This window comes from Bacillus rossius, chromosome 2 (genome assembly GCF_032445375.1).
Source record: "Bacillus rossius redtenbacheri isolate Brsri chromosome 2, Brsri_v3, whole genome shotgun sequence".
NCBI lineage: Eukaryota > Metazoa > Arthropoda > Insecta > Phasmatodea > Bacillidae > Bacillus > Bacillus rossius.
The window spans coordinates 102301604-102355545 of NC_086331.1; the positions used below are offsets into that span (position 1 = coordinate 102301604).

At 39.8% G+C, this 53942-nt stretch overlaps 1 long non-coding RNA gene across 1 annotated transcript; it reads right to left on the minus strand.

Annotated features, from left to right (window-relative positions):
* Positions 1-12199: 12199 nt before the first annotated feature.
* Positions 12200-50638, minus strand: LOC134529527 (uncharacterized). Its single transcript, XR_010074621.1, has 4 exons — positions 50409-50638; positions 46476-46796; positions 27510-27571; positions 12200-12395 (listed from the first exon to the last, which is right to left on the minus strand). It is a non-coding gene; the product is annotated as an uncharacterized LOC134529527 (long non-coding RNA).
* Positions 50639-53942: the final 3304 nt, after the last annotated feature.

Consider the following 53942-nt stretch of genomic DNA (forward strand, 5'->3'; position numbering starts at 1 on the left):
TGTTGAGTGCGGTTACACACAGTCTGAACATGTTTCGTTCGAGGCCATTTCCCATTTAACTTAAACAGGTTGGCAAAGTAGTTCAGATCGACATATCTTCTACATTAGCATCTGATTGGCTGTTTATAATATAAACAGTCCTTTGCAGATATCCAAGATGGAAAGTATCCTGGCACAAGTAGAGTAATATTTTACCGAATGCAACAAAAAAAAACAGGTAATTATATTACTTTTTTTTAATTGATCCTGACATTAATTATCTTATAACTGAGATAGGTACTCTCGCTCAAAAATAATAAAAAATAAGTTTAAAAAAATTTACTGTGTATGTTGTTTGAATTCCCGATTTGTTAAAAAAAAAAATTAAGTAATATGAAAACACATTAAATTTCTGCTGATAATACTGTATAAACAAGTGAGAAAATCCCGCGTTTTCTGGATACAAAATAGAGAAGATGAAAAACAGTCATTCGTTGACAGTAGACAATCGGTTTTAGAGCTGAACACACTTTTCAGCAACTACCGTGTAACCGTACACTTTCGCGTTTGTAAACGTGTTTACTTAAACATGTTCATCTGAAGTAGTTCAGGGTCCCGTGTAACCGCACCCTATGTTAGCGTCCCGGCGCCATTTCAGGGATTTTTAGGGCAGCTCTCGTCCAGCGCGCATCTTCGCAACAGGTCGCAGTAACGACCAGCAGCTATCGTGATCCGCTTTCGGCAATAATGTAGTTGCTTTCTGAGCCAGGCCATTCCGCCTAGATTTTTTTTGAGTTTTTCTTCGTAGCTGCCCAAATAGTTAAGTTTAAATTTAGTTTTTTTTTGGTTTTCGGCATAATTATTTCTTCTATGGCTACCGCGAGCTCCCGCGCCGCGCGTCCCCGGATCACCCCCAGGGACAGCCACTATCTACTTCACCCTGCCAGCTAAGGTAAGCTGCACTTCGTCCCACACAAACCTGTTAGGTTGCCTTTTTTTTGGGCTTAACTTCGCCCGGCATAAACTGCCTGCTAACCAAGCTAATCCATTTGGATTATTGGTTATAGGCAGGGTTCCAGAATCCCAGAGGGTTCCAGAATCCCAGAGTACTCAAGAATTCCAGAGTGCTTCAAGGACCCCAGACCAGTTCAAGATGGCGGCCCAGTTCCGGCGCCACATTTTGCACCTCAAAATGTAACCCGTGAGCCTCTATAACGGAGTCTCCCTCCATCTTTCGGCACCCCTCAAAAAGAAGTGAAGAACAGCTTTATAACTCCGCCAGTTTTAGGACGTTTTCCTTATTATTATAAAATATTGTATTTTAAACACATATATTTGTTTTATGAGCCTGCGAGCTCAATTTTCCTAAACAGTTGAACTTAGTATAGCATGAAATGGTGTTCCTTCCCCCCCCCCCTCCTTTTTTATATTATGCGTTAGTGTACTCAATATAATGTATCAAAAATAAGAATCTAACATTGTTGCCTGTTTTGTTTGTAATGGCTGTAATGCCGTAAGATATTTTCAAATGTAAGAAACCGGCAATGAAAAAGATACTAAACTACTAATCAACAGTAAAAGCCTCTAATGAAACCAAACCATACGATTGTTTTCATTTGCTGCTACTTGAAACCACAATCCACGTAACCTTTCCTACTGTCAGGGAGGTTAATTTTAAATTGTGTTTTGTAAGTGGGCTGTGCCCCTCTGGCAAGTCCTTTTAGATAATTAGCCTGATGCTTCCACCGGACATTTATTATTAATAATTATTGTTTTATCCTGAGCACAGCACCACGATTACAAATTGGTAGCAGTTAGCATGGTTACGGTTACAATTTGGTAGCAGTTTGTGTGGTTATGGTTACTCTTAAATTGTTAACTGTATTTTGGTTTGATTTATGAGAATGCTTTAAATTTATTTGGTATAAATATTTTTTTTGTTTGTCACTAAGGTTTTCGTTATATAGTATTATTGTAAGTCCTAAAACTGGCTTGACTTTTTACTAGTAAGTTTGTAAGTTAAAATTTCAGTTAACTTCTAGCGACGTCTTTCTTACGCGGCCCGAGGTCGCCCGCGAGCGTCGGACCCCTAGCTGTGAGCTTATCTTGAGGACGTGTCCCAGCCACCCCTCCCCCGTCCCTGCGCGCCGCTTATCTCTCACGGCGCACGTTCGTGGTTTCGTCTTCAGTTCACCGCCCTGTGCGTCCTGCACGACCTTCGCATACCACTGTCCGCCCGCCGTGGCCTTGTTCTTTTCTTTTCTCGAGCAGCAGAAGTACCAAATTAATGTTGACTAAACTAATATATTTTTCATTATTTTGGGCACATACTTCCCGACCTGCTGTGGTACTGATGATATTATTAAACTAAGCTAATTTAAGAGTGTCTTATGTATAGAGTTTAAGGTAATTTTAAACAATAAGTTTAAGTTCTACGTGGGTTAGTTTTGAACAACTCACACCAAAAATTTAGTTTATTTGTTTTGTATTTGTAAGATTGTACCAACTTAAAAAAAAAACTAAATTGCAATCATGCCCACCCCGGAGTACCTCCTCCGTGACGAGCTAACATACGAACTCAAGTTTCGAGGCTTATCAGACCTCGGCGACGTGGCCACGCTCCGGAAAAGACTCCGAGCTGCTTGCGCCGAGGAAATACAACCACACATTACGCACCTCACAAACCTAGACCCGTTGAGTGAGTTTAATTGTGTTTGTAGCAAGTTCTATGACCTACACAGCTACATCAATTATGTCGGAGAGGAAACAAACAGAAACAACATTCTCCGTGCGCTAACTCGCTTGACACATATCGGCACGAGGTTTACTAACCTCAAGATAGTAGCCGCAAATAAATTAAATGGAATCTACCAAACCGAGATTGACAAATGTAGGCAGCAGATCCCTGCCCTATGTTTCAAACTGCGGAGTAAGTTGGACACACTTGATCAAACATCCCTAGAACCTGTAACTGCAGCTGCAGGAGCAGAGTTTCACACTCAAGTACCGCAACCTCCAAAACAAATGGAAACCGGAGGTAGCCCAGTCCCTACACCCCCTCCTTTACCCTCCTCCCCTCCATCTCCACCAGTAACACCACGCCGTGAGACATTTCCTGTCATCACCGCAACAGCCATTAACGAGCAGTTTTCCTCCGCGAGTGTCATGGCGACTGGTGATCACCAGAGCACCAAGGTCACCTACACCCATCCCAACCAATCGTTCGCAGCTCACCCTTTCCATCACCCCAAACCCATATACCTCCCCTCCACCTCACCCGCCATTTTCAACCCCTATCGGCAATTCAGGTCCACCTTTTCATCCCTTCAAACCTCCCCGGAAACCCACCCCATCTCCTCGGCCATTGGAAGGTCAGCTTCGCCGCTGATAAATTTCACTTCCGACCTGGCAGTAACTTTGCCACATAACTTATCCGTGCCACCCGGTGACCGAGTAGAGTCACAACTGCCATACATCAGCCCTGCCACCTCATACCTGCCATTGGCCCCGCAGGTATATCAGACTCTAAATCATCCAGAACCTCAACCAGCTCCACCTCCACCCCCTAACCAGCACCGAACCCGGTACCTGTATTCTCTAACTCAAATCAAGCAGTTGGAGGTAATTTGTATGCTAAGATTCCACATCCCGTGGAAAGGCTCTTAGCTAATTTTAAGGAAACCACAGGATTGGAACCCAAAAATCTAATCGAGTTTCTCAAACATTTATTTAGAATCAAACAAAAGGCTAATATTCCAGACAGGGAACTGCTGGAAATCATTTTCCCCTTCACACAACCACCCTTGAGCGAGCGAGTGACGCTCGCCATTGAGCAAAATTATTCATTTGACCAATTTCACGAAGACGTACTAAATTATTTTATTCCAGCCCGTTTGATGACCAACATCAGACTGGAATGGTACAATAGGCTACAACAAAGAAGTGAAGCCTTACCAAATTTCATAGCAGACATCAAATTAGCTGCACAAATTCTTCGGTTGCGAGTGTCTGAGAACGAGATAGTTTCAAACATCCTTGATGGAATTAATCCGCAGGAAAGATCGAGGGCAGTTTTCCAGTCTCGACCGCAAAACTTTGCCGAGCTTGACCGCCTGTGTATCTCCAACACAAACGTAGAATACGCTGACCACCAGCGAAATCGAGAAACTAATTCCTACGCCCACAACAACGCACAGACAGGAACAGAAAATAAACAGCAATTTTCTAATAAACAATCCCAACAAAGGCACAACTCTGAACACTTTGCTAAGCCCCAGTACAAAGATGAGAGCATACCTGTTTGTAGATACTGTAAAAAGACTGGGCACTACATTGAACAGTGTCGTGCAAAAAACTATCGGCCAAATTTTCACTATTCTCAAAATTCAAAAAACGTGTAAATCGCTGGCCAGAAAGAATCCTTTCTGAGCCAGCACACCAATCAACTGTAAGAAATATTTGCTTCCACACAAACGTAAATAATAAATCTGACAGCAACAAATCAAAACAAAACACAGCTTCCCCAAATCGGTGGAAAAATAAACAACGAAAACAAAAACACAAAACAAACAAGATAGTCGGAATTAACAAAAGAAAACAAACTGATCATAGCAAAACTGTTACGCTCAGGTGTAAGAAATGTAACTGTCCTCGCACGACTGACAAACGAACATGTCATAACATTTTCGCCAATCTACCCACAGTTTTGCCCTACGCAAACACAACAATTGGAAAACAAGAAGTCCCAGGTCTAATTGATACTATATCCGTGCGATCATTCGTATTAGGCCAGCTGTTCAGGAAATTACAACAGGACCGTTTGACTCAAAAGGTAGAGCCAATAGAAATACAGTGTTTTACAGCTGCTGAACAGCCTTTGAAAGTAAATCGCATTGTCCTTGTTAAAGTAAAAATCGACTTGTTTTCTTGGACTTTCCCATTCTTAGTAGCAGATGATTTAGCCACAGGTTTAATTTTTGTTTCAGATTTCATTGTTAAAACAGGCATGATAATTGATTTGAAAGCACGAAAATTTCACTTCAAATTTAACAACCAAGTTTTTGTTTATTTTGTGTCACCTGACGCAAAATGTCAAAGCAATGTAAATGCCATTCACGCAGATGCTAAAGGTGAAAACAACATTTCACTAACCCACCTTAACTCCGAACAGAGACAAGAAATAGAAAAGTTATGCAGGAACTTTCCCGACGTTTTGAGTGAGAAATTAGGACGCACCCATCTCACACAATATGAAATTAAGCTTTTGGACAAAACCCCAGTTAGGTGTCATCCTTATCAATTATTAGGACCTAAAATGCAGATAATGCGGGATCACATACAGAATTTGTTAGACAAAGATGTCATCGAACCTTCCACCTCCAGTTTCACCTCCCCGGCATTTTTGGTGCCCAAAGATCAAGGTCAAGGTCACCGCATGGTGGTCGATTTTCGCCGTGTCAACCGTCAAATTGAAGTAGAAATGACGCCATTACCAGATCTAAATTCAGCATGTCACTGGTTCAGTAAAGCCAAATTTTTCAGTGTGTTTGACCTTAATTCGGCTTACCACCAAATACCACTAACCCCAGAGTCAAAACACGTCACCGGATTCTGTGTGCCGTGGAATCTCTACCAATACAAAGTAGTACCCTTTGGTCTAGCCACTGGCGCACAAGTGTTAACACGGCTTCTAGATCAAATTTTCGGCGATCTAAAATTTAAGTCCGTTTTCAATCATTTGGACGACGTCGTTTATTCAGAAACTTTTGAAGAGCACCTCGCTCATTTGCATGAAGTCCTTAAACGGCTACGCCATGCCGGCCTAACGGTCAATACCAAAAAGGTAAAATTTGCGGTACAAGAAATTTCTTTCCTAGGACATCTAATATCTAATAGGGGAGTAACCATAGACCCAAGCCGAACACAGGCGATCAAGGATTTTCAGCCCCCTAAAGATGCTAAAGGCATCGCCAGATTTATCGGCATGACAAATTTTTATTCTAAATTCATACCTAATTTTGCTGAGCATGCAGCACCATTGAATGCTCTACGTAAGAAAAATTCAGTCTTCAATTGGGGTTCAGAACAAGACAAAGCATTTTCTTTCCTCAAACAAGCCATAATTAGCCCTCCAGTGCTCCGAATGGCAGATTTCAGTAAGCCGTTCATCCTTCAGACCGACGCCTCCAGCGTAGCCATAGGCGCAGTTCTCTCACAAGAGTTTGATGGTTGTAGGCAGCCTATAGCTTTCGCCTCCCGCACCTTAACGCACCAAGAGAGAAAAGCCTCTTCGGTGTATGAACTCGAGTGCCTTGCCGTAGTTTTCGGCATAGATAAGTTTCGGCCATATCTAGAACACAAAGAATTTCTACTAGAAAAAGACAACCAGGCCCTTGCTTGGCTTTTAGCCCATCCGAAGCAACTAGGTAAATTAGGTCGCTGGATTGTAAAAATTGCTTCTCTCAAATTCAACATCCAACATATTCGTGGTTCACAAAACATCGTGACAGACATTCTTTCTCGAATGTTCGAGAACCCTTCCAACTCCGATATTCAGGAAAAAAATCCCATTGCCTGCCACGCATTGTTAACAGATTTTCCACTAGCATTTTCCGACATACAATCAAATCAAAATTCTGATCCACAATTGTCAAACATAATTAACCAAATAAAATCAGGCTCACCTCCAAAATATTACAAACTTTCAAAAGGCATACTTTACCGAAGGACACAACAAGGAAAAAGATTCAGAATAGCCCTACCTCAAAATCTCAGGGACATGGTTTTTCAGTATCATCACTCGTCACCTTTAGGCGCACATTTAGGAATTTTCAAAACGATTGAAAACATTCGCAGGAATTTTATCTGGGACGGGATGCACAAGGATATTACACAAAGGATAAAACTATGCAAATTATGTGCATTGAGTAAACCTGCGCAGCAGACCCAGTTCGGCTATTTAAGTTCTGACGTGGCCGAAAGGCCCGTGCAAAAGCTTTTCATAGATTTTGTGGGACCCTTCCCAAGATCAAAGGACAGAAATACAATGCTTTTGGTATGTGTAGACGCCTTTTCAAAATTTGTGTGGCTAATTCCAGTCAGGAGAGCCACGGCCGAAATTACTATTCGAGCCCTACAAAACAACATTTTCAAAATTTCTGGAGTTCCTTCCATCATCGTTTCCGATAATGCCACAAACTTGAAATCGACTCTTTTCAAAAACATGTGTTTTTCACACGGAATACAGCATGTAACCACTACACCATACTATCCCAAGCCTTCGCATGCGGAGCGTTTCAACAGAAACCTCCGATCTGCTCTCATAGCATTTCATGCGAACTCGCAGGATAGATGGGACTCTAACCTCGTGTGGTTACAGTTGGCTTTCAATTCGGCCAGACATGAAGGTCACAAAACAACACCGTTTGAACTCAGGTTTACATACCAGCCCAACACCACACTCTCTAATCAATGGACGTTAAAAGAGTTACTACCAGACGACCCCAGGAACATTAAGGAAGTCTGGAGTAGAGCTCGTAAAAACCTGAACTTGGCCCACGAGGCAAGCAGGCGACAATATATCAAAAGACGTTATCCCAATCCCTACAGAGTAGGCGATTTAGTGTTGTGCAGAGCACACACACTCAGCAAGGCGATCGACAAGAGATCAGCCAAGCTTTCGTATCGTTGGAATGGCCCCTGGCAGATACAACGATACCTCACGCCAGTCACGGTCGCTTTAGCCGACCCCACCTCCGGCGAATATCGCGCGCGCGCGCACATATCTCAGCTGAAGAAAGTGCACCCGAACCTAAAGTAAGGGCACTCTTCACTGTTTTCCTTCTGCAAGGAACAGCGCCAATTCTTCGGCATGCCAGACTCAACACACAGTGTTGTTATCAAAAAACCTAGGTCATAATTATAAGTAATATAAAAAACCATGGTACTAGTTTATAAGATGTTTAAGTTAAGAAGTGTTATATTAAGATGTCTACTTTTAAGTGGCGCCACTTATTCAATATGTTATCTGTAAGATATGGCTCTTAATTAAACGTGTAAGAATTATTATCGGTTGTAAGTAGTTTACTACAGTAGATCCTGGTACAGGGTAAGTCACTTAGGTTTTTGGTGGCTCAAGTTGGCCACCCTGACTCCGTCTTTCAGGGGGGAAGTATGTGCCGAATCAGTGCTACTTTAGGCACGAATTTTTTTTATTTTCTTAGTTTTACAAAATTTTAAATTTTTTTTGTAACTTTAATTTTCCTCTTTCGCCCGCTGCTTTCGCCCCATCCAAACTTGTTCGGTCAAGTGTACCGGCAGGTTAGCTTGTTGAGCAGTATAGTGCTCTCACCGCCGTTTCCCACCAAATTTGCTGGGTCTAGCCGACTACAGGGCTATCATCAGCAACAGTATCCACTGGCCGTCGCGTTTCGTCACGAGTTTAGCGCTACGCGTAACGAAAGTAGCCGCCCTAAGCTTCCCATGGTCGCCTCCACCCCTTCTCGGAGGTGTGCTGAAGTTTGCGGTCTCTAACACGTTTTGGTGTCCTTTTTTCAAGCTCCGCCGCACGTCCCAACGTCTGGACGGCGAACTCTCCCAGGGCAGGTCATTCACCAGGTGTTCCCCCCTCCCCTCCCTTGCAAAATGGCGGCCACCAAGTGCCGCAATGGTCTCTGCGAGACTCCGATCCGCATGCCCACACCATCTATTGGCGAAAGGACGAACCAGCTGAGAGCGAGAGCGCAAGTCGATAGGTCGCAGGAGCCCTTTTTTTTCTTTCGGAGCCCTTCGGAGCACTTCGGGTTTCCCGATCCCCTCCTCCAGAGGAACAGACGACCGGGCTTAATTTTAAGTTAGCGTCCCGGCGCCATTTCAGGGATTTTTAGGGCATCTCTCGTCCAGCGCGCATTTTCGCAACAGGTCGCAGTAACGACCAGCAGCTATCGTGATCCGCTTTCAGCAATAATGTAGTTGCTTTCTGAGCCAGGCCATGCCGCCTAGATTTTTTTTGAGTTTTTCTTCGTAGCTGCCCAAATAGTTAAGTTTAAATTTAGTTTTTTTTTTGTTTTCGGCATAATTATTTCTTCTATGGCTACCGCGAGCTCCCGCGCCGCGCGTCCCCGGATCACCCCCAGGGACAGCCACTATCTACTTCACCCTGCCAGCTAAGGTAAGCTGCACTTCGTCCCACACAAACCTGTTAGGTTGCCTTTTTTTTGGGCTTAACTTCGCCCGGCATAAACTGCCTGCTAACCAAGCTAATCCATTTGGATTATTGGTTATAGGCAGGGTTCCAGAATCCCAGAGGGTTCCAGAATCCCAGAGTACTCAAGAATTCCAGAGTGCTTCAAGGACCCCAGACCAGTTCAAGATGGCGGCCCAGTTCCGGCGCCACATTTTGCACCTCAAAATGTAACCCGTGAGCCTCTATAACGGAGTCTCCCTCCATCTTTCGGCACCCCTCAAAAAGAAGTGAAGAACAGCTTTATAACTCCGCCAGTTTTAGGACGTTTTCCTTATTATTATAAAATATTGTATTTTAAACACATATATTTGTTTTATGAGCCTGCGAGCTCAATGTTCCTAAACAGTTGAACTTAGTAAAGCATGAAATGGTGTTCCTTCCCCCCCCCTCCTTTTTTATATTATGCGTTAGTGTACTCAATATAATGTATCAAAAATAAGAATCTAACATTGTTGCCTGTTTTGTTTGTAATGGCTGTAATGCCGTAAGATATTTTCAAATGTAAGAAACCGGCAATGAAAAAGATACTAAACTATTAATCAACAGTAAAAGCCTCTAATGAAACCAAACCATACGATTGTTTTCATTTGCTGCTACTTGAAACCACAATCCACGTAACCTTTCCTACTGTCAGGGAGGTTAATTTTAAATTGTGTTTTGTAAGTGGGCTGTGCCCCTCTGGCAAGTCCTTTTAGATAATTAGCCTGACGCTTCCACCGGACATTTATTATTAATAATTATGGTTTTATCCTGAGCACGGCACCACGATTACACGGCTAATGACGAAAAATAGACCCATGGTCTAAAAATGTACCGCTTCTCTTATATTTGAGATTTATAATCATCTAAGAAGAGATCATTTAATGGATGCGTCGATTTTTCCATAGATATCGAACCAGATTCGATAAATATCGAATCGGATATCCACTTGAAACATCAGCGTTTACATTTTTCTTTTTTAAATTGCACTTCCGTCATAATAAACAGAACATATTATAAAGAAATCTTAGAGGATCCTTCAACTTAACCAAAAAATTCCACCAAAAAACCACTTCACCCAAGTCAGACTTGTATCATAAGTAAGTACTTTTGAAATTTCTGTTGATATTTTGTGTCACAAACATAACCTATAAACATAACCTCTTACATTTACTTATCAGCATCAGTTAGTATTGATGATACGTAAAACCAAAAAGTGAACGATGATCACATCATCACTTCCAACATTGTATTTAAAGAGGTTTTTGTAAACGCGTATATTAATGGTATGTTTGAATATATTACTTCTATATAAAAAAAAAGTGTAACAGCTATTTGTACTGATGTGTTCAATTACATGTCTTCTTTTGTACCAACACCCGTTTACTTTTTTCTATTCTTCTTCAAAATGTCATTTCTCCCAAATTTTTAAAGAATGGAATGCCACACAAAACGATTTGGTGCGCACTGCGGAATTCCGGACGGGTCGACTAGTCATTCATTAAAATTGTTTATTTTTTTACTGGCATTAACTTTTAGTACAGTTTAGTACAACTCAAGTTAATAGATGGTTTCACCATACTATGAAATCATTACACCTATATTAACATACTAAATATTATATGTATACACCATGTAAGAGAATTTTAACTAAACTACACTCCGTGATAGGAATTTACTTTCGAGTAATTTTTATCGAAGTTCACTGCTCATTTCTGTACAGTGGTCAGGGGTGTTGTTAAACGTTTTAAATATTAGTCAAATCAAAGATGGGAGAAAAAATGTGTGTGTGTGTTTGTGTGTTATCTTTGAAAGATTTGTGCAATGGGAGTGCATGACTTGATGTAAGCTTTTGGACATACGCCATTGCTAAGCACATGTATGTCTGAAGAAGAAAACTACAAAAAACCAAAAGACAAAAAAACACAAATTAAGCAAAAATTGCTGTTGTCAACAGGATATATATATACACCACATAACAGCAATTTTTTGCTTAATTTGTGTTTTTTGTCTTCTGGTTTCTAGTAGTTTTCTTCTACAGACATACATGTGCTTAGCAATGGAGTATGTCCAAAAGCTTACATCAAGTGTTTGTGTGAATGTGTCTATAAATATAATTTATAATATATACAATATATAATATATAATGACGTGCAGTATTTCAAATGTATGTTAATATAACTTTTTGAATTAACTTAATTTACAAGAGTCTCGATTCTTTAAATCGTAATTATAAGTCTATTTATCATATTAATCATTTTTAAATAATCCAGAATACTTCCAGAGATTCTCACATTAAGTTCAATTCTTTAATGCATTGAAAAAATTATTTTAAAATATAATTAATTGAAATAAACAAAGCAAAATATGTTTTTTAATTACTCTTCATACCGAATTGTTGATAAGAATGAAAAATCTAAGCTTTATTTAGTAATAACCTACTAATATTTTCATATTTGCTGTGAAATGCATAATGTATAAGTCAATGTTCGAAGTGTTATGGACTCTGTTATTTAGAGTCCGTGGAAACAACAAGTTTTTGTCAAATCAATATTCACGAAAGATTGGAAATCATTGAAAAATACTTTAAATTTTTAATTAATAAACATTATGTAAATTTTTAGAGAAACTTAAAAAAATTAATGATTCGGATCAATTGCAAGGGTTTATAAATGTTATTACGGAGGATTGAAAATGAAAAAAATATATATATTATACTTAAATAATTATTGTTGATGTAATGCACTGTTTGGAACATTTATTTAAGGAATTAATGCAGTGGTGGTTGTGGGGGGGAAGGGGGGGTGGCGAGCTAATTTATCGCCCAAATAAACATAAGCTAAAACCAGTCATTAAAATTATTTCACACATAAAAGGTAAGAGGTTATCCAATATGTCCGCCAACCCCAGTCACTACTTACCCGCGAACTAACGGCCTCTACTCAACATAGAAGTATTATTCAGAGTGGCCAAAACACAGTATAAACGCGCATGCCATTATTACAAAAGTTGTCTTTTTATTGTAAAAAAGGTTGCTATAAAACATGTAACAATTTTATTCCTATAAAAGTTTAAAAGGTCTGACTGTAGGAACTGGAACATCGTATTCGGCATGGTGTCAAATCCACGTGGAGACAGGAGCGGAGAACGAGTCTGCTCGTTGTCTGGATTCGTGGAGTCCTGGCGGCCCTCTCTGGAAACAAGCGACACTCGAGTCATCACCACATCTCCAGTAATAATAGTACATATGTTACACCATACACCATTTGGGCACTGTGGTTGGTTCGAGATTAGTCAAACACTTCTGCCATCAACCTTTCGTTCCTATCGTTCCTAGCTTCAAATAAACCCTGACAGCATCATCGTGATTATGTAACTATTATTTATGCAATTAGATCCATGTTTCATGTATATCATTTAGGGGGGCCAGGTAGGTACTCCTTTTATCCATAAAAAGTACCGATTTCAGGCACCTAAATAAACTGATTAACTGTAAAGATGTAAAGAAGTTTATTAGACACTCTGCCGCCCTCTTTACCTCAACCTGGCCAAATACCAAGGAGGTACAGAGGCCAACAGTGAAAGCATGGGGAACGGGCTCAATGGTGCCTTGTTAGGCGTGTAGAAAATCACGTGAACCTTGAGCCGACTGGGGAGGCCATATTACAGGATAAAATAGTTAAATATATATACTAGTCAAAATTAATACAAACAGTGGTTTTAGTTAAATGAATACAGCAATATCGTTTCTCTGTTCCTTATATTTTCTTTTCTTTAAATTCTTTTACTTTAAATAATAACAATAACAAGTTTAATATCAATTGATGAGTATACAGTCATACTTATAGTAAAAGTAAATGTTAAGATAAGGGGCCCCTTTAGATACTTAAGTTAAACACATTGATTTTGATGTTAAGAATTACATAGGTTGAAAATTACATAGGTTAAGTAAAAAAAAATTAATTATTATTCCAAAACAATGCCGAAACTGCTAGGTTAAAATTTTATCTTTTGATATGTGGTGGCTCATGGTTGCTCTTCTGCATGCAGAAAGTAACAAAGAAGATCTTTCCTGATTAGACGAGCTGCATCAGGCACTGAGGAGCACCATGACTCAGGTGACGAAGAAGTTGTGTGTCACGAAGTAATCGCGCCCATGGCCACCCACGCCTTCCGCACACACACTGTACATAAATGTATTACAAAATAAGATAATTGAACAAAATATCATTTCCACATATTCTTGAAGGAATATGCGATTTTACTCACCACTTGCGGTGTACGGAGAATTAATTAAGACATTGATGTCAAGAGATTAAGAAACGGCCGAAGCTAGGAACAGTTACATCATGGCCGACATGCTTCAAAAAAAAAGACGTATTATTTTGTGCAACTGAAGAAGACCATAGAGTTGAGACATGAAAGACTGCACATGTAAAACAAATAGAGTTACACTATAGTGCGATTTCCCAAATCAACATTCATTATGGACAGAAGTAAAATTATTTTGTTGATTACAAGATGATTTACAAATTCAAGAATAAAAAAGAATTATGGCTCCCAGTTTGCTATACAAAATAAAATAAAAACAATAACTATAAAATAGATAAAGTGAGCATGCGCATTACTACAAATGTGCAATGGCACACACTCCTCCCCTCAAAGGGCAACAGCCGGTGAGTGGCAACAGTTAATAAGTCCCAAAACTAAAATAACATCCCAATTACAACAATACCCACATAAACACATAGCTATATATATATAAAAAATTACTATTCCACATTAGAAGACGAGGCTAAGGGAAACAACATTGTCCCGGAAGGGATAGGAGGTGAAGGATTTGGGGGGGTGGTCGAGATGGAGCGCAACTTCAAGAAAAGGATAATGCTCAAAATGAGGATACAAATTAAGACCAGGGAGGATATGGATATGGCAGCAAGGTTAAAGTGAGAGTAGGACTCAACGTGTTGTTGCTTCGGACGAAAGAGATTAACTACATCGTGAAAAGGAGCACCGTTAGGACGGGACTTTAACATACCATTAATATCCTTAATAAGAGAAGCATTGATGGTTAAATTAGGGAGTGATGCAAAGGACGGCTTGCTGAGGTTAAAATTAAATTTTGGGATGTGAATAGAAGGTAAAGTTAGATTGAAATGTAAAGTAGAAATTACTGACCCGAAAGTTTTGAAAAATGGGCTTACAATGTCACAATGGGAAACATTATTTATATATCCACTACCAATTAAAGAAACAGTTAAAGGTGGAAATGACTCCGCAGTTGATCGACACAGTAAGGTAACATCCAATGAATGATTACTAGCGAATAACCAAAGTGTATTGGTTTTTTGAAGGAAAGGTAAATACAGTGAAACAAAGCTTTTATCACAAATTTCATAAGTGGGTTTACCAAGGAAAAGGTTAAACTCACAATTACTGACATGAGCATCAAAAAACGGAAAGGTCGGGGAACATAAGGTTACACCGTATTTTTTACAACCCGAGAGAGAAGAAGAAAACACAGGAGCAAATATTTTTCTGTCTGGACTAACCAACAAAGTATCGTGCACGTTGAGTAAAAGATAATGTTTGAACTCGAAGAGAAAAATGGGAAGGCGAAAATGTTATAAGCCTCAAAACTGCTATCCTTGTTTGCTAGAGGCACGTTAACAATGACATTTAATGAACCATTATAGACAATGGCTTGGACTTTACTCAAACCATAAAACATGTAGAGATTATCATGCGAAATTGTAGCCAACATATGCAAGGGTAGGGCAATATACTGTTGAATTTTAAACAAAAGATCAATAAACACCGTGGGTGTTAGAAGAGTGGAACTTAGTTGTCCATGAACACTGTTTTCAATAACTTGTCTTAGATCGGAAATTTCCAGCCGAGCACTAGATAATGTCTCACTAACCCTAAACAAAAGGGTATTTAGATCAATTCTACAAATTATTAATGTGATTTTGTCCCAGACTTCATGGATGGAGCTGTTTAATGCTTTGTAAAATTCATTATGGCTATTTAGATAATGTAACGCCAAATTTTTAATGAGAATAGTGTTGTTTATGACTCTATCTTCTAAATTCTTGACCACAATCATATGATGTAACATACTGTTAGAAATGTCATCTTGATTCTCGTTAACCACTTTCAGTCTTTTCTCCAAGACAGTCAAATCATCACTATCTAGGGTACCGAAAACTGTCTTCAATATAGAACCACCGAAATTAAACCAACCACGTTTTTGCCTTCTAGGGCGATGGGGCAAAAGTGAAGTTAAAGCCATAGTCTCAGTTTTGTATGCAATAAAGTTTTCTTGTAGTTGTTTGACCACAAACGCAAAATTCTGATTCCAAGCTTCGTCATCGTGATGACCACTATTCAGTGAAATAACTTTGTTCAGAAAAACATCCAATTGTTTACTTTCATTTTCAAGTTGAACTAAATTGAAGTCAAGCACAATGGAATAAACATTGTCCGAAAAGATGAGCGAATCTTGTTTTTCGAAGAGAATACCAGAATTCAAATGATTTACCGTAACTCTTCCAAGAGCGAAGGAGTAGGCACAAACAAGGAGGCACAAAGACCCCGAACATGGCACACGACCACAAGGAAATACAGGAGACGGGAGATTCACAGCGACACTAAAACAAGAACACAGGAAAACACCTTTGGATAGTGAAATATAAAATAAAACAACATTTTAAGATTTCTAATTATTAATAATACCCAACATTATTCAGATATTACCCACACATCATGTGATCTAAACTAGAGCATACCCATAAAAACATACCCTAAACAAAGATAAAATAATAGATGTTATAAAAACTTAAATTACTACCATGGTTTTTTTGTTTCTCTACCTTTTATGTAATATGTATAAAGAATAGGCCTATTCTGAAAAAAAGTTAAATAAATTCTGAATCCTCAAGACTAGGATCAGTGAGTGATCAAGCCACGATCAAACTAAGTCAAGGATCGGACCAAAGTAAACACCTGCAGTGAAGACCAAACGAAAGGACCTGCAGATCCCAACATTGGACAATTCAAACTGGAGGTGGAGAGTGATACCTTTTTAAGTGTGAAATGTGAGCTCTGGTCACATAAGAACCCGTGTCAGGATCAGCTAGGGCAGCTGTCACTGGGGTTAAAAAGCGTTGGATGTGATAAGGGCCTGACCAGCGAGAAGACAGTTTCGCCATCCTCTTATCCACTGCTTTACTGGTAGGATGTGACTTGCATAAGACGAGGTCACCTCGTCGAAAAGGATTTTTGACTCGATTCTTATCATATTTAATACGACTTCTTTCATGTGAGTGCTTAAGGTTTTTAAGGGCAGCTGCCCAAATTACTTTAATGTTTTTAGAATCCTTAGGTAACAGGTCATCCAAGGACCAAAGATTAGACAAGGGATTGTTCGGAGCATAGGTGAACATCAAATTGAAAGGCGAAGATTTATGTGACTCATGACGTGAATAATTAAAAGCCATCTGAAGCCAACGCAGATTTTTGTCCCAACTAACTTGATCTTTCGCATGGAAGGCAATTAAGGCCGAACGGAGGTTACGATTGAACCTTTCCGCATGCGAAGGTGGAGGATAGTATGGTGACAACGTGATATGACGTATACCATGTGTGAAGCACATAATTTTGAATAATTTGGAAGTAAATTGTGATCCATTATCCGAAACTATTGATGAAGGAACCCCAAAACTTTGGAATATGTAGAATTGAAGAGCCCGAATCGTGGATGGAGCATCAGCTTTTCTTAAAGGAATCAACCAAACAAATTTGGAAAACGCATCCACACAAACTAATAAGATACTATTTCCATCTTTACTCCTTGGAAAAGGGCCTACGAAATCAACAAATAATTTTTGCATATGTTTGTCGGATATTTCAGAAGACAAAAAACCTAAATGGGTATTCTGAGCAGGTTTACTAAGTGCACAAAGATGACATTGTTTGACTCTATCAGCCACCTCAGCATACATACCTTTCCAAACAAAATGCCTTTTAATAGCCTCAATAGTTTTATATATACCGAGATGAGCACCAATAGGCGAGGAATGAAAATATTCGAATACCAGGGGTTTCAATACTTTGGGAAGAACAATACGTTTCTGATTGTTTCGAGTTTTGGAAAACAAGATACCTTTGGACAGAAAATATGGTTTTTGTTGGATACCTGAACTCAAATTTTGGAAAATTTTCTGCAATTCCTCATCTTCCTCCTGATGAGCCTGAATAGTCTTGAAGGCTAAAGGGAAATCAGTGACCAAAACATTACAAGTGGCTTCCTCCTTACTAGGCTGTGAACAATCAAACATACGTGAAAGCGTATTAGTAATTACATTCTGTGTTCCTCTTATATGCTGAACCTTGAATTTTAGAGATGAGATTTTCATGACCCAACGACCGATTTTGCCTAATTGTCGTGGGTGCGCCAAGAGCCATGATAGAGCTTGATTATCCGTTTCCAAAAGGAATTCTGTATGTTCTAAGTAAGGCCTGAACTTATCTATACCAAAAACAACAGCGAGACATTCCAATTCATAAATAGATGCTACCTTCTCTTGATTGGTCAGAGTCCGGGATGCAAAAGCTATCGGATGGCGGGCACCATCAAACTCTTGTGCTAAAACCGCCCCTATTGCTGAACCTGAAGCATCGGTTTGCAAAATGAAAGGTTTCGAAAAATCTGCCATACGGAGTACTGGTGGACTCGTTATATCATTCTTTAGTGTTTCAAAAGCTTTTTGTTGTTTTTCTCCCCATTCAAATTTCACATTCTTTTTACGGAGTTGATTCAAAGGAACGGCCTTCTCGGCCAAGTTAGGAATAAATTTTCCAAAAAACTGGACCATACCGATAAATCTAGCTATACCTTTAACATCGCGGGGTGGAGGAAACTCTCTAATGGATTTTGTACGTTCTGGATCGATGGAAATACCTTGAGAAGAAATTTTATGACCAAGGAATGAAATCTCTGGGACAGCAATTTTAATCTTTTGTGGGTTAACGGTTAAGCCTGTTTTCTCAAGACGAGAGAAAACTTCTCTCAAGTGTTGAAGATGTTCCTCAAAATTCTCATAATATATAACAAGATCATCGAAATAATTGTATACAAATTTAAATTTAATGTCATGAAAAATTTGATCCAATAATCGTGTGAGGACTTGAGCTCCAGTAGCAAGCCCAAAAGGAACTCGCGTAAACTGGTATAAATTCCAGGGTACACAAAAACTAGTGATGTGTTTAGATTCTTTTTTGAGAGGGATTTGATGGTATGCTGAATTTAAATCAATGTTTGTAAAGTGCTTAGCTTTAGCGAACCAATGAAAAGCTGAATGTAGATCGGGCAAAGGAACTGATTCAATCTCAATCTTTTGATTTACACGACGGAAATCGACCACCATTCGTTGCTTACCATTAGATTTAGGAACTAGAAATGCAGGACTCGCATACTGAGAGGTAGACTGCTCAATAACGCCTTTATCCAAAAGTTGCTGTACTTCGTTTCGCAAAAGATTCATCTGAATGGGTGCCAATCTGTAAGGTTGATTTTTAACATAGCTGCTATCTTTTAGCTTAATCTCATATTCCAAGAGGTTGGTAAGACCTAATTCTGAGGTTAGAACTTTAGAAAATGATTCACATAGTTTTCTGATAGCAATACACTGTTCATCAGACAGATGGCTCAAAGTATCACTTTCAATTTTACTAGAGTTGTGTACATTGATTTCAGCAAGGTTATCAAGGTGCTGGTTACTGTCAGCAAACCGAATTTTGAGTTTAGGTAGGAACTTAAAGAAAATACACTTTTCTTGCACATCAAGTATAAGTCCGGTTTTCATCATAAAGTCTGCTCCGAGAATACAATCCAAACCTATGTTTTTACATACCAAGCAAGGGAAAACCCAAGTAAAATTTGCTATTTTTAATTTAATAGTGGCGCAACAATTTATGGTTAAAATATCATTAGAAGCAGAATAGCACTTGAAATCGCCTTTACAATTGATTGTATGCCCTTAGCTTCCTTTAATTTGGTGAACAACTCATAGGAAATGATAGAACGTGTAGAACCCGAATCAACTAGAGCGGGAGTATCAAAGGAACCAAACGATACCACAATACGAGGTACTGGCACGGAATTTATTCCCACAATATTAGGGGAGTTAACCTTACAAACTTGATCTGGAAAGTGTTTTCGTACTCCAAAATATGTTTGAAAACAAAGAGCTGAGTTAATCTGCTGAAGAACGTGAGCATTATACTGTGAATTAGGCTTCCGATCTTGCTTGCAGGGTAAGTCGCTCACCTTACATCCATGCTTCTGGCGTTTTTTTGTTGCAGAACCTTGCAGTCTCTGATGACATGGTTATTTCTTTTGCAATAATTACAAAATTTACCTTGTGCTTGATTGTCTGGCTTAGTTTTTGTTTGGTTGTAAACACTACTCTTCCTAAAGTTAGGATTAACCTGTGTGGTGTTACATGAACTGTGAAAACCATAGTTTTGAGTCTTAAATGTGGGGTGGGCAAACTGTAGGTTACGATGATGATCCGCAAACCTAACATTTTGCGAATGGATACACATTCTGTCGAGCTCGGAAAATGTGGAGGGTTTGCTGAGAAAGACTAACCGAGATCTCTCATCAGGGGAAAGCCCCTCTAGGATGGTGTTAACAATCTCTTGTTCAGTTACACTGAGTCGCAAAATGGCAGCGGCCTCCTTAACCTCATTTACATACACAGAAAGCGGTTCATCAGGTTTCTGTAACCGATTGAAATTATTTAATTGCAATTGTGTAAGCAACCAGAAGGGAATAAAAAAACTAAGAATATTCTCATGGTAGGCATCGAAGGAAAGGTTCTGGGCAATTTCCAGCTGAGCCCTTTCGGCTAAAGGCCCAAAAGTGAAAGGGTAAATAGTTTCCAAGATCTGCGACTCATGGATGGTGTTGCTTTGTCGCAATTTAACAATAATCTTAAGGAAATTTAAAAATTTAGGTATGTGCAACCCATCAGTGGCCGGGAAGTCTTTCAACATTGTTTCGAGAGGATGAGTAAGTTTACCAAACACACTTGGCAGCGCAAAATTTCTAGAGGGAGTAGGATCATGTGTCGAGCTTGCTGATGTACTAAATACAACATGAGGGTTCCGACTCGTAGACTGAGTGGATGTGGTATAGGCTGGGTGAGTTAGGTTAGGAATGGACATAGGGCTACAAACGTTGCCGACAGGATCAAAGTCTACCTTGGATGGACCAGGAGCTGATGAAATAAGTGGATTCGGGACAGTGTAAGTGGGCAATGCCACCCTACTCAACTGTTCACAAATATTTGTCATGGATGTGATTGGTGTTACATCACGCAATAATGAGAACTGAGATTCAGCGTTACCGACAGTCTCAACTAAATTCTGAATCTCCTCCATCATATTTTCAAGTGAGGCAACTTGTAACTCAGACAGTTTAGGTGTGTGAACCTCAAGCAAACACTTAATGCGTGTACTCAAGTGATTCAAACGATTTCTGATACGAGGAAGCGTTACGGCAAAATTCTCATCATCTAAGTTTGTAACCAACTCCTGTAAAACTAGTATCTTACTCGTGCAGGTTTTATACTCCTCATTAGGGTTCACTGTTATCAAAAGGTCATGATTAACTGGAGTGCTGTTCTGAAGAGCCAAACGCAATGTTTTACGCAAATGTGCCACTGTGGCATTTTAACATGAAATGCCACGCAATTGAAACTCAAAGATCAATTCATCCTTTATGAGGAACTCAGGGATGATTGAAGAGGACATAATGAAAATAACAATAAACAAAACTACCACAATAAAAACAACAGTAAATAACTATTGCCACAACCAAGCCATGCACATCTGAGGGTGGACACATGCAAGACAAACATCTACACACGTGAACACGACCAACAAAACACCAGAACAACCATGCTCTGCTACCAAGCTCTGCCGCCCTCTTTACCTCAACCTGGCCAAATACCAAGGAGGTACAGAGGCCAACAGTGAAAGCATGGGGAACGGGCTCAATGGTGCCTTGTTAGGCGTGTAGAAAATCATGTGAACCTTGAGCCGACTGGGGAGGCCATATTACAGGATAAAATAGTTAAATATATATACTAGTCAAAATTAATACAAACAGTGGTTTTAGTTAAATGAATACAGCAATATCGTTTCTCTGTTCCTTATATTTTCTTTTCTTTAAATTCTTTTACTTTAAATAATAACAATAACAAGTTTAATATCAATTGATGAGTATACAGTCATACTTATAGTAAAAGTAAATGTTAAGATAAGGGGCCCCTTTAGATACTTAAGTTAAACACATTGATTTTGATGTTAAGAATTACATAGGTTAAAAATTACATAGGTTAAGTCAAAAAAAATTAATTATTATTCCAAAACAATGCCGAAAATGCTAGGTTAAAATTTTATCTTTTGATATGTGGTGGCTCATGGTTGCTCTTCTGCATGCAGAAAGTAACAAAGAAGATCTTTCCTGATTAGACGAGCTGCATCAGGCACTGAGGAGCACCATGACTCAGGTGACGAAGAAGTTGTGTGTCACGAAGTAATCGCGCCCATGGCCACCCACGCCTTCCGCACACACACTGTACATAAATGTATTACAAAATAAGATAATTGAACAAAATATCATTTCCACATATTATTGAATGAATATGCGATTTTACTCACCACTTGCGGTGTACGGAGAATTAATTAAGACATTGATGTCAAGAGATTAAGAAACGGCCGAAGCTAGGAACAATTACATCATGGCCGACATGCTTAAAAAAAAAAAGACGTATTATTTTGTGCAACTGAAGAAGACCATAGAGTTGAGACATGAAAGACTGCACATGTAAAACAAATAGAGTTACACTATAGTGCGATTTCCCAAATCAACATTCATTATGGACAGAAGTAAAATTATTTTGTTGATTGCAAGATGATTTACAAATTCAAGAATAAAAAAAAATTATGGCTCCCAGTTTGCTATACAAAATAAAATAAAAACAATAACTATAAAATAGATAAAGTGAGCATGCGCATTACTACAAATGTGCAATGGCACAACACGTAGAATTTAAGAAACAGAGAGCAGTGCAGAGTGTGGAAAATCTTGCACGCAAATTGCCTTTAAATTTATCAATGTAAATTCAGGGAATTCAGATGATAAGATATGAAGTTCATCCGCATCTAGCCCCTGATGAGGCCTCGCCTTACGAGAGCCTGCTCGTTCCTTCTCTGCGCGCTCTCTCTCTCTCGCTCTCTCTCTCTCTCTCTCTCTCTCTCTCTCGCACACTCTGGTGCACTCCAGTCTGAGTGATGTCACTGAATACTGTCTGACCTGAGTGTAAACGAGTTCTCAGGACCGTGAAAATTACACCATGTTTCTACTCACCCGATAGTTTATTTTGAAAATTTATTGCAGAGAATACCAGAAATTAAAATTTTATAACCAAATGCCATTTCAGGACACCAGTTGCATATTTCACATAACTGATCCGATTTTTTAATACAATGTGAATATACAAGTAGGCAGTGATGGACATATTTGTATTAGCAAATATTATTTTATATGAATACAAATATGAATATATTCGTATTTACAGGTTTGAATACGAATACAGTTGTTTTAGTATTTTCGTGAGAATATTCGTATTCGCATATTAGAGAATACGAATACATTAATAAAATATTCAATTTCGTGTATTCGTATTCGCAAGTATGTTCAAATATTAAACTACCTATCACTCATAAGATGTTGGGAAGTACCGAAAATTGTGGTCTAGAGCTCGAAAAAACAGTATAAATATTAATGAAGATGGTAAGTGAACGTATTCACTGATATTTGAATACAAATATGTGAATTTGAATATGTTGCGTATTTGCAAAAAGAATACGTGAATATGAGTATTTTATTCATGTATTCGTATTCTTTAATATTCGAATACGAATATTCAAAAGAAAATACGAATAAATTCATATTCATATTGGTATTCACAGAAAATATTTTTTGCGAATGCATTAGTATTTGTATTTACGAATAGAAATATGGTCATCACTGCTAGCAGTTACTGTAATACATTTGAAGATGTTCTGAATATTTTGTACTCCTAGTTCCAGATCGATAATAATTATAAGGTCTACATACTTAAAATCGATATTCTATATATAATTATAACCTAAATGTCTGTTAACGCTTCGAAAAAAAGATTGCTGCCAAAAAGTGTACGAAAATGTGCAGCGAGTGTGTTTGTCGTTCACTCTCCCTTACGTCTCCTCCGAGTGGGACAGCGAGACCACCTTTTTGATGACGCCAGAAGTGGGCGAGAGTGTGTGAGATAGCGCCCTTGGTGCCCTGGCGGCGGCGATGCGTACTAGTGACTACTGGCTTACGTCAGAACTCAAAGTTTGGGAATGCTTATATATCTGCCGCCAGTAGAACAAAACATACAATATCTCTTTAAATGTATTAGAGAAACTGGTGCTAGAAGTCATCAATATTTTTTTTGTTTCTAATAAAAAACCAGTTTAAACTGTGTAGCAATTTAAATATTTTTTTCCACAGTGTTATGTAATGTTTCTGTACTTATCATTTTGGTTCGTTGAGCTCTATGTTTTCTGTGACTGCAAAAGCAATGTAATGGCGTAAGTCCAAAATTTATTTACGAGTCATTAACTCATTGCGCGAGATATTTTCAACTATTCAATCAGTAGTAGCTTGGCTTCTGGGTTGTCACCATGTCCAAGGCAATTATATCACCGACGTTTCGGTTGACATTGCAATCGCCATCATCAGGGTAGAGTAACCTACTGAGGTTATTTTTTTCTTAACCTAACTAAAAACTAAGTGTATTGTGAAAATAAACATACCAACCCTAATAGATAAGCTGAAAAAAAAATAGCCAGAACAAACTGGGACAAATTTCAGGAGAGTATACAAGATTATCCTGAAATAAGTGCACAGCAAATGGAAGACATCGAGACCGAAGTGAAACTTTTAACAAACACAATTCAAGAACACATATGGCAGGCAACCACGATGACAACGCCAAGACGAAAAACTTATGAAAAAAATGAGGAACTAGACCAAATAATTAAAGAAAGAAACAGAACCAGAAGACAACATCAAGTTTACAACGATCCACTTACGCGCAGCGGGTTAAGAGAACCAAACAACCAAATCAAGCAAAAAGCACAAGAACACAAAAACAGGCATGTGTGTCTTGATTTTCCTGCCTGCAAGTTTATTGTTTATTTTCCATATATTGTTTTGGTCTTTCATTAGGTCCTTGATAATATCTTCCCAACTTTTGTTTTTGCGAAAAACAAATATGTAGAACACATGCAATTAAATTAAAATATATAAAAAAATTATTTTAGTGTACAATTATTTTACATTTGGTTAGCTTTAAATGAATTTTTTTAATATAAACACATTTATATAAGTATCTATTTAGTTCCAAAGTAGATTTTTATTGCAAGTGTAAGCGTCCAAATTAACCTGCAATCATCGATGTGCCAAAATATTTATTATCTTCAATGTTAGTTGGCGTGAGAATAAATGTTTATTAGCAAAATTTAATGTTAGCATAATTATAGATATTGTGGCAAAAGATGTGTAGTGTACACTTATTATTTTAAATACCATCTAAAAGTTATGTATTTGTCTTGGATCTGGCAGTTTCTGTCGTACCTACGTTTTAGTAGGTCCTGCATGTTTTCCACCGTCAGTTGCAAACATACCTGAAAGGAAACTCACTTTACGTTTAGCTTCAATTCGCAGAAAACCATGGCAATGTTCAGCACTGTACAGTTACAGAAATATAATTAAATTAATTTAATTACAGCAAAATGGTGGGAACCATTGTGCTACAGTGACATACCATAGTACGCCTTCTGTAATTGACAAAAGAGAAATAAAGGGACTTCGATTTCTGGTATCGCACACATTAAATTCCCCGGACGGCAATATGATGGATCGGCGGCACAACACAGAGTACAGTCGCCAGTCCAGCACACACCACCGCCTATCGGAGGAAGTAGTAGGAAGCTATCGGTCGCAGCCGAGCGTAAGAAACACGACATCGGGAGGCGACTGGTAGGCGAGTCGTGGGAGAGATGGAAAGTGAGATACTGCGGTGGGTCGCGGGTTGGAGTCCACTGCGAGCGAGTGTCACTAGCAACCAGTGATTCAGCAGGTCAGCGAGTTTGGCAGCACGCTCGAGTATAACGAGTTGCTTTTGATACCCGCGATGCCACGGCCCAGAACATTGTTCAAGGAGCGAGTTTGAAGAGCGAAACCCACTCGGTCAGCCCTTGAAGAATCCGAGGGACAAACCTTGTCGCATGTTTGCAGTCCCGGCGGCGAGTAACGGAACACAGAGGAGGAGGACTGCCAGCTCGGTTGACGAGTACCTGGTGGTGCGATCAGCGGGGGTGGCGAGTCGCCTGGCGAGTACCTGAGCTGGGAGAAGCAGCGTCAGAGAAGCAGAGCCAGTCCCTAGCAGAGCGAGCTGCTACTGGCAGGAGAAGCGAGCCTCCGGAGCAGTGGGCGAGTACCAGTGCAGCGAGTCCCGGGCGTGGTTCTCCTCGACACGACCTGGCTGCTAGGGCGAGTAACGGCTCCAGGCGGGAGGCAGTCGGTCAGGAGCGAGCAGTCCCCGTAGCAGGGCGAGTAATGTCTACAATATTAGCCAGCAATTTATCGGTGGGGAGATACTGGAATAATTACAGAGCATATGAACTTAATTAATGCAGTATTATTAAATTGCTCAAAAATAGCTCAGAACTTTTCAAACAAAGTGTCTATTTTACATTTTTATAGTATGTCGGAAAATGATAACGGATATCTGATCGGCTTCTCTTTTTTTAGTTAAATATCACCGAGCTAATCTTTTGTTTTTAAACAGACATATGTTATTCATTGTCATAATAATTTTATAACGTTAGATAGTTTGCAAATTACAGTTTTTACTGATTGACGGTAAGGTCTATTTGGTCCCGTGGATTAATGATTATTGGTTATTTTGTTTTAGCCTTGGCGAGTCGAGCGCGTTCAAGTAATGGGGTGGTACTCAACTCGTTAACACGAGTAGTGTTGTGTTTATTAAATGATTGCGTAATCATATTTGTGATGATGATGATGATGATGATAATAATGTGTTATGTTTCGGAAACTCTGAAGTTGGTCTTGCTGCTGTACCCTTTTCACTTGTGAATCATCCCCATCACCTTCCACAACGCTACTATATTTATAAATATTTATATGTATATTTATATTTACTTATATATTTTTTATTTATATATGCATATATTTATGTATGTGGGTAAAGTTCCCAAGTTCCAAAAATCATATGCCAAGGATATATTTTAACATGAATACTAACCGCAAACAAAAAATAGCTGTGGAAATTGATATAAGAAAATATTATGTATGTAATAACTTTTGTATCATAAAACACAACTAACGTACCTTGAACTTTAATCGTACCTTTAAAAGCGTGCGTTTGATTTTCCCCGGAGAAGTGCAGTGATTTGTTATTAATTGTTAAAGTGAAATATTAAAATTCTTTCAAATAACAATTATATTGTAAAATCACAAACGTGTCCATTAAAGCCACGTATTTTTGCCGATTTTCGTTCATTAACATCTATTCAGTGTTATGGTACGGTAATCGAGGAGCGAGCGTACACTCGCATGTTAAACAAACTCGCTAATGAAACACGCCCTTGCGACTGGATCCATGGACGTGGAAGTGATAGTGACGTGGGCCTCGAAGGCCAGCAGGTTCACTGTACCACTGCATCTCAGTAAACTGCTTTCTTGTCTGATAATCAGGAAACAGGTGTTTTGATAGACAGGAAACAGATGCTGTGATAATCAAGATACAGATACTGTAATAGTCAGGAATTATCTGATCTGATGGCCAGGAAACAGCTGCTGTGATAGTCAAGATACACATGTGTAATAGTCAGGAAACAAGGAAACAGCTGCTGTGATTGTCAGAAAACAGCTGCTGTGATTGTTAGGAATCATCTGATCTGTTGGCCAGGAAGCAGCTGCTCTGATGGCCAGGAAACAGCTGCTGTGATGGCCAGGAAACATATGCTGTGATAGCTAGGAATCAATTTCTGTGTAACACAGGGAGATTACGAAGACGGGTTGTGTCACCACGCTTATGATAGTCGACTGCTTTGCCGTCTTGTTCCACTGACATTAACTGTAAATGGCACTCAGAACAATATGTGCCGAACTCACCTCTGATTGGTACAGCCGCTAGAAGCCGTGCGCCGAATAGAACAAGCGAACTCCCAGCAACACTGTGGACACAGCAAACAGTGTGCGCTGTAATGGTTTGCAGTTGTATGAACAGCTGGGTACAGGCCAGTTTGCTGGGCACGGGTCAGTGTACAGTGACACTGGGTGCGACGGAAGCACAGATTCTAAAATTGCTTGGAGAACTAGGCCTTGTATTAATGGATATAGGAATTGTCATGTGATGGCATACTGTGACGTAAATTAAGGCGTGCTCTCACACGCCATTTTGAACGTTTTTTTAATTTGTTTTCGTTATAACTACTAGCTAAGGGCTATTTCTGTAAATTGAACACCATAACAAGTTTAAATTTGTTGTTCCTTTACAAATATTTTTTTATAGATATTACCTAAGTTTTGTAAAATGGTTGTAAAAAGGCGCGCAAATGTTTGTAATTGTTATCACTTATTAGAGAATATCTGTGAAAAATATTTGTGACAGAATACCAAATGCAAACTACGTATCGTGTTACATTAATAGAAATAGCACTTAACTAGAAGTAACGACGAGAAACTGAAATAATCAACATGGCGTGTGAAACCCCCCTTAAGTCTTTTTCTACCTCACCATCGCCGTATTGCAACACCTTAAAAATTGCGGAAATGGTACTCGACCAAACCTGATTATGGCAAATGAGGATTAATTAAAATTTACGTCGTTAAACGTGGTCACTTCCATAAAAATACGGTCCAGTTTAAACACTAGGCCTACACTCGACCCAATGTGGGAAGAGTCCTGAAAACATGGTACAGACCATCAGCTGGGGGAAAAAAAAGATCTGTTTCTCGCGGTATCCGAGTGGTATTGTATGCGTTGCCACGCCTTGCTTGTACCGACAGAGCGAGCGAGCAGTCTGTTGGAATCGATATCTGAGGCTTACGAAATAATAACTGATGTACACCCTGACGATATGGACCATTAATGCGCTTGTGGCGTCTGCGAACTGTACAGCCATAAAGGCTGGTGTAGATTGGCTGCTACTAGTTGTGCAGGATAAGTAAATATTTCGGCCACCATTTCGGTAGAACATATTGGGTAGGTATTCGTTTCTTTTTTATTATTTATTTTAAAAGGTACTAACGTCCCCATTCAACGATAGAATCATAACAGCGCAGCGGGGTCAACGCGACAGATGTGAGGCAAATAAAATCATTTTATAAACAGTCTCATTCGACACATCTGTGACGTCAGAAAAAGATTCGCGGACGAAACAGACTTACCTGTTAGGAATTTTTGATGAGTTAACATCCTAGCTCTCGGTATACGGCATTTGGTAGGAGTATAATTTCGTTTAAATGAGACGGAAGTCGATAAACGGAAAAGTGACATAAAAATGGATGACATGCTTGCCATGCACAATTTCTTTATTAAGTATCCGTACGCTTGTGGATTGTGTTTCAGTTATGAAGTAATTCTTTCACTGGTAAAGGGGAACTATTTTCTGTTGCTTTTGAATCGAATAAAATAAACAATCGGACTATCAGTCTCAATTTTACAGTATGTATTAAAACCGCAAAATGAAAACAAAAGTTTCCGATACAGAAACATATCTTAAAATCAGTTACGATCTATAACCATTATTTTTTTTTCACAATATTCTCATTTCTCAGCAATCGATGCTGTTCTATTTTTTTTTGACGTGACGTCTAATAAATCGATGAACGCCGGCTGCACGCACGAAAAAGTGTACAATAACGCACATTGTCCCACTACGGATGTCCCACTACGGATGTGTCCTGTTGTGCTCATTGTACGCATGCTTGGTATCTCTCTTCCACTCGATTGGAACAACTATCGATTTGACTTTTCAATCATATTTTCGTCGTTTGAATTATTAATATTATGTAATTTAACTATCGTCCACCTATTTTCAGCACAATCGGTACGGCTATTTAAAAGTAATGTTGAAAATTCAAATACGTTTTTAACGAAAAATGGTATTTTACAGTTACACATAATAATTAAAATTACACCCGGGATATTTTGCACAATGTTTTAAAAATATTGTAACACATTATAAATAATTTTGGTGTATTTGGGATGCGTATTTGTTATAAAATCGTGTTATAAAAACGGGCGGACTACATACGTTTTTAAAACTTCCACAACACAAAACAAAATTTTTATAAATCTATATATAACATCTGAAACAATTGTTCCCAATATGGCCTCGTGGCCGTACGTTTAGCATCGCTGACTACTAAGCCAAAGTTGATGGATCGAATTCCGGCCGCTGCGAAATCTTGATTTTGTACTTGTAAAAATAAATACGGCGCGCGCGACACTTCAAATGTAATAAATATATTTGAATTAATGAATGCAAATAAAAGTAATTTATCAATTCAATTGTAGATTTCATTTCACTCCTTCTTTGTATCCATACAAAATAGTGATAGTTCAATAAAAATGATTAAATTTTATTCACAAAAGTATGCAGAGGTAGATTTTATCATACAAAAGATAGAAAAATTAAAAAGAATTTCTTCCTCAAAGAATATAATATTTTTAATGCCTAAATGGTTTGGTTGCAAAAACCTATTACGGCTCAGTCTCAGGCAGAATATGATATTTCCTTTTCTTCTGGATCAATCATTTCATCAATGTTTTGTTATGACGTTGTCACGTTAAACTATCGTCCGTAAACCGACTTTATAGACAACCAATTTTTTGTGACGTGACAACGTCTAATAAATCGATGAACGCCGGCTGCACGCACGAAAAAGTGTCCCGTAATGCACATTGTTCGGTTACGCTGTGTCCCGTTACGCTCATTGTACGTTTGCGCCGCATCTATCTCTCTTCCACTCGATTGGAACAACTATCGATTTGACTTTTTCGAGGCACATTAAACTTGAAACACTCCCATTCGTTTCCTACTTTTCCTATCATCGTCTTATCCTTAACAGAATAACACAGATTGTAAGAAGTTAAATAGCAAACATGCATAAAAGTTATAGTTAAAATAATCTCTTCGTTAAAGTAATAAACATATTTGAATTAATGAGTGCAAATAAAAGTAAATTTATCAATTAAATTCTAGATTTCATTTCACTCCTTCTTTGTATCCATACAAAATAGTGATAATTCAATAAAAATGATTCAATTTTATTCATAAAAATATGCAATCATTTCATCAATGTTTTGTTATGACATTGTCACGTTAAACTATCGTCCGTAAACCGACTTTACAGACAACCAATTTTTTTTTTAGTAATGGCTCGAGGAAGAAATTTTTAATAACTCACTGCTAAAAAATTGTAAATGGAATTGAAATAACCATGAAAAATTACCGATATTTATGAATTTGAACATTTACATGAAAACAACTGTTTCGCTACGAAAATTTTCGCAGAAATACTGAGTTCGGATTCTTGTCCGTGCATTTATGCATAGTGTTATACCAATACCTACATTAGTTAAAGTTCTTTGTAAACCTTTCCATGAATAGCTTTCCAGTAATAACTGGGGCCATTAATAAAAATAATAAAACAAAACAAAATAAATTTGTTAGAAACTAAATTATCCTTTCGTGGTTTAAAAAAATGCATACTTTTATAAAACAACCATCAAAATTTAAAATTACCTGCCAATTTTCGTAAGCGCGACAAGAAATATTTAGTATTGTTTCCAAAAAAAAAAAAGCCATAGTAATGAGTTGTACAATTTTACAATATTTTCTTGTAGTATTACCAACTATTTCTAGGCAACTAGTTTTCAAAGTAATCTTTTGTCAATTAAATGCTATTTGTAGCGCTTGAAATTATCTAGGCAATGTGAAAGTACCATTTAGAACTTTTTATGCCATTGCGTTTAAGTGTAAACCAGTTAAGCAACAAATACAACATTAACACTTTAAGAAAAAAAGGAAGGTATTTCTTTGCTAAATGGAGGGATACCAGTAGCAATTGCAGGGACGGGGAAGCCTCTCCTACCGACTCATCGAAGTTACGAACAAATCTGTAAAATATCAATGAAGACAGCATTTTACTGTGTGAAAAGCCATTTCAGCTACGGCTACTACTGCAGGCACACATGTCAGTGTGTTAGTGGCAATATAATTGTGAGTTATTTTTAAGTGACGTGTTCAAATTTTGAATATGTTTTTTTGACGTGACAACGTCTAATAAATCGACGAACGCCGGCTGCACGCACGAAAAAGTGTCTAGTTACGCACATTGTCCCGTTACTCTGTGTCCCGTTACACTCATTGTACGCTTGCGCCGCATCTATCTCTCTTCCACTCGATTGGAACAACCATCGATTTGACTTTTTCGAGGCCCATTAAACATGAAACACTCCCATTCGTTTCCTACTTTTCCTATCATCGTCCTTTCCTTAACAGAATAACACAGAGATTGGAAGAAGTTAAATAGCAAACACGTATAAAAGTTATAGTTAAAATAATCTGTTAGTTAAAGTAATAAACATATTTGAAATAATGAGTGCGAATAAAAGTAATTTTTTCAATTAAATTGTGGATTTCATTTCACTCCTTCTTTGTATCCATACAAAATAGTGATAATTCAATAAAAATGATTCAATTTTATTCATAAAAGTATGCAATCATTTCATCGATGTTTTGTTATGACGTTGTCACGTTAAACTATCGTCCGGAAACCGACTTTACAGACAACCAATTTTTTTTTCTCAAACTTCCCCTCACGAAGAAAATTCCCCGTGTCCGCCACTGAGAGACACACACGGTGGGTGTTGTTGCCTTCCCTCCGCGCCGCCTGAGCGACACGCCCCACAATCGGCACACTCGGCAAAGCATTGCAGTTGTTTGTGGACGGACACTCGACACTGCAGATCCGCACGCGACCTTGAGCCACTTGCCGGGACTGCGCAAGCCTGCCCTGGCGTCTTCGCGACAGCCGCTCTTCGGGGCTGCAGAGCGCCGCGCGCCGGGCGAACCTCTTTGTCCTTAAGAACTGTTACCGCGTCCCTGTCAGCGGACACATCCAGCATTCAGTGCGCACGAGTTACTCATTGTTAGAGACCTGCAAAATTCGCGGTTTCGATGGCCTTCAGGATAGACTGCACATACCCCTGTACACTCGGGCAAATAGCGCAAGTTCATTGGCTGCCGACTTGTAAGTCGTCTCAGCTGGTTTGTCTGTGATTCGATCCTTCTATGGTTGAGGGTTTATAACTGGTTGAGATTCGTCCAGATGAACAGTAAGCCAATAGCAAAATTATCTAAGAGGTATATGTGTTTGAATTCTAGCCTATAACCGAAAGAATCCGCGAATTTTGCAGGTCTCTACTCATTGTGTGTCTATCATAGGAGTAATGATTTATAACTAGAGACCGGAAAAATTCGCGGATTCATTTTACGACAGTCTGAAATTCAAATAGTTATACCTCAGTACTGTCTCTGCTATTGGCTCACAACTTACCTGGACGACTCTAGGCTAATGAAAAACACTCAACCGAAGCTCTGTATCGAATCACAGGCCGCTACGTTGGGACACCTTTACAAAATAGCAGCCAATGAGAGGGTGACATTTGACCGAGTGTACGTAGAACTATAACGTTCATCCTAGAGGTCATTGAACCCGCGAATTTTTCCGGTCCCTATTTATAACATAAGGAGAACTCTGTGTAGTTATAAAAAAAAAACATTAACAACTACGCTAAGAATAAATATATTCAAATAATCTTATCATAATCATCATCATTATTGTCACTGGCACTGAAACCAGAATAGTTTTACACAGAAGGAGTTTCAAGTAAGGAAATAACTATTGGCTTCATTATTTTGTGGTTTCTTGGTGGAAGAGGTCTATTCGAGGAGATCACGGAGATATCAGCAGAGAAGATGAGAACTTCAGCTGTGAAGCGAAGTTATAGGCCTATTTATTCCTTTTTAATTATTTTTCTGCGTCCACACTACTCTCAGAATATATATAACGCCCATGCTTAAGTGATCTAATACAATTTAAAGTTCTGATTTTATTAGTGATTCAGATCAGATACTCAGTGAAGTTTAAAGTTATTTATATATATGTATATATATATGTATGTATATATATATATATAAGTATAAATTTTGTGTACTTCATATGTTCACATGTCTCTATTGATTTTAACTCGACTTTTATATATGTAATTTATGTGAGGCACACTTCGCTAAAATCATGTATCTCGTCTCCCTATGAATTTTTACATTGTCACTGTCAAATGAACAATTCGTTCCGAACTTCCATTGTCGGTAATGAAAGTGGTGCAGCATTACACAATAGGCTATTTATGTACAGCTAGTCAATCAGCTTAACATGAATGAGGAACAACTCACAGATGTTGGTCCTTTTCACAAAACTCGCCTAGTTTTCCGAGTGATATATTTTCTGCAGACGAATCTAACAACAGATCGCAGAAGCAAATGCTCCACCGAGCGCGCCACCACCGCGGCAAACATAAACCATGCTTATCCCAAATTTAAAAAAGAAAAAGAAAGAAAAAGCACGAAAGCAATTCGTTCAGATGTAAGAACACGATTTTAAAAATACGACTAAAACAATGACTACATCACGATTATTAATTTCGTAACTTATTTAAACATTCAATAGCACAAACAATTATCGTGGTTTTTAAATGTTAAGTGCTTTTATTTTAAGTGTTCACTTTACGACAGACTGCTTGTACACTCTACGAGAATGAAATGTAAATGCTATGAAGGAAAAAAAAATTGTATCTTGAGCACTTTCCGCTGCAGCAAGCTTGTCGACCCACGCAGTTTTGTCCAGCGACTGGTTGCAAGCACTGCTGAAATTGTATTCGGAACGTATTCTCTTGACGGAACGCACTGATAATTTTATTCTTACCGCTCAAGCCAAGTTTATTTTCGATATGTTCACACACATGTAATTATCGAAGGCTCCAAATGGCACTTTTCTTCTCCATGAGAAGATAGTAGGTATATCTCACGATAAGTGAATGTGATCAACATGTCTATGAAACTAAGTTCATTACATTAAAGGCACCCCACGATGATTAATGTATACATTTATAGTGCTACGTTATCTCACATACCTCGGAACAGACGAGTGCTTAATAGCCAAATAAGTTCATTGTAGTTTTGTGCCGCTAGTGAGTATGGGATTATCTTACTTTTCTGACGTTATAGAGGCAAAAATATGGGATCCACATAATCGAGCCACTTTGGAGGCTTCCCACAAGTAGACAGGCGCCTGATCTATGTAATATCTAAAGCGCTCCATACACTACAAGATATGCTCGACGAGCACATCCGCTAGTGTATGGGTTTGTCCGGCCTCTATCCGACCAAGCATGCTCGGCTCGCCGAACATATCCGCTAGTGTTTGGGCTTGTCCAGCCTCTGTCCGACCGAGCATGCTCGGCTCGCCGAACATATCGGCTAGTGTTTGGGCTTGTCCAGCCTCTGTCCGACCGAGCATGCTCGGCTCGCCGAACATATCCGCTAGTGTATGGGTTTGTCCGGCCTCCGTCCGAACGAGAATATCCGCTAGTGTATGGGCTTGTCCGGCCTCTGTCCGACCGAGCATATCGGCTAGTGTATGGGCTTGTCCGGCCTCTATCCGACCGAGCATGCTCGACTCGCCGAACATATCCGCTAGTGTATGGGTTTGTCCGGCCTTCGTCCGAACGAGAATATCCGCTAGTGTATGGGCTTGTCCGGCCTCTGTCCGACCGAGCATATCAGCTAGTGTATGGGCTTGTGCGGCCTCTGTCGGACCGAGCATGCTCGGCTCACCGAGCATATCGGCTAGTGTATGGGCTTGTGCGGCCTCTGTCTGACCGAGCATGCTCGGCTCGCCGAACATATCCGCTAGTGTATGGGCTTGTGCGGCCTCTGTCCGACCGAGCATGCTCGGCTCACCGAGCATATCGGCTAGTGTATGGGCTTGTGCGGCCTCTGTCTGACCGAGCATGCTCGGCTCGCCGAACATATCCGCTAGTGTATGGGTTTGTCCGGCCTCTATCCGACCGAGCATGCTCGGCTCGCCGAACATATCCGCTAGTGTATGGGCTTGTGCGGCCTCTGTCCGACCGAGCAAGCTCGGCTCGCCGAACATATCCGCTAGTGCATGGCCGGTGCTTCTGGCACGGTGTCGCCTCTAAGCGCAATGCTGTGGACTGGCGCGCAGTATTCTCGTCGTGCACCGGGCAACAGTGAGCTCTGAGCAGTGACCATGACTTTATATGGCGGAGAAATGTAAATAAAGGTGTAATGTAAGTCCCTTGAATGATTTTAAGTATCAGTACCGGGCTTTTCCGGTTTTTAAATTATGCTAAAAACACGAACTTAGCCATTCCCACTCTGCTAAAAATACAGTTTATTAACGAAATAAAGAAAAAGAACGTCTCATCCATCCTCAGCGTATCCTTAAATCATTTCGTAAACATACATCACTCGGACATCTTGAGCAGTTTTTGAATCACGTGGTTTCTTCTGAAGCTCTGCACACCGTGTGTGTGACCGGGTACTAGGGCAAGTGAACTCTCCTGGCTACTCAAGTATCTTTTACATAGAAGAGAGGCTGGCCACACACAGAATTACATAATGGGAAGGTTCAGTACAGAAGTGTCTTTCAGCATAAAATACGCAACCATGTTCGTCGTGCTCTAAGGAAATTTTTGAAAAATTGTGCAAAAGCATTGTTTCAGGAGGTACAGGAATCTTTATAAGAGCATATAATGGAGCAAATAATGTCCTCATTTGAAGCAATTTCCATGTCCTTGTTTCCGTAATGTACACTGTTAATGTTCCAAACACATTCATTTTCACGGTAGAATTCTACAAGTGTAATAGTTTCTGCATCTGACCCTCATATTTTTGAGTAAACTGAGACCACGCGTTACTGAACTAACTCGCCAGCTATACTCTACTCTACCTGCTCACACTGGTAAAGTAAGCGAGCTTATGAGAAGTATAGTGGTAAATGCAGAGGTGGGGAAGCAGAGTGGGCGAGCTACTATTCACAGGTGCTACCACATTCGACTCTCCCAACTAGTAGCTTCAGTACTCCCCCAACTGTCCAGGCGAGGACAGCAGTGCGACTTTTCTTACTTGCCCTAGTTGCTATCCCGTTTGCTCTTGGATCACTCAAGGCCCAATGGCGCCCCCACGCTAAGAGTTTGTTTCCCGTAGATTAAGTTTCTTGCTAGATCAATCATCGGAATGAGTTTATGTTAACTTTTGAAAGGAAAATAAATTGCATCCAAAGTCCCGTGGAGTATACGGTATGAAAACGGCGGCTGGTGTTTGACACACCACCAGCCAGTCTCAATGATTTCCTCAGGATGGCGGCCTGTCTGTATTTCCGTCACACTGAGGCAACACCAGGGCACCAGACACTGTACACCCGGACACCAGATACCGGACACCCGGAGATCCGGATACTCGAGTACCCGGACACTCGGAAACTTGGATACCCTGTCACCAGAAAACCTGGATATACGGACAACCGGACACTGGATACCGGACACCCAAATGCATTAATACCCGACACCCGGACACCCACACAATTTGATACCCTAACTCCCAGACACCGTAACATATGGACACCGGACACCCGGATACCCTAACACCCGACTCCCAGACACACGTCACTCGGACACTAGGATATCGGACACCGGACACCAGACACCCGGACACTAGGACATCATATATACAGGACACCGGACACCCATATAGGTACACTAACACCCAACATCTAAACTCCTGACACCGGACACTGGAAACTCGGATACCAGAATACCCTAACACCCGACACCAGACACCGAACACCCAGACACTGGACACCCGCACAACGTAAATCCGGATACTTGGATACCCTAATACCCGACACCTGGATACCGTACACTCGGATACGGACAGTTGGTTACCCGAACACCCGGACACCCCGATATACGAACACCCTAACACGTGATATCCGGAAGCCGGATACCCCTACACCCGAACACCGGACACCAGAATACCAAACACCCGGACACCTTTATATCCGTACACTGGACACCCGAACACCGAGAATTGCGCCTGAAATCCGGAATTACGTCCAAGCGGAGATGACACCTATCCGGATACCAAAATCAACATAAATGTCACTACGTAATTTGACACAACTTCTTGGACAAAAAATCAAAACCAAAGAGTTTCGTTAATTCTACAGCAGTGGTCAAATAAAATTTTCTGCGTGTAAAAACAGTTTGCTAAAATGTAAAAACGGAACAAGATAAAGTTAGGATTCAAAAGGTGTGGGAATTGGTTGATCGCTAGCCATGGCACAGGTGTGTCGCCTGCAGACGGCGAGCCTCGCTGCTGGGACAGAATAGTGATGGCGCACAGTCGGCGCGGGTAGCGACACAACAGTAGCGATCACTGGACGACCGACGTCTGAACCGGAGATAAGCGTTATCACGAATGCCTCGCGCTACCTCAACGTGGTCTGGCTGGGATTTAACTGAGCCGTTAGCGTGTCTCAGAACGAAGACCCTGCAGATATCTCACGGAGAGATTAGTTTTCCGTAAAAGAAATATTCGGAGATGCATTTGTTAATTTACCGGAGAAAGACCGGCAAATTTTCCGACGAGTTATACCTACTTTCACAGATACTTAAAAATAAATTTCATCAAATTTTTTTATACAAACAGAATCAAATAAAACACACGTTTTGTCTTTCTTTACCACTAATGGCTCACTTAACATTTGAGAGTTGGGGAGATACCTATGCCATCCTGTATCAACTGACAGGAACAAAAAAAAATTGTTGTTTAAACTGTACCTACCAACCTGCAGAAAGTAAATTATTGTATAACTTATATCAATATTTCTTAAATTATGTTCATCTATGTTAGGAATGGAAAAAATAAAAATTTTCCGGAATATTATGAGTTCATATTTTTCCCGAAATGTTTTCCACTCACGTCTCAAATTATTTCATATATTTAAAACAAACTATGTCAAGGAAATGTTCGTTGGAAAGCAATGATAAGATAAAATCTAGTTCATTAAAAATTTCACTTTCATTGTGTGTACATAAATTGGTTTACAGATAAATGAGCTGTTTTGAAATTACGTTTGAAAGAAAAAAATATATTAATATTCAAACATATAAATATGTAACCTATTTGCGTCATAGAGACTCACTTTACGTTTATTCTCCATATTTCCGCTGCTGGGGGAAACATGCAACTTTACTTGTGTGTACTTCCCTTTTATAAATATATTGATCTGGAAATAGAAAAAATATTGAAGTTGAAGAAGAGCCTTAAATAATGGAGCCAGGTGGCGTAGTGGCCGGCAGGTCACAGGACTCGCACTCCAGAGGACTCGGATTTGAGTCCTGTTTCCCACAGGTTGCCGAAGTCACCCTGGACATAAACTGGGCTGGACATTTGCCACAGGACACGGCCCAATTCCTTCAACTGTCAAGTACTCATGGGGCCGTCGAGAGAAATAAACAATTACTTAATTTCTTAATACACAACTCTTCAAAACCCTTCACTATTAAAAAAAAATTAAAAAAATCTGCAAACATTTAAGAGAATATATTGCTAAATAAATAGGACAGCACTAAGTAACTTGTAACAGCATTTTAAGAAAACGTTTTTACATGTTTTCTCAATGAAACATAATTTTAATCTCTTTTATAATGCTAAAAAAAATCACATTCTTATTAAACTTAACAATTTACGTAATACTGAACAACTTAATATATAGCATCTTAATACCGAATAAATTAAAAGTCAATAATCATTTAAAATTAGTTTTTCGCGCTTTCCTTTTAGCGTACGTTTCAACAATAGAACAAAAATTCAATGTCCGCGCAAAGCTTGATTCAATGCATAATGTTCCTGGATCAGTAAGTTTTTGTTGACCCATTGTTGACCTTAGGAAATTATTTATTCTCCTAAGAACACCAAAGATTTTCCTGCTTGAGCAAGAGAGACAGGACGTACGCAGAATATGCTCACACAACACACACATACGGATTTTTTTTTTAAAATAAATAAATAAAATTTTAAAAAAATTGCACATTTCGATGAGCTTAAAAAATCTGCTCGCATATTTCTAAATTCGAACAAAATTAAACTCTATGTATATTTAACATGTCACGTAACAATTATTTTTCAAGCTACCATGTTTATTATCTGCATGTTCAGCGATATATGCCAGTCTCTTGCGTGAGATTTCGGATCTTTATAGTTACAGGTCATTTAATTATTTATTCTAAGCAAACTGGAGACAATTGGAACGAAAAAAAAATGCACACACACATAACACGTATAGGCTTCACTAACTGCAAGTGTGCGCTGTGCCCACTGTTTTCATTTGTGTGTTAAACTTGAACAGTAGCGTCTTCTTCTTCTTTTTTCTCCCGTTTTAGTAAGTCCTTGATCCAGACATGGTTAACTCACTGGTAAGTTGGTAGGGACTAAGGGCAGAAAATCATTCGTGCGGCAAAAGCAAAAGGAAGCGTCCACGTCTGTTAACTCGGCGAGGCGCGACTCATGCGTGCCCTTCGATTTTCGTCAGGAATCCGACTCGGTCTGGAGCGCGTGTGTCGAATGAGTTGTAGATTGATCGCGTGCGCTGCCGCGTGGACGTTCACGAAGATTCCCCGCGCAAGCACAACATTTTGCGCCTCGCATCGTGTTCGGCGCGAATGTCCTCAGGCGTGGGACCCAGCACTCGGCGTCCAAGCTGTGGCGGGCTGTTGCGTCACCTGCTGTTTCCCAGCGGCGCTCCTCCCCCCTGCTTCTGCAGCGCTCCTGCCGCCTGGGCCTCCGAGAGTTTATACATCCCTACATTCATTCTTTTATTCATCCATACATTCATTCCTTTATTCATGCATACATGCATTCCTTTATTCATCCATACATCCATTCCTTTATTCATCCATACATTAATTCTTTTATTCATCCATACATCCATTCCTTTATTCATCCATACATGCATTCCTTTATTTATCCATACATTCATTCCTTTGTTCATCCAAACATTCATTTCTTTATTCATCCATACATTCATTCCTTTATTCATCCATACATTCATTCCTTTATACATCCATACATTCATTCATTTATTCATCCATACATTCATTCTTTTATTCATCCATACATTCATTCCTTTATTCATCCATACATTCATTCTTTTATTCAGCCATACATCCATTCCTTTATTCATCCATACATATATTCCTTTATTTATCCATACATTCATTCCTTTGTTCATCCAAACATTCATTTCTTTATTCATCCATACATTCATTCCTTTATTCATCCAAACATTCATTCCTTTATTCATCCATACTTTCATTCATTTATGCATACATACATTCATTCTTTTATTCATCCATACATTCATTCCTTTATTCATCAACAAATTCATTTTTTATCAATCCATACATTCATTCATTCCTTTATTCATCCATACTTACATTATTTTATTCATCCAACAAGTTTCAGTGAAATGCAAGGGTAACATTCGTTTCAGTACTTCCCAGTACTTGTGAACTTCGTTCTGATCACTCTCCGGCAAATTTCAATCGTGTTAATACTGACTTTCAATCAATTACATTCATATTACGCACATCACTGCAAAATCACTCCATACCTCAATTAAGGCTGGTATTCCAAGACATAAAAAATAAGGGTTTAGGTGTTGAAGTTGCTACATTGTATGTACCCTAACCGTATTCCTAGTGTACGATAGAACACGGCCAGATCCAATTTCCAGGAAACGGATTTTAGTGACCTATCCGTCACCTACCTGATGCGCATGCTCAGAGCTGACATTTTCGGCGATTTCGTCCAGATGGCGGACTCTTATACATTGGGGGACGTACCAAGCGTGTTGGTCTGAAAAATGAAATTTTATGGTAGAGAAACTATCCTGGAATACATTTTGTACACTTTACTGGTCATAACAAGAAAAAATCGCAACTTAAAAATTACCTGAAAAATTTTTGTGCGATGGTGCTGCTATCTCTAGTATTTTTTTACGTAACAATTGCATCGATGGTCGCGAAACGTCTGCTATAATGCGTTGAAACCAGTTTCTAGCCTCGCGCAGGGCCCCGTTTATTAAAAAACTTTGCCGATTTGTTTCCTGGGATTCGGTTTGTACACGTTCTGCAATACGGCCCGCGATTTAGGCAGTGTTTCTTCGCTACCTTACCCTTAGTAACATGTTGTCCCGCGCGTTAACAACATGTATATTAATAGTTGTTTGATCCAAACCATTGAGTCGGTCATAATTACCCATCATATTCCTAATAGATGAATTCGCTAATTGAAAACGACGTAAGTGTTTGGAAATACATGAGCGCGGATGTAGGTCGCTCCACGCACGAGGAACTGAAATGACAAACAGTCCTTCATCGGCGGCTGGCCTCCGCAGACTCGCGAGTGGCTGCCCATCGCTGTGAGGCGGTGCAGTCACCGTTAATATTTGCCGCGAATGCTTGGATGGTTTCATCCCCCGAGTTACTTGCTGATCTCCGTTTTTAGTGGTCCGCTATCGAGAAGACGTAAAAATGCGATAAAAAAATTTAATGTCCGCCAACTTGACACGCTGATGTGCACTTGGCGTGATTATGGCTGTGATCAGTGTTGCAATCACCCTACCCGTTTTTATTGCAATGGTATTGTCATTTCATGCGGCGGAAAGACATTATTGCCTTTTGAAAAAAAAGAACCCAATATGGTTAACAACTATTCATTATGGCTGCAGTCAACGTACGGGCTGCTAGGCAGCTTGCGATGCCTCAGATGGTGACGCAAGACTACGAAAAATCATTTAACAAACAGTCGATTTCGGAACACAGTATTTTTCTCGCGTTTTATCTCTCAATTTTTTTTTTTTCGTGATGAAAATTTTGCATGAAAATTTTGGTACGAAATTTAGGAAGCAGCAAGCAAAGAAACAAGCATAAAAATGTTGACATTATTACTACGGTATTAAATAAGGTCTTCACTAAGTTCCATAGAGGCTGTAAGGCACTTGATGTGCGAGTCAGTGTCGCTCGTAGCGCTTCCGAACATCCACACGGAGACACGCGAATTATCTCTTGAGGGGTTCTGGAACATCTTCTGTGCTGGAACACCTCGTGCGCCCTCGTGCGCTCGTGCGCGCTCGTGCGCTCGTGCACGCTGACCGTGCGGTGCGAGAGGGTGAGTTGTGTGCACAAGGTAGAACAAGTTTGCATGATTCAAGAAACTCTGCTTGTAATTGAATTCGCCTTCCATACTTACAGCGTTTAATGCTTCTGATTTAATTTTATTTCGGTCGACAATGTTTATTGTTACCGTACAGTAAATAAATATACGGCTAGTAGACATACAGAGTTGTAGCTCATTTATTATTTGCAATGTATTTTGTTCGTTTGGCATAAAAATAAAAATAAAATATTGAAATAATGTTAGTAATTAGTAAATACAAATTCACGAAAACTCAGCTAATTTTTTAAAAAATTATATTGATGTTATTGATTTTACATTGGTAGTTTATATAAACAACAAATAATTATAAAATCAGACAGTATGCTGAGTTCATCTGCGTGCATTGTCAAATAAAAAAATATATATAGTTTTAAAAATAAATGGTAACTAATCGTTGTAGCTTGAACACTGATATATAATGACTACTTCTGTGCTGGCTGTTGAAGATGACATCTTGGTTCGACGTATATTAGTCCAGAAGTGGAGCAGGCCTTAAGGTGGACTCTCAACCTATGTACGTACGTACGTAGTGGCGGTGTTCGGTGCATTCATGTCAAAAGCCGGACCACACCCCCTATAACAAGGATGTAACGTGTGTACCTTCGTACACATTCAGAATTGACAATTTCCATGAGGGCGAGCGAGGGGGGCTTCAGAAAACATGAACCGAACACTATACGTAAATGCAAAAATACTGACGTCGACTGCAAACTCCGTACATAACGAACACAGGCAAACTTAACACCGCGCTCACAAGACAAGTTGCTGCAGCTGTTTTCAGTATTAACACACGGCACGAGGTGCATAAGAATAACTACGTGGAATACAAATGATTTGGGTGTCAGCGAGACATTTTGTGGACATAATAGAAACTTTAGCCAACTTGTATAGATACCATATCAGTCAATTTTATTTTGTATTTATTATGGTAGTAATTAATTTTAACCACAGGCAGTACTTGTTATTGATTGTATAAACATATTTTTATATCCCTTTTAGGTAAATTATATATGTATATACTGGGCTGCAAATATTTCATTGAGAATTTGTTCAATTGTTTATAATTTTTTTGTAAATGTCACCCAGTAAATCTATGGCTAGCAACCGTTGTGATTGACAGTGTATACGCAGTAGGTTGAGCCGAGGCTGCCACAAATTAAGGGTGCTACTTTGATATTTTTATCAGATTGTTAATTTTTTTGTGTTTTTGTTATAGCTGACCTGTAACGAGTATTCAACCCCACCACGCAGGGGTACAGCTTCATAACGATCAATGTCAGTTCGAGAATGAGATGAGATATTCGTTTGTGAGAATATTCCTGTTAATAAATTGTTGTATTTACGAATTATACTGGGCACCTAATTTTCTGACACACTCGCATCCGTTCTTTCCTGCCTTGTTAGGGTTTCCTGTTGCTTTAGTGATACCCGTGACAAGGACACTAGCCGGCGTATTACATGGCTCTTTCCTCTTTGCCTCTACGTGCGAGGCAAGTGAATGGAATGCCACGCATGGAGCGAGGTGGCACAGTGGATCGCGTCCTGACGACCCGGGATCGAATCCATTCTGATCTCGATTTTCTGCGGTTTCCCCGGGACCCCATCCCCCCCCCCCGACACCCCTGGTTCGTGTAGCACGTTGCCTCTCCGATGGGCTCACTAACAAAGAGACGTCAACCACAAAAAAAAAAAAAAATTGGGATGGTGACCCTGTCATTTTATGCAGGAATTTAATATACAATGTCTACATGTTTTTATTCCTAACAGAGATCGTGAAATATCTGGTTTAACAGCATTCAAACGTAAACAAAATACACACTAAAAATAAATTAAGTGTTGTGTGTATAAATGATTATAACGACTATTAAAGTGCTACTTGTAACTAGTTACTTGTAAAGCTCCTAAAGGTAACCCGTTGAAAATTGATGTATATAACATACACTTTAAATTAATATACACGAAATATTTACTAAAAATTCAATTTCTTTTAATATTGCGCAAATAAAAATTATTTCTGAAATAAATAAGAAATTATTAAAAAAATGACAAAAAATTGTTTTTTTAAGAAGAACATTGCGTGTTAATTGTCACTGGTCATTCAATAATCTTCCTTGCTGTGGATTCGATTCAATACACACCAGGATGGCAACCATATTGGCAGTGCGATTCGTATGAAGGTGCTCCATTGCATAGAGTTCGCAACAACACTAGCATGTTAAAATTCAAATGTGCCTTAATATATATTTGATATAAATTTAATCGTATCATTAGCGCTGGGAAACTGACACAACAGTGGTTGGTGGATTCATATTTGCAAGTGGAGGCCAACAACTCGAATTATATCAAACATGTATACGCGTGCTATGAGGAACACGTTAGCAAAGAGCAACGAAAATGTTACACTGTAAGCGCATGAAAACATAATTCATACAGCGTTAGAGAGCCAGTCAGTGAGTCAGTGATGAGCGTATTTATATTTACAATGAGACACCTATCGGCATTCCTACAAATTTTTCAAATGCAGCGTTAACGCCTATATGTCTCTAAGCCGTTTGGAGGCGCAGCCAAACGGCAGAACCCCTCACTCGCGCCCACTACCGAAGTTGGGAAACCTAAGATGCACATAAAGTTTGGACCCTGCCCGAACTTACCCGAACAATTCACCTTCGGCCAACCTCGTGTTTATTTTAATTTTAATGTGGCTATACTGACCTGACTAACCGTCCATAGTGTTTTAAAGTGTTTTAATGTAGCTAACCTAATCGACCACTCTTAATATTTGAATTCATTTTTCCCGCGCAAAAATAAAACAAATCCCGAAGTTGGCCGAAGGTGAATTATTCGGGCGTGTTCGGGCAGGGTCCAAACTTTATGTGCATCTTGGAGTGAGTGGTCAGTGCAACCACTCACCACCAGGGGCGCTTGCGTCCCTGGTCACTAAATCCAGTACTGGACAACTGGAAAAGCGGACCACGAGTCCAAGTGCCCAACCCCCGCATGGTAGACTCTTTTCTACTCTGTCCAACACTTCATCCAGACCATCCTCTGTCTCCTGTAAATTCCTACACGTAATGCATGCCAATTTTCATCCCGCATGAATGTGCCCAGGGTTTTCCCTGTGTCTATGCAGGTTTTACCTGGGCCCAACCTATCTCTAGTTATAGTCTAGATTTAAGAGTGAGGGGAGTTAGTCATGGCGCCAATCGCTGCCATGGCTGGCCAATCCCCTCCTAGCACATGATGCATGCGACCCTCTCCTTGCACGGCTAATCCCAGCATGACTAGGCGTATAGGCTTCGGCCTGAGACGCACCTAGGTCCCTCCCTAACCCGAACCCCTATAAAATACACTTAGTTTTAGTTAGGTTAGGAAGAAAAATAAAAAAAAAAATGTGCATCTTAGGCCTCCCACCGAAGTTACATGCAGCAACAATGTTGGAATTATAATAGTTTTTGTCGTAAATCTGTGCCACTCTGCATCCCGAAGTGCGATTGATGAGCACGCAGTAGTTTTTTAAAAAAATGTATAGCATAACAGCGGATAAGCTAACGCAGGTATGATGGCGTGTTTTCCATCATCGCTCGCACCAGAAAGCAAAATGGCGCAGATTGCCGAGTTGCGCGCTGCTCCGTGCGCGCATGCGCGGTTAGAAGTATGGTCTGCTACGTGTACTGTCTCGAGGCCGCAGGGACTTCACCTGCGGCGAGGATCGCCACGAAGAGCAGGAAGCTGAGCAGCACGACCGAGTCGTTCTCCATGGCCGCGGCTCGGGCGGGTCTCTGGCGGCGGACTGCGACACAACCGCCAAGCGCGCGCTTCCCGGAGCCCGCCGCCGCCAAGCGGACATGCCCGAGCTGGGCCGAGTGCCTCCGAGCCGCGTGTTTACACCAGCTTCGTTTCCTCGCGCACAATCCGGCTTATTGTGCAAAGCAGGCCTTAAGGTGGACTCACAACCTTTGTACGTATGTACGCAGTGGCGGTCTTTGGCGCATTCATGTCAAAAGCCGGACCACAACCCCTGTAACAAATGAAAAATATCTTGATAAGTAAAATACATTTATTTACGCAAATCAATTATCGTCTTCTATGGTTCAAATTTTGAAAATAATAACATGACAATATATCTGGGATATTTATAAAAAAAAATATTTAAAGATGTTAAAAATTAAAACAATATTCAAGCAATAATTGGCAAATTAACAAAGATATAAAAATTGAAAAAAGTCAAATTATAAATGCATCGCAACATAATTGAACTTTCTCATATCTCTCTCTCTCTCTCTCTCTCTATATATATATATATATATATATATATATGCGTGTTTGTGTGTGTGCTGGCTGAAATTAAAATCATATGATTATATTTTTTACGAAAATGGCAAGCGTGGCGAAGATTTATGTGAAAATGGCCTTTAAATCCTTTTACTCAATGAGTTGAAGAGGGGATGTGCATTAGAGTGGGACGAAAAAAAATTTGTTTTTTTGAGTAGGTATCGAGTTCTAATAGGACTCAAACGTTGCGTATCTGCATGCTGATCAACGAAAAAAAAGTCATACGTTTGATCTTCAGTTCGCGAAAAGGTCCGAAAGTTTGGAAAAATAGATCGAAATCAATATTGTAAAATATAGTAAACCTCAAGAGAGATGAAAGTCATCTATCAGCCCCGTAGTCACGTTAAGGGCGTAGTAAATTCAATTATTTTACTTCAAATATTTCGTGTTCTTGCACACGATTTTAATGAAATTCATAGTATTACTTTATAAGGTTTTTATATTTTAAAACGCATTATTTAAATGTTTTATGAACTGAAAGGCATTTTTTTGCCAGTCCTAGCATGAACTGAAAGCATGGAATCGTGTGGTATAGAGATTGGGTTAACCGTTTGTATGGAGTCTTCGTCTTAAAAACATTTATTTTTAGCAAATTATTAAACAATTAATAAAAATCAGGTTTTCCCAAAACCCTAAAAAATACGGATATTTATGGTTTGGGAAAACCTTCTTTAGTTATGAATGATATACTTAAATATATTTATAATAATGCTACATACGAACGTGGATAAACAAATCAATAAATCGGTTAATTCAAAACTGTATACCATCATGCTTCAGTATATGCTAGGACTGACATAAAAATATGCTTTTAAGTTCATAAAAAAACATTACATAAGGTCAATTTTTTTTGTAGAAAAACCATTCATAAATAATTTAATATGGTTGTATTATGAATTTTATTAAAAATCCTGTGCAATAACACTAAATAATTTAGGATACTACTTCTTCAATCAGGGGCGCAACAACTAAATTTCCAAAGGGGGGGGCAATATACCTTTTTATAAAGAATCATCGATCCCCCCTATTGAAGCGGGGGGTCCGGGGAAATTTTCTATTTCAAGGTGGAAAATGGTGCTATTTAAGCAGTTTTATTATCTAAAAATTGATTACACAGCACTTTCTTTGCCCCCGTTTGCCCCCACATCAAGGTTTCAGAGGGTGGGGGGGGGGGGCCCTCCCTGTTGTTGCGCCCCTGTCTTCAATGACTGGAGAGATGTCAGACCCCGCGGCTGTTGCAGGTGAAGCTGGCTAGCGCGAGTCAGCTTGTATACCACACCGCACCTCGACAGTGCAAGCCCCCGCCTAACCGGGCACACACACCGACACGCGGTGTGCACAGCTTCAGGGAAAAACCCGCAATTCGAAACTGCTCAAGATGTCAGACTGGTGTCTGTTTGTAAATAGCATTTAACAATACACCAAGGGCACGCGAGTAGACCTGTTCCCGGATTTAGTTATCCAACTGTATTTTTAGAAGAGTGAAAAGGGCTAAAACGCGTGTTGTCAGAGTAATTTTTGGGTATGAAACATCCGGTACAGATTACGAAAGCACTCATTGGGATTTACAAGACACCGCTTTGTCATCATTTCTCCGCCGTATAATGTTACTAGTTAGTTGTAAAGCGCCTAAAGCGCTCCTTGAAATTTGATGAATATAACGAACACTTTTATTTAGTGTACACAAAATATTTACTAAAACAATGAATTTAATTTAATATTTCGCAAAATAAAGTTATTTCTAATATAGATACACGAAATTATATCAAAATAATTTACAAAAATAGTTTTTAATGTAGAACCTCTTGAAAAACTACATTGCACGTGAAGTGTTTCATTCAATAATATTTAATTAATTATAACGACACACTAACGTAATCAAAACTGATTTTCAGAGATAAATAGAATATTTACTTATTTTTCGAAGTTTATTAATCAAACAAGACAAGTAAAAACAATTAGAAACTCACAATTTAAAAAAGCTTTTCTTTAACTTCTAGCAACATATTCAGGTGAAAAACTATAGAAGAGTAAATGTGTGTAAAACAGCAAGTACGACTGCCTGCATAATGCCGGCCTCAGACCCCTGGTTGGCGACTTCCTGTCGCACGCTGGCAGGTAGGCTTCACCTCCAGTGCCGGCTGCGTTTTGAAGGCATGGGATTTTTGAATTAACAAAGCTAGTTACATAAACCTATCGTCACCAAATAAATATCTTCCCTTCCCCGGGGTAAATAAAATTTACAGCCACACCACTACAACACGCGCGACAATCCACACACACGTCGTAGCACCTTGCCAAGGCAGAATCATGCAGGTGAACTGGTAGAGGGAGCTGCCCCAGCCCTCGCTGGGGATCCGGGCCGAGAGGCATGCATGCCTGTCAGGGCAGGGCACTGGGTGGCATGTACAGTAGCATTAAGTCTAGATTTAATTAAAAAAAAAAAAGTTTGGACGAGGGCATTTCTCCGCCCGAATAATAAAACAGGACGACCTTCGTTGGAAATAAAATTCACTAACTCCACTCTCTATTTTACAGGTTTTAGAAGACAACAGCCTGGGGGCTAGCCACAGCAATACTGGCTTAGCCTAACTTTGGCCGAGCTATGTCGGAACGCAATAGTTCGGTCCTTAAGGCGGCCAGAGGTTTACTAATCCATGTAATTTCTTTTACCGTATCACCAACACGACCACACGATTATGTGCCTGCGCGAGTGTCGGCCTGAACTACCTGTTACATGCACTAATGGGCAAGGGCGCAACAACAGGGGGGGGGGGGCAAGGGTATTTTGCCCCCCCCCCCTTCTCTGAAAACTTGAAGTGGGGGCAAACGGGGCAAAGAAAATGATGTGTAATCAATTTTTAGATAATAAAACTGCTCAAATAGCACCATTTTCCACCTTGAACACCCCCGGACCCCCCGCTTCAATAGGAGCGATAGATGATTCTTTATAAAAAGGTATATTGCCCCCCCTTAAGAAATTTAGTTGTTGCGCCCCTGCTAATGGGCTAACTACCCTTGCATGTTATGTGTTCCCAGGGGTTCGTAGGAGCGGCTCGCACAGCTTTACACTACACGCCACACCCGAGTTTAACTAGATCACTTGAAATTACAGCACACCGACAAGCCTCTAATGCACACCATCGCGACACTACATCACGCCAGTTAGCCGATCCAACTGGTGGGGAGCTTCACTCCCCCGCCGAATTAGGTAGGTACACGTAACTTTTATAGCACTACACAAACTACCAGCGCACACACAGGCCCGTGTGCCAAACCTATCCCACAAGACACGCACCCCCGCCGTCGATTCAAATGATTCTTCACCAGTGTGGGGTGCACCTGAATTGCTATGCACTTAGCGAGTTATAGAAACTTCGGTTTCTGGCCTCGCCCACGCTTACTGCCCCGGATGGCAATATGATGAATCGGCGCGGCGGCGACTGGCATTCTGCAGGCAGGCGCTATCTCAAAGCGTTACAGAATCAGTGAGTCAGTGACGAGCGTCAATACGGTTACCGCTCAGATCTCATAGTTATATGCACAACGAGAATTCTGCGCGTCTGTTAAAGCCTTGCGCTTAGAGGCGACACCGCACCAGAATAAGCTATTCGGACACAAGAATATGCGCTAGACTGCACTCTGGACCGAGATAACTCCGCGACCTTGCCGATAACCTCACATCTCGCCTCGGTCTGCCGGTGGCTCAAACAACCACGGCGATATGCAACTCTTAGGCCGGGTTTATACATTACGCCAAAAGTAAAAAAGTTGAATAACATCGTTAGTTGATACCTGTATTCATTACTCAAGATGCAAAAACGCAATGTTAACATTGGCCAAATTTCAACTAGGTACTTGCGTAACGGATTGCAATTTCGACTTCTATATCTGAAGACAGGGCCGCAACTAGAGTCTCTGGCACCCGGGGCATGAATGGATTCATGCCCCCCCCCCCCTCTTTTTTTGCACATACCACACCAATAAAGCGGGGGTCCGGGTGCCCTCCCATGGAAAAATGGTGCTATTTAAGCATTTTCCATACCTACATGTAACAGTTTCTGTGCTACTGTAACTTCTATGTTCATAAAGTAGTCCGTATAACCACTAGACTTGTTCATTAAATATGTTGAGACGTTATATTGTAAATCAGATTAGACATTCCTGGCATGCAAGTTAAAAAACTTTTTACCAGTTACCAGTTGTAGTAGGAATTACAATGCAAGCGATTTCGGCGCCCCCACAGCTTTGCGCCCGGGGTGTATGCCCCGCTTCCCCCCCCCCCCCCCTAGTTGCGGCCCTGTCTGAAGATGCACAAGCAAGTGTAAAGAAGGTTGAGATTTATTTTCATATGCATCACGAGTTTCACTTATTAAACAGCCTCAGAGCAAATTACGCTTTCCAATTAGACTATTATAAGAACGAGCTGAAGCATCCCTCGCAGCCCCAGCACACGGGCGAAGAGAATTATGCTAGGGAAATGGAGTGGAAAACATTACATATTCAATAAAAAGCCCTGCTAATAACCATTTTCATACGTTTTCACGATTTAAAGTTGTAGTCCTGAGACATGCGTGCTTTATAAATCACCGTATTTGTTTTGCGCGTCCTTGTGTAGTCATAAACCCAGCCTTTACCAATGTTTTTTTTCCTAACGTTACTAAAACTAAGTATATTTGTTTGGGAAAGGTCTGGATTAGGGAAGAGACTAGGTGCGTCCCAGGCCGCAGCCTTTACGCCTAATCATGCTGGGTTTCAGCCACGCAGAAAGGGTAGCATGCATCGTGTGCTTTGATAGGGGATTGGCCACCCATGCAAGCAATCGATGCCATGACTTACTCCCCTATCTTAGATTTAGACTATAACTAGTCAAGTTGGGCCCAGGTGAAACATGCATAGACACAGGGAAAACTCTGGGCTCATTAATGCGGGGTTAAATATTGCAAGCATTAAGCAGGCAGGTTCAGTACAGGGTAAGGATGGTCCAGGAAGAAGAGTTTGTCGAGGCAGAAAGTTCCAACCATGCTGGGGTCGGGAGCTTGGGTCTTGCGGTCTGGATTGGAACAGTGGCGCATTCGCCCCTGGCGGCGGGCAACAGTACTCGTGGTCCTTCAGGCTGCCAGTAGCACGTGTGCTTAGGACTAGGCAAGAAGATGGTGTTGAACGCATATAAGAAAACAACTGTATTAAAAAAATTACGTTAATTATTCGCGAGCTGGTGCGTCGGATCTCACTCCAGAAGGGACAGAGCGGTAGGTCGCCTGTCGCCAGGAAAAGGCTGTCGGCAGTTAGCGAAATCATCCAATTTGTCGGTGCAAAACCCTAACCCCAGCATCTTCGCTTCAGGAGCACCAAGAAAAGGACAGAGCTGCAGTATGACATGTCGCGAGTAGACAGTCGGTTAGACAACATAATCAAGTCCTTCATCGCTAGGCCCTAACCTCAACTTCTATGCTACGCATTTTGATATACAGTGTTGTACGAGGTGAAGATTAGCTTAATATAAATTTATGAACTGTTAGCATACTTGCATTAAGTGCGCCGGTATATTTAAAAACAAATATATGCCCGGTGCAATGTTAAAGAATAAGGTCTGCAACGCCAGGACTGGGGGGCGACTCTCGGGAACTGCTGTGAGCGCGAGACCATTCCAGAAGGGGGCTGAGGGGTATAAAACCGCGACGCCAGCCTCTGAGGCAGAGCCATTCCAGAAGGGGGCTGAGGGGTATAAAACCGCGACGCCAGCCTCTGAGGCAGAGAAGTGAGGAGGGCGAGTGACCCTTTGTTGACCCTTTCAAACTTATATTTATTAAAGATTTCTAATTTTAAAAAAATTGTTGATTTCTTTAGTAGTTTCTTGTAGTTTTAAAGAAATGCATTTATTAAATTCATTTTTGAAATGTCTGTAGATTCGTTAGTGTTTACTTATAAAAAATCATATGGACATTTCAACTCATTTTTACCATGAGACATTATGTTACAAAATTAATAGATTTCATCTTCAGTACCTAGTTAAATTTTTAGCGGTAAGCCATATGACTCCTCCCTCCATCCCCCCCTGATTCAGAACTGGATGTTGCAGCATCCCTTCATCTCCAGATGATTGAAGTGAACAGGAAATCACTGATGAATCACCTTACCTTGTGACGTGTTATGCATGTTTAGTTACCACCCCCATGACCCACGGAATTACATTTCAACTTCAGACAGAATCTTTAGCTTTATCATTAAATGCATTCATACTGGTTTTCTCTGGCCAACTGATAAAAAATTTGTGAGGTGTTTCTTTATGAAAAATTTGACAGAAAAACAATACTTTAAAATGATTATAGAGGATTGTAAGTGCTTTTATTTTAATACATTGAAAACAACTAATTTTGGTTATTTTCTTGAAAATAAGAAATGTGAGCAAATTTGACAGGTAGCATTATTCTCATTCATCATTAAAATTTATAAAGGGAAGCTGTCTCATTACTGCACTGTGTGTGTAACAGTGGGCAGTAATCCATTTTATTCACTGTCAGTTAAAATGTTACAAAAAAATATAAAACAAATTTTGCTTTGGTTTATCATACTCAGGCTAAGAGTTTTCCATGAAACAGCACACAAATTTTGAAAAAGGTGTAGATAATTTTTGAATGAAAAAAATATATTCCCATGTTGATAAGGCTGTGAGAAACATTTCCATCTCAACTAAGTATAGCCACAGATTATATTTTTTGTCAAAATCATAGTGTCCTTGCCCAAAAATAAATAATAAAATATTAATTATCAAAACTTAATACATATTATTCAGCAAAGCTAGTATCTGAATTTCCTGTATCCTTTGATA